Source organism: Hemitrygon akajei, chromosome 8, assembly GCF_048418815.1.
Source record: "Hemitrygon akajei chromosome 8, sHemAka1.3, whole genome shotgun sequence".
Classification (NCBI taxonomy): Eukaryota; Metazoa; Chordata; class Chondrichthyes; order Myliobatiformes; family Dasyatidae; genus Hemitrygon; species Hemitrygon akajei.
Window position 1 is genome coordinate 104259323 of NC_133131.1, and position 72089 is coordinate 104331411.

Sequence of the window (72089 nt, forward strand, 5' to 3'; positions counted from 1 at the left end):
TAATGTGGATAAATGTGAGGTTATTCACTTTGGTGGCAAGAACAGGAAGGCAGATTACTATCTAAATGGAGTCAAGTTAGGAAAAGGGGAAGTACAACGAGATCTAGGTGTTCTTGTACATCAGTCAATGAAAGCAAGCATGCAGGTACAGCAGGCAGTGAAGAAAGCTAATGGCATGCTGGCTTTTATAACAAGAGGAACTGAGTATAGGAGTAAAGAGGTCCTTCTGCAGCTGTACAGGGCCCTGGTGAGACCCCACCTGGAGTATTGTGTGCAGTTTTGGTCTCCAAATTTGTGGAAGGACATTCTTGCTATTGAGGGAGTGCAGCGTAGGTTCACAAGGTTAATTCCCAGAATGGCGGGACTGTCATATGTTGAAAGATTGGAGCGACTGGGCTTGTATACACTGGTATTTAGAAGGATGAGAGGGGATCTGATTGAAACATATAAGATTATTAAGGGATTGGGCACACTGGAGGCAGGAAGCATGTTCCCGCTGATGGGTGAGCCCAGAACTAGAGGCCACAGTTTAAGAATAAGGGGTAGGCCATTTAGAACAGAGATGTGGAAAAACTTTTTCACCCAGAGTGTGGTGGATATGTGGAATGCTCTGCCCCAGAAGGCAGTGGAAGCCAAGTCTCTGGATGCATTCAAGAGAGAGTTAGATAGAGCTCTTATAGATAGCGGGGTCAAGGGATATGGGGAGAGGGCAGGAATGGGGTACTGATTGTGTATGATCAGCCATGATCACAGTGAATGGCGCTGCTGGCTAGAAGGGCCGAATAGCCTACTCCTGCACCTACTGTCTATTGTCTGTTGAAAAACAATCATGTGTAATGTTCATGGTTTCATTGTCCATTCAGAAATCTGATGGCTGAGAAGCCATTCCTGAAACAATGAGCATCTTTAGGCTCCTGTACCTCCTCCTTGAAGATAACACTGAGAAGAGGGCATCTCCAGGGTGATGGGGGTCCTTATTGATGGATGCTGCTTTTTTGATGCTGGAGAAGCTAATGCCAACACTGGAGCTAGCTGAGTTTACAACTTTCCAATCATGTGAAGTGGCCCTTCCAAACCAGACAGAGATGTAACTAGTTAGAATACTCTCCATGCAACACACACAAAATGCTGGAGGAACTCAGCAGGCCAGGCAGCAAATACTCTCCATGGTATATTTGTAGAAATTTGCATGCGTCTTTAGTGACATACCTATTCTCCTGAAATTCCTATTGAAATATAGCTGCTGTCATGCCTTCTTTGCATAATTGCATCAATACGTTGGGCCCAGGATAGATCCTCAGAGATGTTGACACCCAGGAACTTGAAACTGCTCACCCTTTCCACTTCTGATCCCTTGACAAGGACTGGTGTGTGTTCCCTCGATTTCCCCTTCCTGAAGTCCACAATCAATTTCTTGCTCTTACTGATGTTGAGTACAAGGTTGTTGTTGCAACCAGCTGATTGATCTCACTCCTGTACACCTTCTCATCACCATCTGAAATTCTGCCAACAATAGCTGTGTCATCGGCAAACTTACAAATGGATGTTTTGCTGTGCCTAGCCACACAATCCTTGACATTAAAGAGTCCTACTGTATGTTTGAATACACACAACAGATTCTGCAGATGCTGGAAATCCAGAGCAACCTACCCCTCCTCTTACCCCTTCTTTCTCCTCACATGCCCATCATTTCCTTCAGCTGCCCCTCCTCCTTCCTTTTCTTCCATGGACCAGTCTCCTCTGCTATCACATTCCTTCTTTAGCCCTTTACCTCTTCCACCTAACATCTCCTAGCTTCTCACTTCATCCCTCTCCCCAACCCACCCACCCTCCCTCTCCTCTGGTTTCACCTATCACCTGCCAGCTTGTTGTCCTTCCCTCCCCCCACCTTCTTATTCTGGTGCCTTCTCCCTTCATTTCTGAAATGGCCTGAAATGTTGACTGTTAATTCCTCTCCATTGATGCTGCTTGATCTGCTAAGTTCTTCCAGCACTTTATATATACTATTGTTTACTTACTGCAATTCCATCTTTAATACTATAATTCCAAGCAAACTTATCTCTAAACTCCTGGACCTGGGAGTCAACACTTCCCTTTCAACTGCATCTTTGACTCCTTCATCAACAAACCACGATCAGTTAGGATAGGCAGCAACACAGCTGCCACAATTATCCTCAACAATACCTTTCCCTCAATGTCAGCAAAACAAAGGAGCAGGTCATTGACTTCAAGAAGTGGGGGTGAGAGGGGTTGCTGCACTCATGTTTACATCAATGGTGTTGAGGTTGAAAGGGTTGAGAGCCTCAAGTTTCTAGGAGCGAACATCACCAGTAGCTGGTTCTGGCCCAGCTATCATAGCAAAGAAAATTCACCAGCTCCTCTACTTTCTCAGGAGGGTAAGGAAACTTGGCATGACTCTTTTGACTCTAATCAATTTTTATTAATCTTACACAGAGCATTATGGCTTGGTAACAAAGTTCAAAGTAAATTTATTATCAAAGTACATATATGTCACCATGTACAACCCTGAGATTCATCTCCTTGCATCATTCACAGTAAATACACGAAACACAACAGAACCAATGAAAGGCCACACCCAATTGGTTAGAAGAAATATTTAAAAGCTGATGATAGTAATAATAAACAAATAAATAAGCAATAAATATTGGGACCTCCAAGAGCATCACAACCTTGATGTTGGATTTGGAGGTTTGCTTGCCTCAATGACACAGAGAGCCGTGTTTGCTGGAGTCAGGGCTTTATGCTTTTGCTCTTGGTAGGGTCACCCATACCAAACTGGTCAAAGGGTAGAGGCCTAACTAAAAATGGTTTACCTGTCCTCCAGGTTCAGGAGTTCAGCTCAGGGCTAACAGCCCTGAATGGTAAAACAAAATTGTTATGGAAACAACAACGAGAAATCCTTCTACATCTGTGTGCGATGGTATTGCCGAGTCTCCACCCAGGATTTGTATAACTGACAGTAGTGAAAACTGAGAGAAGCCTACTGACATGATGAAGGAAGCCCTGAACACTGCCAGAATTGGAAGACATTCATTGCTGCCTTAAACACCAGTGGTGTAAAGGGCAGTAAATAAAGAAATCTATTGAGAGCATGAGATGAAGAGTCCTTGAAAGTGAGTCCATAGCTTGTGCGAACAGTTCAGTGAAGGGGCGAGTGAAGTTATTCCTTCTGGTTCAAGAGCCTGATGATTGAGCGGTAAGAAGATGGTGGTATGGGTCCTAAGGTTCCTGTACCTTCTTCCTGATGGCAGCAACGAGAGGAGAGTATGGTCTGGATGATGGATGCTGTTTTCCTGCGACAGTTCTCCATGTAGATATGCTCAGTGGTGGGGACAGTTCTACCTGTGATGGACTGAACCGTATCCACTAGTTTTTATAGGCTTTTCCATTCAAATGCATTGGTGTTTCCATACCTGGCTGTGATGCAACCAGTCAATATACTCACCATCTTATTTCTATAGATGTTTGTCAAAGTTTTATTTATTTAGAGATACAGCTTGGAGTCGGCCCTACAAGCCACACTAACCCCTAAACCCTGATTAACCCTAACCCAATCATGGGACAATTTGCAATGACTCCATACAGAATGGTGTCAGAATTGAATTCCACACTCTGGAATGCCCTGACCAGTAATAGTGTTGCACTAACTATTATGATACTGTGGTGCCCAGGATGACATCACATGCTGAATCTTTGTAAACGTCTCAGAAAATAGAGGTGCTGTCGTGCTTTCTTCATAATGGCACTTACACGCAGGATCCAGCACAGATCCTCTGTAATGATAACACCAAGGAACTTAAAGAGGTTGACCCTCTCCACCTCTGATCCCCCATTGAGGACTGGCTCATGTACCTCTGGTTTCCTCCTCCTGAAGTCAATAATCAGCTCCTTGGTCTTGTTGACACTGAGTGAGAGGTGGTTGTTGTGGCATCATTCAGCCAGATTTTCAATCTCCCTCCTGTATGCTGATATGTCACCACCTCTGATTCAGCCATATACTACCCTAAAATTTATTCTTTTGCAGGCATTTACAGTAAATAAAAAGAAACACAATGGTATCAATGACAAACAACAAATGTGCAAAGGACAATCAACTGTGCAAGTACAAAAAGGAAAAAAATAATAACACTAAATAAATAAGCAATAAATATTGAGAATATGAGATGATGTGTGTTCGAAAATAAATCCATAGACTGTGTGAACAGTTCTATGCTGGGGTGAATGAAGTTGAGTGAAGTTATGAAGTTATCCCCTCTGGTTCAAGAGACACCATCGATGCTTTGGTTAAGCTGGAAGAACCAATATTCCAGTACAACAGTATTATAATAGGTTATTTGAAGGCATTGAAATATTTTGACAGTTTGGACATAATATCATCTTCTACATAGGTTATTAATTACCTTTTGACATAATGAGTAGAATAGCATCGTGGAATATTTGTATTGGCCAGCAGTTTGCAAGTAAAGATGATCAGCTGTGGAGAAACGAGGCCTGGGAAGAATAAAATTGGGTTAATCATCCAGTAGGGTTAAAGGGTGGCTGGAGTTGGGTCAGATGATTGTGAGGGAGAGACTGAATATATCACTGGGGAAACAGAACTGAGGATCAAAGTGATTATGTCAACGGGAAATTTCTGGTGAGATGTTTTATCTATGTGGTTAATTGCATAACAGGTACAAATAAAACATCTTGTAACTTAAATTTGTAATCTTTTCCTTCATAAAATTCCTAACGATTACTCAATGTTAATGTTCCATTACACTGATATGAACACAGGTATATCTGAATTTGAAATTAGCTCCTTCAGCATTTCAAAATGATTGTGGTTGATCAAACTGCAATTGCTACTAGGCATTCTCATTTATGCATCATAACTTTAATTGCCTAGCTTATCATGCATGAATTTATGCACCAATGCCTTAAAAAAAGTCAAAGACTCTGCAGAGAAAAAAAACTTCTTCTCATCTCTACCTTAAATGAGTGGCTGTTTATTTTTAAACAGCGACTCTCTGTTTGAGATTCTCTCATAAAAGGAAGTATCTAATCTGCATCCACATTATTAAGTTCCCTTAGGTTTTTACATAGTTCAAACAAGTCCTCTTTCTCTTCTAAACAGTCAATCCAATGCAGCCTTTCCTCATAACTCATCCATTCCAGGTTTTAGCTTAGTAACCTTTCAACTGTTTGCGTCCTTCTATACAAATGGAGACTAGTACTGTACAGTGCCCTGCATTTTCCACTTTTCTGCTCTGCATTCCATTTACCCAATCAGTACCCATTCACTTAATCTATCTACCCTTCTTATGACCTCTTTACATATTTCTTTATTATCTGAAAAACAAAAAAAAACTGCAGATATTATAAACCTGCAATAGAAATATAAAAGCAGTAAATGTTGGACAAACAACAGTGCTTTAAGTGGAGAGAACAAAGGAAATATCTATGAAAGGATGGAGTTTGAAATGATTCTCAGAATTCATACTTGAGCACGAAGGTGCAGAGCATGCCTAGATGTAAGATGGTGCTGTTCCAAATGAACTGCTGCTTTTACTATTTAGTAGTGGAGAGAGACAAGATAGAAGGGCAGGAGTTGTATCTCCTGTGGTTGCAGCCACTTTGTAGAACATTTCAGTTCAGTTCAGTTTCAGTTTATTGTCATTTAGAAACCACAAATACAATGCAGTTAAAAAATGAGACAACGTTCTTCCAGAATGATATCACAAAAGCACATGACAAAACAGACTACACCAGAAAATCCACATAACGTTTGGCAATCCCCAATCCAGAGTCCGGAGAGACTGCTGCGTATTAATATCGCGCTACTGTCTAGCGCGTTCCCCGGAAAGGAGCTCCAAACCCACCAGACAGAAACAAGACCAAAAACTAAAGCTACAAGACCTGCACAAAACCACATAGTTACAACATATAGTTACAACAGTGCAAACAATAGCATAATTGATAAAAAAACAGACCATGGGCACAGTAAAAATAGTCCAAAGATGTTAAAAGACTATAAGCTCGAAAGAAACCACCACACAATTTCCACAAGTCCTCAGGGTCCCGATAGACTCATCATCCCACACAGGCGACAGAAGGGAATACCCCCGCTATGGACTTCCACGGCGCCGCCAGACTCAGCCTTGCAGACGCAGCACACAATGAAAGCTCTGTCGAACCCAGCCTCGCAGACACAGCACACAGTGAAAGCACCCTGAGCGCAGCGGACTCCAAGTCCGTCGAACCTCCGAGCCTCTGACCATCTCCTCCGGCACAGCTCCTCTGAGCACCATCCTTTGCTGAGCATATTAAGACGCCCCCGCCAAAGGCTACTGGCAACACGACCCCGAGGACTGGGGGCCTGTTCTTCTCAGCAGAGACCCGGACCTCACAGCAGCAGCAGCAATGAAGAGGGCCTTCCTGGAGATTTCCAGACGTTCCTTTGTGCTCCCACGTCTGTTTTTCATCAGATTAGGATTGTGCACGGCACCCCGCTTAACAAATAACAGATATCAGCTCTGGAGTGGCTGCTGCAAGCTGCATTGCGCCGCCATCTGCATTTCAATGCAGTGCACAAAGATGACCCTGAGATGGCTATATGGGCTATGTTGGATGAGTCTAAGTTTTAGTCCCTTATCTCTATCCAGTGTGTTGATGACTGCAATGATGCTGTTTCCTGCACTCACATGAAACTTGAAAAATTAATTACTGTTATTGTCAGTTTCTCCCCTGCTCTCACTTTCATATGGGTGACTCTTCAATTAGAGGCACTTTTGACTACTTGAAATTCTGAAAAATGAAATTTCTTGAAACTCTTTTGTTTATGTTATAACATTTATTTTAGGCTCTGAAGTGAAGACCAAATCTTGGCATTAATCAACCTTTAAGTGAACTTTTATATTTTAAGGCATTTTTGCAGTTTTCATGGATGAGTGTTATTACCACTACACCATCAAAATACTGAATTTAATTTAAAATGAAATGAAATGACAAAGATTTCAAAACCTTGCAATCCTGCAAATAAAAACCTTGCCTTTTAATAAATTTGTTTTAATTCATTTTTAAGTACATTCAGAATATATTTTTGAGACGCACTTTCTTAAGTGTGTCAATATTTTCCTTGGCTAAACGACAAAACATTTGCTTACTAATTATATTGTTGGAATTTTAACCCTTTTTAACAGAATGCTGATTTTGGCATCAGAGCACTTGACTCCAGCAAATCAATTCAGACCAATAACACTAAACAAAATTTGATTTCCCATCACAATATGCACTGTAATGGTAATGACAAAATGCTTTAGACAGTTATAAACAATGGTTTTAGTTTAACATTGACTCTGACAAAGATCTGTCCAACTAGAAGAAGCAACTCTTAAAATTAAAAACACATCCTTACAGTCTGCACTATTTATCAAAATTTCCTAAGAGACCACATTTTTTAAGGCAAGGGGCTAGAGAACCTTGTTAAAAACATCCTCGTGAAACATGAACATAGGCAGCTCAGCTAAACGGGGCATGGTCCAGTCTTGTTAAAAAAATAATGCTTGCAAAACATCTGCCAAACCTTCCCCCACTCTGGAATAAGCAGCAGTTCAAATTCAAACAGATTATAGAGATCATTATTTTCCAAGTGTCCAGAAGAGAGCATACTTTTAAACACTGACAAAACATTTATTCAACCCGCTACAAACTTTTTCTTTTATCAGTAAGACGTATAAAACATTCACTGAAATCTCAACAGCTCTGCAAAGAGCAACACTTGAAATTTTAAACACCTTCTTATAGTCTCCATTAATGTATTGGTGAAGTCCAGGAACATGGTAGTCATTCTGTTCTTGTTGCTGGTCTACTGGAGATTTGGGCAGGGTATTCTCTGCTATTAAATCTTTGTACTGCCTGTCCTTTATATCAACAGCCCTTTTTGTTTCTTTGATTAACTCTCCACTGTTGTCTCTTCAGTCTCTGTTCATGCTTTGGTAATTATGAGATGATCTTAAATTTTCCTCTCTCCCTTCTTTTTTTGTACTATATCTCTCTTTCTCTTTTAAGGTACTGCTGATATCTCACTGGGTCTTCTTTAAATGTGTCTCTGTATTTTTCTGCTTGATTTGCTGTTGATTTTGGGACCACTTTTGACAACTTAATTGGCAGTTGTGTGATGGTAAAGTGTAGTGATCGTAATGACATTTCTCACTTTTTAAAGAAAAAGTTGGCTAAGACTTGCTCTTGCCGACTTGATTGCATAACTAGCTTGTAAACGTAATTTAAATGTACAAAAATAAAGTGAAGTTATTTATTTCTCAGTTAAAACACTCAAATAGTAATTCCTTGGATATGTCATGTAATAAACATTCTCTCAGATCTGAAGGTACAAATCTTTAAATTACTCACATTTCTGGACATAAAAATGTCAGTCTTCTGCCATGACAGTCACATTCTCCCTGTTACTTCACATTTCCATGGCAACCACATAAGCAGATGTTCGAAAATACTTGATTGGTCTCTAAAATGCGTTGTGTGTTGGTAATGACAGAAGTGTTGGGGACTTTATGTTCTTTGTCATAACAAAGCAGAAATTGTTTTTAAAAAAAACCCATATGAATTTTACATCTGTTTTAAAAGTTCTTGTGAGAAAATAGAAACTAAAAGTTTCATGAATTTAATACTTACTATTATTTTATTTGACAACAAAGTTACAGAATCTGGGTAGGGGACAAGTCCAGAATAGTGAAATTCTGGCACATTCAAGTTTTTATCTCGCTTGAAAATTAAGAAATTGTTATTTATGAAACATATTGAAAAAAGTTTAGAGTTACAATTACCTAACTTTTAAAACTACAGTACTTGTGTTTGTAAAAACTATTTTTTTCTTGAAAACCTACCCCAGGGACAGAAAAGTTATCCTAATTAAAGTATCATCCTCATATCTAACTCTTCTTTTCCCCCAGTGGACTTTCCTGATTCTACTTCAGGAAAACATTGGCAACCAATATATACTTAAAGCCAAAAGACCACATAGGAGCAGAACAACAGCTAAAGATTTGATCCAGACACCTTGTACCTAACAGGTTCAGTTTCATCCAGGTTCATAAGAACTTCAAGCAAAATGAAAACAAAGTCACTTTGCTGTACTGAATACTTTGATTGTAGAGCAACATTAAATAAAAAGTAAAAACTGAACCAGGGCAATTATCCTAAATTGTTCTTGCCAGCACTTATTGTCAAACTGAAAACTTGCATGAACATCATGTTCCTTATTTTTATTTCCTTTTTTTCAGTCCTAATAATCTACTAAACATTTACAGAGTTTACATTTTCTTTGCCATTTTAAATAATAATTTTTCAGTGTTATGTAGGTCTCAAAAGAGACTCCTATTCAATTGAACTGATTCAAATCAATACTTGAAATTCTGCTTGATCTGAACTTTAACCTACAGAGTCCTTTGAAGATAGAGAGATGAGAAGAACTGAGAAATGATAAAGGACACTTTGATCTTTTACATCTTTCTTAGCGAAGGCATGATCCCCAGGTACCTTTAGCTTCTGTCAAACATGTTCAGGAAGACCTCTACTGTGGTTCTGAACCCGAAGTGTTATATCAAAAAGACTTCAGCTCACATGTTAAATCAGGAATTGAGCTGTCAGACGCTTTTGAAAATAGAGAGAAATGATTACTATGTGAGGAGGCCTGAGACTGAATGTATTGGAAAAGAAAATCAGTCTATTGCTACAAATCTTTTTGTCAAACACCATTATGACCATCTGGTTTAATGAATTAGTGTACAAAGGTATTTGATATACAAGGAAATTATCACATTACAACATATCTGTTTAGGTCCTTACAACTCTCTGATGACAGATTGTTCTTAAATGGAGATCAACAATCATTACCAAGTGTTATCTTGGCGTAGAAAAATGCATTTGCATTTTCAGAGCCAACTTAATGGGATTTCTCAAAGAAGCACTAATGTCTACTGAAACTATTATTCTTTGAAGGACAAAGCAGGCATTTAAATTATCATTGGAATCCATACTCATATAATTTGCAATGAATTATGCTGCTGCCAATTAGCTATTCGTAACTGCTGTTCCACCTTGCACAGATCTACTGTTTACTGGCTGATGACTTTTAGAAGTAGCCATTTTGATCAACCACGTCCAGCGAAACAATAATATGGATAGGAGAAGTCATTGTTGGGCAGGCTGTGATGAATTCCCAACATTTTTTGCTGTTTACCTCTGTGGTTCGTAACTTGTTGCAACTGCAAAAATAGCTCTTCCCATATTGTTAACCTTACACTTATTCTTCAACATCAATGTTCGCTGATGATCAACAGTGGCACACCTCAGAGGTCTGTGCTTAGCCCACTGCTCTACTCTCTATAGAAACATGACTCTGTGGCTAGGCATAGCTCAAATACTATCTATAAATTTGCTGATGATACAACCATTGTTGGTAGAACATCAGGTGGTGACGAGAGGGCATACAGGAGTGAAATATACCAACTAGTGGAGTGGTGCCACAGCAACAACCTGGCACTCAACATCAGTAAGACGAAAGAGCTGATTCTGGACTTCAGGAAGGGTAAGACAAGGGAATACATACCAATCCTCATAGGGGATCAGAAGCGGAAAGAGTGAGCAGTTTCAAGTTCCTGGGTGTCAAGATCACTGAGGATCTAACCTGGTCCCAACATATCGATGTGGTAATAAAGAAGGCAAGACAGTGGCTATACTTTACCAGGAGTTTGAAGAGATTTGGCATGTCAACAAATACACTCAAAAACTTCTATAGTTGTACCATGGAGAGCATTTTGACAGGCTGCATCACTGTCTGGTATGGAGGGGCTACTGCACAGGACCAAAAGAAGTCACATAAGGATGTAAATCTAGTCAGCTCCATCTTGGGTACTTGCCTACAAAGGACCCAGGACATCTTCAAGGAGCAGTGTCTCAGAAAGGCAGCATCCATTATTAAGGACTTCCAGCACCCAGGGGATGCCCTTTTCTCACTGTTACCATCAGGTAGGGGGTACAGAAGCCTGAAGGCACATACTCAGAAATTCAGGAACAGCTTCTTCCTCTCCACTATCTGATTCCTCAATGGACATTGAATCTTTGGACACTACCTCACTTTTTTAAAATATACAGTATTTCTGTTTTTGCACATTTAAAAAAAATCTATTCAATATACATAATTAATGTACTTGTTTATTTATTATTATTACTTTTATTTTATTTATTTGTTTTTTTCTCTGCTAGATTATGTATTGCATTGAACTGCTGCTGCTAAGGTAACAAATTACATGTCACATGCTGGTGATAATAAACCTGATTCTAATTCTGATTCACTGTTCATTAGAGTTTGAGAACCTGAGAGGACAGTGAAGGAGAGAAATAGAGCCAAATGTGGAAGTTAAAGATGAAGTAAGCAAGTTTATTTGCAGCAGCAGTGACAAAGAAAAACAGCAAATTGTGTTTGAGTACAAGAAAATATGAAAAGTCAAATTTAAATTCAAATCCAGATGCATACTCCCTCCAGTGGCTAAGATTAAGAATGAGAAAACTGCTAGATCTATTGTAAAATAATAATTATGGAGTCAAATAGCACAGAAATAGTCCATACTCAGCCCCTATCCTAATACAACATATTGTTTCAAATGTTAGTCGAAATACTCCTTAATATTATGAGAGTATCTACCTCCTGCACTCCCTCAGATAGTGCATTCCAGATTTAAACCAACCTCTGGACGAAAAAAAATTTCCTTAGATTTTCTATAAATCTCCTGCCACTAATGTAAACTGCATCCTCTAGTAAAAGACAACTCTGTTAAGGGGAAGAAGTTTCTTTCTCTCGCTCATTACCTGTAAACTTTATTCAGTTCCCTGTGCAAACTAGCCTGCTCCAAAATAAAACAACCTATCCAGCATGATCTCTCATAGCTGAAACACAATACCCTGGGCAACATCTCCTCTGCGTTCTCTCAATGCATTTATATCCTTTCTATATTGTTGCAAATAAAACACTATACTCCAGCTGGAACCTAACTGATGTTTTGTGTAGTTATATCCTAACCTTCCTGCTCTTCCTGTATATTATGGTGTAAACAAGTATGAGCACAATTAACATAGATTTATGAAAGGGAAATTGTGTATGACTAATTTTGCATTTATTGTATTAATGTATCGAATAGACTTGATAACAGGAGAACTAATTGATGTAGTGCATTTAGCTTTTCAGTTGGGTTTTGATACAATCCCACTCAGGAAGTTGGTGAATAAAAAATTAACAATGCTGATGCTTTAAACGTGAAAGAAAAACAGAAAAGATGAAAATATTTAGCAGGTTAGGCAGCATCTGTGAAAACAGCTAATATTTCAGGTCCAGAATTTCATAATGGGGAAAGCGAGAAACATTAGATAGCAAAGAAGATGGGAGGGGAATTGTAAGGAGTAAAGGGAGTATGTCTGGAGCGTGAGACCAGATGACCTAATGTGGGAGTTGAGATTAAGTTTCTTTGGCTGTGTAACATTATTGTTGATGGCAAGGCTGTGGGACTTGCTGGGAAACCAAATTACACAAAAAAGGCAAAAAAAAACTGAGCTAAAATAATGACAGATTGAAATGGCCTCTTCTGATACACACCAAAAGTGGGAGTTATCTAAAGGTTGGAGGAGTCCTGAAGGCTGCATTGTGCTCAGGCAGAAGATATGGTTTTATCCGTTTGTGTTGTGCTTTGTCACAACACTGAAGTTTGTCACAGGTTGAAAAATTTAGAGTGATAATGGGATGGTTTATTATAGTGGCAAAATGTGACCTGCCCTACAATGAGGAAACCAGGCGTAGCTTAGGAATTGCAAAACACATAAGCTTCTGGTTGCCTTTCTCCTTTATTCACCATCACATCCTGACCTTTCAGGAAATAAGATCAGAGCATATGCCACATAGGAGAACATACTGGTATGGACTGAGAATTGGTTAATAGATTGAGTGATTATTTCTACCCTTTGTTTTCAAAAAAAGAGATCAATTCATTTCTAATTATAGTAATCAGGAGATAGAAAAATAGTGTAGGAACTTGACCCCCAGTTGGAAGATCAGCTAAATCTTGACAAGTAGCAAAACAGCCTCAAAGGATCAGATGGTTTTTGACTCCTAATCCTTGTTTATGTTAATAGGTCTTTCTTCGGTTACCAAACCATAGTAGTTAAAATTGGTATATGAATGCAGCCTGACCTGCTGAGTTCCTCCAGCATTTTGTGTATGTTGCTTTAGGTTTCCAATATCTGCAGAATTTCCTGTGTTACTGGTGTAATAGCAATCTAGTTGAGGGGACCAAATATAATATTTTCTTGTTTGCTGATTATGCAGATCTGAGAGTATGAATACTGCCGAGAAGGCAAACAGATTTAAGTTAAATAAGTGGACAACATGCAGATGAAGTACAATGTGGAAAAAAGTTATCCATTTTGTCATACAAAACAAATATTGAATATATTTTAAATAGTGAGCAATTGGGAAGTGTTCATCTTCAAAAGGACCCAGAAGTAAATGCAGATGCAGCAGGTAATATTGAATGTGATTAGTATGTTGGTGTTTATTACTAAGAGTATTTGAGTACAAAAGTAACTTTCTTTGGTATTTTACAAGATTTTTTAAAATAAAACTCTAGATTGTGAGAAACAATTCACCAATCTGACAATGATTCACTACTGATTGCTGAATCAATAGATCTATTATGAAGAAACTGAATAGGTTGGCTTCTATTCACTAGATTTTAGAATCACAAGTGCAGTAAGTGAACAGAACTTTTGTATGCCAGTTATGACACTTGCAATTCTAAAATCTAATGAAGAGAGACCAACCTATTCAATCTCTCTTCATTATAGATCTGTTGATCAATTGTGACCAGATTGGAACTGGAACTAAGGGCCAGATTCAAATTAACAGTTAGGCTACCTTATTCTGAGATGAGGAATGATTTGTTCTTTGGGAGTGGCTTATCTGAAATCTCCTACTTTAAGGGACCTTAGAAGCTCACTCACCACCGAATGAATTCAAACCGGAGAGGGGTAGATTTCTAGCCATTGAGGAATTAAGGAATGTGAGAATTGTTAGGGAGAAGGGTGTCTGAGATAGGTCTGCCATATTTCGTAGGTTTTAGTGTCCGAGTTGTGTCTGGGCAGGGCATCGTGGAGCCCAGCGCCGGGCGAGGGCCGGTTGCCCCGGAGACGCTGGCCCGGCGTGGTGGATGTTCCTTTATGGACGCGGTTGCCAAGCAGCAACAGGACTGGGCGCTCCGCTCCCAGGCGGCACAACCTGGATCGCGGGAGTCGACCAACAGCATCTGACCTAGGGAGTGAGGTGGAGAAAACTGCCCGGGACCCGCTGCCATCAAGAACTGCGAACAGGAGGGTTCATTTCGGGAAGTCTGAGGAAATAGCACATTAGGGAAACGCTGAGAGCGGCAATGACGGCCGCCGTCAGTCTAGCGCGGCCGGCACAAACGGGCCAGACTGTGATCCCCTTCGTGAAGGGGCCCGAGGACCGACACTTCTTCACCAGCTTCCAGGACCAGAACAACGTCGCCTTCGCCAAGTGGACCTCTCATGCAGCACCGCCTGAAGACTTGTATCCGCTGGCTCCTCACCGGAAAGATGTGCCACTGCTCGACCCCATTTCGGGCTTCAAGAGCGTGGGCTGGAGCGCGGCGACAGGCAGCCCCCGGCTCCTTGGCGCCTCTTTCAACACGGCACCGGGCGGCGACTGCCGGGCTCGCACCGCTATTCACGCCAGCATGCGACCTCTACTACACGACGTAGCGGCACAGGCCCGCTGGAACTCGAAATCGGTATCGACCGCAGCCGTCCGAGCGAGAGTGGGAGGTACAGTTCAAAGCGCCGTGGAGTCCGCGTCCTCACTGGCTGCCTGTTGAGTTTATAGCGTCCAGATTAAAGTTTATAGGAAACGTGAGCAACACACAAAATGCTGTAGGAACTCAACAGGCTAGGCAGCAACTATGGAAGAGCGTACAGTGGACATTTCGGGGCTAGACCCTTCAGTGAGTGCTGGGTTTTTGGAGGTGGTTAATAATTTGTAGGTTTTAATAATACATATTGGTTTACAAATGCAACAGGTTATCCAGAAGACAAATTGGATGTTGGTCTTAATTGCTAGAGGGATTATTTGTGGCCAGTTCCCTGTTTTCTATCTCTGGACTCTGGATTCGGTCCCTCTTGACCTACAGCAACCTGTGCATCCTGGCAACCCCAAATTCAACAGAGTCTGAAGCTTTGATCTACAAAACCTCGAATATTTGTTTTAAGTTATTTTTGGTTAATGAAAGTGATAGACTAGCATTTACTGTGCATCCAAGAGATGGTAGGGACTTTTGACTTAAACTGTGAAGTCCATATTGGTACATAATCCCAGAATTTTGGCTGGTGAACGTTATAGGGCAGGGAAAGGTGACAAAATTACAATGAAGCATGAAACCGTAACTGACAGTTTGATGGTTCTGTGGAGCTATTGCCCACATCCAGGACAATGGAATACATATTTTATGTGGATATATTAAAAACAATCCCCCTTTACTGTTTCCTTTGGATAGTACATACTTCCCCATTAGGAACTGGATGTTTAAACTGGAAGTGGAAATGTCTAGACTGTTTATTCATTCCTTAGATGCTGCCTGACCTGCTGAATTCCTCCAGCATTTTGTATGTATCTATCCCGTGGACAGCTTTATTAAGTAGCACTGAGCTGACTGAATATTAGTTTTGAACCCATCCAGGTAATAAGAGTATTGTATTTGATTTGTCCTTTATATGGAATTCAAGAATTTGATGAGGAAGGTTATTTATTCTTAACAACTCACCTGCTTCTGTAGTCTTCATATTTATATGAAAATCAATCAGGTTTATTATCACTGTCTTATGATGTGAGAAATAGTTGCTTTGCAGCAGCAGTACAGTGCAAGGACTGGTGCCATGGCCCTCAGTTTCTGTCCATATGCCAGGAGTAGAAGTACAGTCAAGTAATGGGACTTGTCACAGGGCAGGATGGTATGGTAAGTGTTTTGGTGATGTAACGGTGATAGTGTTGTGGCCCTTTTGGTTCTGCATGTGACATGTTGGTGATAGTTTATCAGATACTTCTTCAAGCCAGCCCGGTTGAAGCCTCCTGCAATGACTGGAAAAGTGTCAGGGTGCTGTGTCTCTTGAAAATTGATCACCCACAGCTCCTGCAGTGCCAGTGTGACATTTTCTAAGAATAGAACATCACCGCTACCAGAATGATGGTGGAGAGTTTCCTTCAGCAGATAGAATGAATGGCATTTGACTGCCAGGTTTTCCAGGTTGGGGTAGCAGGACTGAGACAGAAAAGTCTGTGCATCAGGATGAATAAATCATGAAGCAAATGCCACCACCTCTACCTCTACAGTTACTTGATGCCACTGCCTGGACCGTGAACTAGATCGTGAAGCTCTCGGCTTGGAGTGCTGTGTCTGGATTACAGGAGGTGAGCAATGTCTCAGTGAAGCAGAATAGACAACAATCCCTGGGATGGCCATCTTGCTTTGAGGTCTTCAGTTGTATTTTCCAGAGACTGTTCATCAGCCAGGAGGATGGGAGGAGGAGAGAGGGCAGCTTAAGGCCCTGTTGCTTCAGTTTTACTTGCAGTCCTTCCCAGCAGTCACATTTCCTGAAACAATGGAGACATCTCCTGAGCTTCCAAGTACTGCAATCACTCCATGGATGGTGTGGTGTCTGGAATCTGCCAGTCCTGAAACCACTAGTTCTTTTAAAAGACCTGAAATAATGTTACTTTCTGTAATGTCAGTGGCTGAAGGTTTTAATTGTAAATGGGAGTGTTTGAGATTCCCTTGAGAGCTGCATCCAAAATGTCATCCCTCTTGTGCACCATTTCTGGGGCTCCAGTGGTTAGTCCAGTTGCCTTTCTGATGAAATGTAACCTCAGGATAACGTGGTTGGAGCTACTCAATTTTCTAGTGTTGTGGTTAGGATTTATAATTAGAGACAGTGGGCTAGAATTTTCCAGTGCTAATCTGTTGCTATCATATTGCAAAACCATTGGTGATGCCCACCCATTCTTGTTTGATTTTCTCCCCCTCCCCCTCCCCCTCCCCCTCCCCCTCCCCCTCCCCCTCCCCTCCCCCTCCCCCTCCCCTCCCCCTCCCCCTCCCCCTCCCCCTCCCTCCTCCCCTCCCCCTCCCCCTCCCCCTCCCTCCTCCCCCTCCTCTCTCCCCCCCTCCATCCCCCCCTTTCTCCCTCCCTCCCTTATTATGTATTGCATTGAACTGCTGCTGCTAAATTTACATATTTCATGTCACATGCCGGTGATAATAAATCTGATTCTGATACCATTGAAATATCCCTCCTTTGGTCTTCTAATTGTGACTTAAGTCATTAATATGTTTATTTCATTTGTTCACCAGTGGAATTACTTTTTGCTCTTGGTTTGTTCCCTTCTGATTTTCTTTCCCTTTGATTTTCTATTATCTTGTCTTAGATTATTTTGTTCAAAGTATTGGGATTACTGCACTGTCTGACTAGATTGAAGTTTGAAAGATCACGTCACCAAGACGTCAGGTTGTGCCTTTATATATTGCCCCCAAGGCCTTTCTCTGACTCTTGCCAAGTACCTTATTGATACTTCCAAAAGGACAGTGGAAACAAAATTGGGCCATGAGGCACTAGTTTTTCTAATCGTCTTGAAAGTTGTTACATGTGTTGAAACATTGGAGCGACTGGGCTTGTATACACTGGAATTTAGAAGGATGAGAGGGGATCTGATTGAAACATATAAGATTATTAAGGGATTGGACACGCTGGAGGCAGGAAACATGTTCCTGCTGATGGGTGAGTCCAGAACTAGAGGCCACAGTTTAAGAATAAGGGGTAGGCCATTTAGAACAGAGATGCGGAAAAACTTTTTCACCCAGAGAGTGGTGGATATGTGGAATGCTCTGCCCCAGAAGGCAGTGGAGGCCAAGTCTCTGGATGCATTCAAGAGAGAGTTAGATAGAGCTCTTATAGATAGCGGGGTCAAGGGATATGGGGAGAGGGCAGGAACAGGGTACTGATTGTGTATGATCAGCCATGATCACAGTGAATGGTGGTGCTGGGTAGAAGTGCCGAATGGCCTACTCCTGCACCTACTGTCTATTGTCTATAAAGTTAATTTGCTGCCAGTTTCAGTGGTGAATCATGAGTGGTCATCTTTAATGTAACTTTCACCACTCAGTGACTTTGTTACTGAGCAACTAATATTAGCTGGATGTTGATGATGCAAGCCATGCATTTAAAAAATTAGGACTGCCAAATAAGGCTGTGATGATTCACCATCATGTGTTAATCACATGGGAGAAACCTGGTGTTCAGCTGCAGGAAGAACCCTCCCCCTGCACCAGGTCTCATTTTGAGTTTAAATGAATTCTGTACTGATTTGTACAGTAAATGTAAACAAAAAAAATCTTATTCCTCTGGTGCCAGTTGTTTAAGTTAATGAATTCAAGTTTCCACGTTCGTTAAAACCGTATTTATTTGAGTATAAAGCAGCTGCAAGTAAATGTGTAGTAGATGCTGCTGTTGTCAGGAAATGTAGAGGTTGCTTGACCCAAACGCTGAGCAGTGGAGACAATTTAGCAGTGAGTGATAATTTTAATAATAAACTGCAAAATAACAAGCCACGAGGGGCCACAAAACATGAGATACTTAACATGACAAGGCAATAAGGTAACTGAAGGCTAGGAGCAATTGACTGAGACTGGCTGGCTCGTATCAGTGAACAAGGACTGTAGGTGAGAGCTAGGATTAAATGGGCTACAGGGGAGTCCTATTAACTGGATGCAGACTGGGAAGAGCCTGCATGTGGGACAGACAGGACAATCCCCTCTTAACCCCAGGGCCAGCCCCCGATAGGCCAGTATGTTCTGAATGGCTCCAGTGGAACTCCTCAATGAGTTCTGGATCCAAGATGTAACTAGTCAGCACTGAAGATCTGGGCTGTACCCTTTCTAGCCGACCAGGTACTGAACACCGTGCCCATGATGAAGTGAATCCATCAACCAGCAAACTGTGTACACTGGACCACCTTCCACTTTCCTTGACTCTAGAGGTGTACTTTGAACTTTGATCTTTGAGGGAGATGCGAGGCCATAGTTTCTGATGAAATGGTGGTATAGGTTGGAGAAGCCCAAGAAACGCTGTAGTTGTTTGAGAGAGTATGGTCAGGACCATTCAACAATAGAACACAATTCCTCTGGGTCCATGGTTATGCCTTAAGGTGAAAGGACATAATCCAGGAAGGAAAATACTGGGGTGTGGAACTGACATTTCTCTAACTTGCAGTAAAGTTGTTTCTTTTTTTGAGGAGACACTGAAGGACAGAATGGATGTGACAGATGTGGTCTTGGGAGTCCTTGGAGAAGATGAGGATATTGTTGAGGTGGACAAACGTGTAACTGTGTACACTGTCTCAGAGGATCTCATTAATGAAGGTTTGGAAAATGGCTGGACCATTGGAAAGTACAAAAGGCATCACCAAGTACTAGTGGGTGTTATGAACCCTGTCTTTCACTCGTCCCTCTGGCAGATGCGGATCAGATTGTATGCATTCTTAAGACCCAGTTTTGAAGATCTAAGAGTGTTTCGAATGGGCTATCCATCAAGGGAATAGCATGGTACTTCAAAGTGATCTTGTTGTGTTCATGATAGTCAATGCAAGGATAAACAACTCCCCACCCTCCACCCCATCTTATCTTTTGACAAAGAATCCTACACTGGCTGGGGAGTGGGATGGTCGAATGAAGCCATGCCCTACCACACATTGGCGATATAGTCGTTTATGGGTCTAAGGAAGGGAGAGGAATAGCAGACTACCTTGGGGAGGGATGGTGCCTGGGAGGAGGTCGATCTTGTGGTCTGTGTGCCAGCAGGGTGCTGGCTCCCCCTTTATTGAAGGCAATGGCTAATTCGTGGTATTCTGATGAGAGTTTGGTGAGGTCGAGAGTTTTTCCTGTCTCTATGGGTTATGGGGTGAAATCAACTGAGGTTGCAAGCTGGTGGTTTGGCCACTGAGTCCCCAACTCAGCAGTGAATTGGATGACTGGGCGAAGGAACACTAAACATGAGAGAACATGTACTTAACATGGCAAGGCAGCAAGGTAACTGAAGATTAGGAGCAGCAACTGGTTGAGGATGGCTGGTTCATATGAGTGAACAAGATGTGGGTGAGAGCTGGGTTTAAATGGGCTTCAGGTGATGAGTTAGAAATGACTGGCATGGAGACTGGGAGGAATCTTCATGTGCAAGCTTGGCAGCTGTTCTCTTGGCCCTGTCATTCATCATTGTTCCCGTACTCTCACAAAGTACCTGGGTCAAGATGTTTGTCATTGACTGCATCTCAGCTGTACCAAATATGATCACCCCTAAACTGCTGGGCCTTGGTCTTGGGGTCCCCAGTAGACTTCCTGATCAGCAGATCTCAGTAAAATTTGCCATAACCTTTCATCCATCCTGATCCTCAACTTCGGTGTTCATTTCCCTGCTCTGCTCCTTCTATATCCACAACTGTGTGACCAGATACCAACTTGGATGATACCATTGTTATTGGCTGGATCAAGAATGATGAGACAGAGTACAAGAAAGAGATCACAAACCTTGTGTCATGATGTCATGACAGCAATCTTGCCCTTAAGGTTAAGAAGACCTAAGAGTTATTTGTTGGTTTTATGGTGTGAGGAGCACTTGGGAAGAATACAACTAGCTCCCTTTCAACAGAGCTACAATTGTGATGGTCAACAGTTTCAAGTTTCTTGGCATCCATACCATCAGTAACCTCATCTGGTATCATCAGACTGATGTGGCAATGAAAGGCACATGTGCATATATACTTTCTTAGACATGCAGGGAAAATTCAGCTTGGCCATGTGAATTCTGTTGAACTTCTACAGATGCTCCATAGAAAGTTTCCTGAGGGTTTCTACCTTAATTTGGTCTGGCAACTGCTCTGCCCTAAACTGTTGCAACCTGCAAAGAGTGGTAAACACTGCCCGGTCCACTACAGGCTCGTTACTTCATTCCAGCTAGTGCATCTGTATAATGCATTGCTTCTGAAAGGCCAATTGTATTGTCAAGGATGCCTTTCCCCTTTCTCTCTCCTAACTTCTGGCCTACTCCTCCTGAGCAAGTTTCTCACTAGATATGTTACAATTAAATGTAGATAATTGCATTGTGGTTTCTCTGACATAAAGTTAACTTTAGGACAATAAGAATACCTATGTTAAGATGTTGGTCAGTGACTGAATCTCAGCCGTATCAAATATGATCGAAGAAGATACAAGAGCTTGAAAGTCCAGATACCCAAACTTGGAATAGCTTTTTCCCTATTGCTATTAGACTTCTGAACCAATTAACTGTTTCACATTCCTTTCCCAGTGGTGCTGCCACATTCTTGTACTATGAATTCTATCTTTCTTAGTTATTCCATTATTGTTACTTAATTTGTTTTTACTATAAATTTGTATTGCAATCTTTTCATTGTTCTATTGTTTTTGCATTCATAGCAGTATTTGTTGTATTTATCATTACCACATATACTGTTTTCTCTGTGAGCTTCATGTGAGCAAGGGATTTTATTACACCCTGATATATATATACAAAAAAATAAAACTAATCAGAATACTATTAAATCTCTCCTCTAAACTCTCAGCACAATCACATCTTTTCTTAAGTATGACTTCAGAACTGTACACAATGCTCCTTGTGGGGCCTAAATAGTAACACGATGCTGCAGATACTGGAAATCTTGGGCAATACACAGAAAGTGCTGAAGGAACTCAGCAATTCAAGCAGCTTCTATGGAGGGGAATAAACCGTTAATGTTTCAAGCTGAGACCCTTCACCAGGACTGGAAAGGAAGGTGGGAGGCCTGAACAAGGAGGTGGAGGAAGGAGAAGATAATAAGCTAGTAGGTGATAGGTGAAACCAGGTGATGAAGTAAGAACCTAGGAGCCGCTAGATGGAAAAGGTGAGTGCTGAAGAAGGAGGAATTTGATAGGAGAGGATAGTGGACCATGGAAGAAAGTGGAGGTGGACAGGAACTAGACAGAAGTGATGGGTAGTTGAGAAAAGAAGTGGTAAAAAGAGAACCAGAATGTGGAATAGAGAAAGAAAGAAGGTGTGGGGGGAGGGAGGGTAGAAATAACCAAAAATTATAGAAATCAATGTTGATGCTGTCGGTTTGGAAACTACCCAGACATAATGAGATGCTGCTCCCTTAACGTGTGTGTGGCCTTATCGTAGCAGTTGAGGAGGCATGGACCGACATATGGGAATGGGGCCTAAACAGTGTGTTAAACAGTGCTCTAAGTGCTTTCTATATTGCAACATAATGTGTCAACTCTTGTATATCCTATATTCTATGTAGGACCGCTGAAGGCAAGCATGTCCATAAGACATAGAGACAGAATTAGACTATTCAGCCCATCGAGTCCATTCTGCCATTTCATCATGGCTGATGCTGGATCCCATTCAACTCAATACACGTGCCCTCTCACCATATCCTTCATTACCCTGACCAATCAGGAATCTATCAACTTCTGCTTTAAATATACCGATGGACTTGACCTCTACCACCATCTGTGGCAGAGCTTTCCACAGATTCACTGCTTTCTGGTTAAAAAAAAATTCCTCCTTACTGCTGTTCTAAAAGGGCGCCCCTCAATTTTGAGGCTGTGCCCTTTAGTTCTGGACACCCCCACCAGAGAGAACATCCTCTCCACATCCACATTATCTAGACCTTTCAATGTTTGATAGGTTTCAGTGAGATCTCCATATGTTCTTCTAAATTCCAGTTAGTACAGGCCCAAAGCTGTCAAATGCTCCTCACATGTTAACTTCCTCATTCCCAGAATCATCTTCGTGAAACTCCTCTGGAGTGTCTCCAATGAATACACTTTTTCTGATATAAGGGGCCCAAAACTGTTGACAGTACTCCAAGTGCAGCCAGTCTAGTATCTTTTAAACCGTCAGCATTATCTCCTTGCTTTTATATTCTATTCCCCTTGAAATAAATGCTAACATTGCATTTGCCTTCTTTACCACAGAGTCAACGTATGAACAAACCTTCTGGGAGTCTTGCATGAGGACTCCTAAGTCCCTCTGCACCTCTGATGTTTGAGCCATCTCCCCCATGTAGATAATAATCCACACTATTGTTCCTTTTACCAAAATGCATTATTGTACATTTCCCAGCACTGCATTCCATCTGCTACTTTTTTGCCCATTCTTCCAATTTGTCTAAGTCCTGCTGCAATCACATTGCTTCCTCAGCATCACCTATCCCTCCACCTGTCTATTATCATCTGCAAACTTTGCCACAAAGTTATCAATTCCACAATCTAAATCATTGCCAAACAATGTGAAAAGTAGCGGTCCTAATACTGACCCCTGAGGAACACCACTAATCATTGGCAGCCAACCAGAAATGGCCCCCTTTATTCCCTCTCGCTGCCTCCTGCCTACCAGCCATTCCTCTATCCATACCAGTATATTCTCTAAAACGATAGGATTTTATCTTATTAAGCAGCCTCGTGTGAGGCACTTTATCAAATGCCTTCTGAAAATATAAGTAAATGATATCCACTGCCTCTCCTTTGTCCACCCTGCTTGTTACTTCCTCGAAGAATTCTAACAGATTTGTCAGGGCAAGATTTCCCTTTACAGAAACTGTGCTGACTTTGACTTATTTTATCATTTATCTCCAAGTATCCCACAACCTTGTCCTTAATAATGGCCTCCAACACTTTCCTAGCGACAGAGGTTAGGCTAACTGGCCTATAATTTCCTCTCTTTTGTCTTCCTTCCTTCCTTAAAGAGTGAAGTGACGTTTGCAATTTATCAGCCCTTCGGGACCTCATATTTCTTCTTTTTCCTTATAGCTTTTTTAGTTGCCTTTTTGTTGAATTTTTAAAACTTTCCAATCATCCAACTTCCCACTCAGTTTTGCTACCTTCTATGCCTTGTCCTTGGCTTTTATGCAGTTCTTAACTTCCCTCGTCAGCCACAGTTGCCTACCCCTGCCATTTGAGAACAAGTTCTGTAGGACTTATCTATCCTGCACCTTGTGAACTATTCCGAGAAACCGCAGCCACCTCTTTTCTGTGGTCATCCCCACCAGTTCCCCCCCCCCCCAATCTACCATTCTGTCATCATCAGTCTCTTTAGTTACCTCTTCAGAAACTCAATCAAATAAGTGAGGCAGGATCTCCCCTTTATGCTATCTAATCAATTTTTGTCCTCCCAAATTAACATAAACCCGATCCCTTAGAATTTGCTCCAATAATGTCTCACTGATGTAAGGCTTGCCACATGTAGTTAACTGGCTTATTCTGAAATACTCTTCACTAGCCTTCCTTGATTTATTAAGCATAATATAAGGGCTTTTGCTGTCATTTGTACAGTTCCATTCATCCAAATCCCTCTGCTAACTGATCCACATTGGCTTAAAGTTAAGCAGTACAGTGGATTTTACGTTCTCTTCCTTGCTTTCAAATCCTCCATGGTGCTGCTTCCTTCTCTTTGTAATTTTCAGTCATGCAATGCTATTGTGTCATTTTGGCAAAAGCCTGGGTTGGGAGGTGTTGGCGAATGAAGAAGTTTAGAATAGTGGTTAATACTAACTGGAACTGTGTTATGTTTGACTGTATTTTGAAATTCATAGATTGGTGATGGTGAACTCTATCAGACAGTTAAATAGGTTTAGTAGGTTACTCACATTGAATTGCAAGATCCGTACATTGCCTTTAAAATCCTCTCTTGTTATCTCTGCAATGTTACTAGTGCCATTCCTTAAAATTAAATTCAGGACTGACCTTTGCATATGATTAGACTTGCTGCATATTGATTAAAATCTTTATCTTGAAAGTATTTTAAGAACTCTACATCCTGAATACTGTTGACACAGTTACTAACAGGTTTGCTGAAACCCTGTACTATTACTGCCCCAATGCAGAAATATGCTAACCTGTTTTTTGCCTGTATCTCTCTTGAAGAAAGTATGCAGAGTAAATGTTTAGCAGTGTGATCATCTCCTTCGCGTTTCTTTTATTCCAACAACATGGTCTCATTTGTCCAACTCATAACTGTAATCGTTTGCTCACACAAAACAAAATTGGTTGGTTGAATGTCATCAGAGTCATTGTCACTATCACCAATTTCAAGACTGATGTGGATGACTTTATGTCTAAGAAAATACCTAGTTTTCCCTAACCAGATGCCTTGGATAAAAAGGGGATTAACAGTCTGCTGAGAATTAGATCTGTGACATTCAAGATCAGCAGTGATCCAAAACATGGCAAGTAGTCCAGGGGCAACCTCCGGAAGGCCATTAGAGACAATTCCATTTGAAGTTAGAGGCACAATTGGATGCACACCAGCAAGGATTCACTCTTTGGAAAGATGTTCTAGTGTTGGCCTCCAAGACAAAGATCATAGGATTACGAGATTAGGCCCCTATGGTGTATCTAGAAGCTGCAGTGGGTTATAGATTCAGCCATTTCCATCATGAGCACGATCCTCCCTGCTCTGGAGGACATCTTCAAGAGAAGGCAGCTTCCATGTTGAAGACCCTCACCACCTGGAACATGCCTTTTTGTATTACTCCCATCAGTAAGGTGGTTTAGGAGCCTAAAGACTCATGGCCAATGATTCAGGCTTGGCTTCTTCCCATCTATCATCAGATTTCTAAAGATTCCTGTACACTGTCTTGGTTATTCATCCTTTTCAGTGTTTATTTATTTTTGTAGCATGCAGTAACTTTTGAATCTTACGGTGTACTGTTGCTGCAGGACTTCCAGAGTTCAATCAGTGGTGAGAGCAGAGCACAGTGATGAGGCTTTTCGCAGGTCGCTTGTTTAAAAGGAGAGCTTCGCGGGCATTCAGACATTCTGGAGGCCCAGTCAGCAGTGGGAGCAGAACACAGTGAATTAAATAAAAGTAGGGAAGGGACCAGTGGGGGGGGGAGGCATTGTTGGGAGTAGTGGTGAGAGTAGGAGTGTCAGGCTTTGGCACAAAAGAAGCATTGGCTCTGGATAATTTTCTGTTAAAGTTCCCTTTTTTACTTTCACTTGCAAAACTTAGTCTGGTAAATGGCTGTTGTGTGTTCTTCCTGCCGAATGCTGGAGTCCTGGGAGACCCAAAGTCTCCTAGGGATCTACATCTGTGTGAAGTGCTTCCAACTACAGTTGCTTGAAGACAGTGTGAGGGATCTGGAGCAGCAGCTGGATGACCTTGTACGGGAGAGAGGAGATAATCAATCAGAGTTACAGTCACCCCGAAGTTGCAGGAGGTTAGTAGTTGAGTGACTGTCAGGAGAAATGGAAATGTGAATAGGTAGTTAGCACAGAGAACCTCTGTGGCCACTCCCCACAAAAATAAATATACATTTTTGGAAACTGTTGTGGGGGATGGCCTCCTAGGGGAATGCCACGGAGACCAGGTTATTGACACTGAGCATGGGTCTGATGCAGAAGGGAAAGAGGGAGAAGAGGGGAGCTGTAGTGATAAGGGACTCAATAGTCAGAAAAACAGGCACGAGATTCTGTGGATGTGAATGGGACACCAAGATGGTGTGTTGCCTCCCAGGTGGTAGAGTTAAGGGCAATCTTGGATCAGGTCCACAGCATTTTAGAGAGGAAGGGAGAGCAACCAGATGTCTTGGTACATATTGGTGCCAATGACATATAAAGGAAAAGCAATGAGGTTCTGAAGAGAGAATTTAGAGAGCTAGGTAGAAAACTGAGAAGCAGAACCTCCAGGATAGTGATACCTTGCCACATGCTAAGGAGGGTAGAAACTGGATGACGTGGTAGATTAATGCATGGCTGAGAAGCTGGTGCAGGTGGAAGGGCTTCAGCTTTTTGGAACGTTGGAATCACTTCTGGCGGAGGTATGACCTGAACAAAAGGGAAGGGTTACAACCTGAACCTGAGGGGAAGAAATAATCTCACGAGCAGGTTTGTTAGGGCTGTTAGGGAGGGTTTAAAGTAATTTTGCAGGGGGGAGGTGGGAACAAGAATGAAGGGACTCAGGATAGGATGGATGGTAAAAGAGCAAAAATAACGTGCAGTCAGGCTGCCAAGAAGGGTATGCAGATGATAGGAAAAAATTGCAGCCAGAAGAATGAGTATCAGTGGATTAGGGATGCAAAATCAAAAAGGGTAGCAAATACAGTACTCAAAGTGTTATATCTCAATGCACGGAGTACAAGAAATGAGGTGGATGATCTGGTTGCACTATTACAGTTCATCAGGTATTATGTTGTGGCCATCACTGAATTGTGGCTGAAGGATGGTTGTAATTGGGAGCTGAATGCCCAAAGTTACACATTATATTGGAGGGATAGAAAGGCAGGCAGAGGAGGTGGTGTGGCCCTGCTGGTAAAGAATGGCAGCAAATCTGTAGAAAGATGTGACATAGGATTGGAAGATATGGGTTGAGTTAAGAAACTGCAAGGGTAACACACTGGCAGTTATATACAGGCCACCCAACGGTAGCTGGGATGTGGACCACAGATTACAACAGGAAATAGAAAAGGCAAGTCAAAAGGGCAATGTTCTGATGGTCACAGAAGATTTTAACGTGCACGTTGATTAGGGAAAATCAGGTTGGTAATGACTTTCAGCAGAGTGAATTTATTGAATGCCTGCAAGATGGCTTTTTAGAGCAGTTTGTCATTGAGCTTACTAGGAGATCAGCTATACTGGATTGGGTGTTATGTAATGTAATGAGGGGATTAGAGAGCTTAAAGTAAAAGAACCCTTAGGAGGCAGTGATCACAATATGATTGAGTTCAACTTGAAATTTGATAGGGAGAAAGTAAAGTCTGACATAGCAGTATTTCAGTGGAGTAAAGGAAATTAGAGTGGTATGAGAGAGGAGTTGGCCAAAGTAAATTGGAGGCAGCTGCTGGTAGGAATGTCAGCAGAGCAGCAATGTGTGTGCTTCTGGGGAAAATGAGAAAGGTGTAGGGCAGATATACTCCAAAAATGAAAAAAAATACTCAAATTGCAAAATAGTACAACCATAGCTGACAAGGGAAGTCAAAGCTAATGTAAAAACAAAAGAGGGCATACAACAAATCAAAAATTAGCAGGAAGATAGAGGATTGGGAAGCTTTTAAAAACCTACAGAGAGCAGCTAAAAGAATCATAAGAAGGGAAAAGATGAAATGTGAAAGCAAGCTAGCAAACAATATCAAAGTGGATACTAAAAGATTTTTTCAAGTATGTAAAAAATAAAAGAGACATGAGATTGGATATAGGACTGATAGAAAATGAGGCTGGAGAAATAATAACAAGGGAAGCAGATGACAGATGAACTAAATGAGTATTTTGCATCAGTCTTCACTGTGGAAGACGCTGGCAGTGTGCCAGATGTTGTAGTGTGTGAACGAAGAGAACTGAGTACAGTTACTATTACAAGGGAGAATATGTTTAGAATATGTTCTGGAACCATGAGAGGCTGTGCAAGGTGTGCACTCCCAGAAGTTTGAAACTGCTCACAGTTTCTACTGCAGTGCCACTGATGTAGAAAGATATGAGTAGTGCAAGTTCTCTTGAAGTTGATAACCATCTCCTTTATCATTGTTGACATTGAGAAGAGGTTGTTTGCCTTGCACCAGGCCTCATGATCTTCCACCTCCTCTCTGTAGGCTGTCTCTGTAGTTGGTTTGGTGATAAGCCCCATCACTGTCATGTCATTGGCCAATTTGATAACGTGATTACTTGGGTATTTGACCGTGCACTCGTGTGAGCAGAATACACCAAAGGGCACAGCACACAGCCCTGGGGCACCGATGCTGAGGATGAAAATGAGGGAGGAGCATGGTGCATCCTCATTATCTGACTGTCTATGTTGTGTAATGAACCAAGTTTGATTAGGGAACTAAAGGTAAAGAAACCCTTAGAAAGAGTGATCATAATAGTTTGTGAGGGGGAAGCTAAAATTGGATATATTTTTACTACAGGTGAGTAAAGATATTTACAGAACCAAAGTTGATTTGAGGGGGACACTAGCAGGGATGATGGTAGGGTAGCAATGGCTGGAGTTTCTGAAAGTAATTCCAGAATCGGTTCATATCAAGGAGGAAGAAGCATTCTGAAGGGAGGATGAGGCAACCGTGGCTGACAAAGGTAGTCAAAAACAGCATAAAGGGAAAAAAGAGCACATAAAATACATTCGACCCTCCTTATCCATGGATTCCACTTGCGCGGATTCAACCAACCACAGATCAGGACAACCTGGAAGTTCTCTCTCCAGCACTCGTTTGAGCATGTACAGACTATTTTTTCCCTAAACAATACAGTATAACAACTATTTACATAGCATTTACATTGTATTAGATATTATAAGTAATCTAGAAATGATTTAAAAGTACAGGCAGTCCCTGGGTTATGAATGAGTTCCATTCCTGAGTCTGTCTTTAAGTCGGATTTGAAGTTGGAGCAGGTACATCCGGTATTATTTCGCGACAGTCAAAAGTTTTTCTTAGTATATAGTACATATTTTACCTTTCTATGCATATAAAACACTTAAGAAACATACGTATTTCAATAATTAAACCACTGCATTGCTTAGTAATAATTGTAGCTTTCATCAGGGCAGGACCTTTCACATGCTTCATTAAAATTGTTCCAATCGTTGACCGACTGTAGCCTAATGCTTTTCCAATGACCGATGGCTTTTCACTTCTTTCCGATCGCTTTATTACTTCCACCTTATTTTCAATCGTGATTATTTTCGTGAATGGAAACACTGCGGATTCAGAGCTGCGCCGCTGGGTCCTAATGTCCACTGCACTGAGACAGGTTAAATAAAGTCCGGGGTTCCGCTGGATCCTAAAGACCACCGCACTGAGACAGGTTAAATAAGGGACTTGAGCATCTGAGTTTTTTGGTATCCGCGGGGGGCCTTGGAACCAATCCCCCGCGGATAAGGAGGGCCGACTGTATAGCAAAGATAGAGGAAAACTAAAGGATTGGGAAACTTTTAAAAACCAACAAAAGTCAACTAAAAAAGCAAAAAGGTGAAATGTGAAGCTAGCTAATAGTATAAAAGGGGATACCAAAAGTTTTTTTCCAGATATCTAAAGAGTAAAATTGAAGCAAGAGTGAACATTGAAATGCTGGTAAATGATGCTGGAGTGGTAATAATGGGGACATGGCAGATCAACTGAATATGTATTTTGCAACAGTCTCCACTGTAGAATACACCAGCAGCATGCCAGAAATTTGAGAGTGTCGGGGTAGAAGTGAGTGTAGTTGCTTGGACAAGGTACTTAGGAAAATGGAAGCTCTGATGGTAGAAAGATCACTTGAACCAGAAGGACTACACCCCAGGGTTCTGAAGGAATTACCTGAAGAGATTGTAGAGGCATTAGTGGTGAACTTTCAGGAATCTCTAGATTCTGGAATAGTTCTGGAAGTCTGTAAAATTGCAAATGCTATTCCACTCTGTAAGAAGAGAGGGAGGAAGAAGTCAGGAAATTAGAGAATCAGGTTTAATATCACTGACATATGACGTGAATTTTTTTTGTTCTGCAGTAGCAGTACAGTGAATTGCATTACAAAAACTAGCAATAACTGATAGGAAGTAATGGCCTGCTAACCTGCCAGAGCTTATGTGCATCGGATTCTGTCTCTAACTTCAATTGGAATTATTTCTTCATTCTTAAAAATAGCTTTCTGTAGGTCATACCTGGATTTGTTGTATAGGCCAGTTAGCCTGACTTCAGTGGTTGGCAAGATGTTAGACTCACTTATTAAGAATGAGATTTTGGATTACTTAGAGCTACACAATAAAATAAGCTGACCTCACCATGGCTTCCTTAATGGAAAATTTTGTCTGACGAATCTGTTGAGGAACTAATAGACAGAATAGACAAAGGAGAGTCAGCAAATATTGTTTACACGAAGTACACTGCAGATGCTGTGGTCAAATCAAGACTACAAAAAAGCTGGATGAACTCAGCAGTTCGGGCAGCATCCGTTGAAATGAGCAGTCAACCTTTTGGGTTGAGACCCTTCGTCAGAACTAAAAGAGGGGGCAGGGGCCCTATAAAGAAGGTGGGAGGAGGGTGGAAAACCAATCAGAGGAAAGATCAAGGGGTGGGGGAGGGGAAGCAGGGTGTGGATAGGCAGGAGAGGTGAAGAAGGAATCTAAGGGGAAAGCACTATGGATAGTAGAAGAAGGCAGAGTCATGAGAGGTGATAAGCAGCTAGAAGAGGAGACAGAGTGAAGGTGGGATGGGGGAAGGGAGAGGGAGGGAATTACTGGAAGCTGGAGAATTTGATGTTCATACCAAGGGGCTGGAGACTACTCAGACGGTATACGAGATGTTGTTCCTCCAACCAAAGTTTGGCCTCATCTTACCACTGATGTTAGGCTCACTTTAATGGGTGAACTGATTGCTCTAGCTTGTAGTTTCCTAGTTTGTCATTGCAGCTCTTCTTTTGATTGACTGTTAATAAACAAAATCAATGACTGACTTCATACAATGCTTCAGACAATTGTGTCCTCCAAATATTTATTCCCATTGTAACATTCAAGATGATTGCTGATACCTTCATAATTCTTAATTAGTAGTGAAATGGTTTCATTTTCACTCCCGGCCTGAATGCTTGAAACTGTGGTGAGAAAAACAGTTCTGAATAGTCTTGCTGCTCATTTCTCATCAGCTATCGGTGACAAAAATCTCTGCTTTTTGAACACAAACACATGTAACTGATGCTACTTATAAACTGTTCGCTCCAAACATGGTGTAAGCTCTAACCTCTAACCTCCACGTGAGTCCACATGATTGATGTTAGTTACAAACTGATCAGCAATGGTCTTCTGCCACAATTAAGCAGCATATTGTCCCAAATATACAAAGGGAATCCTGGTGATTTTTATGGAGTCATAGAGAAGTACAGTTTTTTTTGTACGTCTTGATTTGACCACAGCATCGGCAGTGTACTTTGTGTAAACAATTTTTGTTGACTCTCCTTTGTCTATTCTGCCTATTAGTTCCTATGTAGTTCTTTGGGTCACCTAATCAGTGCTAAACTATTAATCTGCTTAGTTTTATCGATCCCCTCCATACCCCTCCCACCGATGTACTTGTCCAGATTTTTCTTAAATTTTAAATTTTGAAATCAAACCCGCATCCATCAATTCCAGTGGTAGCTTGTTCCACACTCTTACCACCATCTGAGTAAAGAAGTTCCTGTTGTGTTTTTAATATTTTCAGTAATATTTGAGTAATATTGTAAACATGTTGTTTGATTAAACATTCTTTGTTATTTACATAATTCCTGATGGGTTATATATACGAAATGCATGAATGGCGTATATCATTGCGCTAGCATGTCATAAGTATGCGCTTCTCTTAAAGTAAAAACCAAACTAAGACAAATATCTCTTGGGCTCCCTTGTTTTTCTTTCAATTAGTTTTGTGTTTTGGAGTTACAAAATCATCTCCTATGATTCCACATGGACAACTGCAATGAATCATAAGGGGACCTATTCCCTCCCCCTTTAAATATACATGGTCTTTTTAGGGTTCTCCTTTATTTGCCAAACATAGCTCATCCTCTCTTTGCTTTCCTAATTTCCTTCTTGTGTGCTCCTACATCCTGTATACTCCTCAAGGGATTTGCTTAATCTTACCTGAAATATGCCTCCTTTTTCTTGACCAGACTCTCAGTATTCTTTGTCAGCCAAGGTTCTCTATTTTGCTAGCCTTGCCCTTCACTCGAACAGGAATATGTTAGCCATGAACTCCCCCATCTCATTTTTTAAAACCTCGCACTTGCTGGATGTCCATTTACTTCCGAGCTGCTTCTCAAAATTAACCTTTGTATGTTCCTGTCTAAAGTCATTAAAACTAGCCTTACCCAAGTTTAGGACTTTTAACTTGTGGGACAGTCCTATCTTTTTCCATAACTTTTTTTTATCATGTTCTATAACTGAAAAATTGATCTTTTTTTAAATTGTTGAGGATCAATTTTTTCCAATAACTTAAATAACAGCGTTATCAATCACTTTCACTGATAGCGAGGTTCGCTGTTCAATTCAAAGTAAGTCACCAGAGAGACAAAATAGCATGTTAACTTATTGAGAGTTATTGATACAAGCATTCTTATTCTTTTTTTCAAGGCTGGACGAGCCCGGTCCGAGTAACACCAACACCACACTCATCTGTTAACCTGCAAACCCATACTTTAAATTTCAATGTGGATCCTACAGATCAGGTATGTATCGTTCAGAACAATGTCATATTACATAGTACACAAAGCATGTGTACTTTAATACAAACTTTGTCTTTCCAACAGAAAATAAATTTGTAGCTATCCATGCAGTTTTTAATCCTGATCTTTTATAAATGTAAAATGTGCATTATCTGTAATTATAGACTACCAGTGATCCAACATCTGACAGTACAAGAGACACAAAAGCAAAAAGATACATGTACACAACAACTACTCAGAGGTGAGGAATTTTTGTCAAATTTCACATTTTTCTATATGCTATCAGATCGTCTAACTGCCCAATCTCCTTATAGATTTTATTTCGGAACAAACACCAATAGTGATGCAAAATCAAAAAAAAACTACAAAGTTTTAAGTAAAACTAAAAATGCCGGTAACAGATAGTAGGCCAGACAGCACCTATAGAAAATATAATCCAGGTTGAGCACCCCTTATCAGAAAATACAAAATCTGAAATGTTTTTGAGCCCTGACGGTGCCACAAGTGGAAAATTCCACAAGGCGCTGGGAAGTTCTCAGGTGATGCGCATGTCTTTGCACACCACAGATACTCTGAGAAGTGATGTCACATATCCTGTGTGGGGCCCTGATGGCACCAGTTTGTTGGTGATACAATTCTACCGCCAGGACTTAAGAACTTTTTAAAAGCTATTATTAATGCTTTTTGAGATAGTGATTTAGATGCATATCATATTTTTACTGAGTTAAGTATTGTATGTAATTAGTTTTGCTACAACAAGTGTATGGGACATTGGAAAAAAGTTGAATTTCCCCATGGGGATGAATAAAGTATCTATCTATCTATCTATCTATCTAAAAGCTACCTTCAGGGTATATGTATAAGCTGTATATTTAATATAAATGGATTTCATGTTTAGACTCGGGCCCCATCCCCAAACTATTCCAATATATAGATGCAAATATTTCAAAGTCCGAAGCACTTCTGGTACCAAGTATTTCAAATAAGGATTGCCTAACCTGTAGTGAACATTGCAGGCCAGAAACCCTTTGTTAGAGCTAGAAAAGTGAGAAAGCAAGCAGAGAGAGTGGAGAAGGAAAGAACTGGTTTTAGACCAGGATTGCCAAGGCCATTCCTCTGTTTATAAAGTCATGTGGTTGCTAGATTAATGAGAAAAATCAGAGAGAAACCAAATAAAGAGACATGTAAAGGCTATTAAATGTTATTGCTTAAATTTGAAACCTAAAGGAGAATGCAGGAAAAGCCAACAGGTCATGAAGTGACTCTGTAGCAGAAAAGTTTAGAAATAGTGCAGATATAATATTCTATCCTAATATTCTTTACCAAGTAACTTGGGTGTGAGGAAAATAATTTGAATCCATTCTACGGAACACTATAGATGTTGCTTTAGAAAAGAACAACATGCACAAACCAACAGAGGATTTTCAACATGAAAAGCTCTTGTTTTTCTTTACTACAGGTCTTAACTGACCTGCTGAGTTTTTCCAACATTTTCATGTTCTAACTTCAGATTTCTGACATCTGTAGTGCTTTGATTTTTCAATTTAGAAAGGTATAAATTAATCAGCAGCAGTCAGTAGGGATTTCTTGGGAAATAATATGTCTTTGAAATATAATACAGCAAATTTCTACATATCAAACTTAAATTTGGCAGGGTTTTATTGTATGAAGGTTATATTTGAGTGTTGTGCCATATCGACCTTTTCCACATACTCTTTCAGTGTACCCAAGCTACACTGAAAAATGTGGAAAAGATCCTGAGGTATCAAATGCAAGATGCTTTTCTTTATTTCTCAGTAAGGTTATAATCCTAAGATATAGTGGAAATCATTGTTCTCCAAGGTCTAATCTACCCAGTTTTTCTATTCTTTTGAATAATGCAGCATTAATAAAAGCTGCTTGCTGTAAACAAGTCATTAAATTTTTAGCTTTTCATACTTTCTGCGCAGTGGAAGACCATTCAGTGTAATGAATCTATGCTGGCTCTCAGAGCAATCTCATTTCCCCTTTATCTTCCTATAACATATTCTGTCACATATGCCCATCAATTCCATCCTAATTTGTAATAATTTACAACAGCTAGCTAACTTCAGATTCAGATTCAGTTTATTGTCATTTAGAAACCACAAATGCAATGCAGTTAAAAAATGAGACAATGTTCCTCCAGAATGATATTACAAAAGCATATAACAAAACAGACTACACCAGAAAATCCACATAACGTTTGGCAATCCCCAATCCAGAGTCCGGAGAGGCTGCTGCGTATTAATATCGCGCTACCGTCTTAGCGCGTTCCCCGGAAAGGAGCTCCAAATCCACCAGACAAACAAGACCAAAAACTATTACAACTTTTTGACTGGGGGGGGGGGGGGAAGTCTGGAGACACGGAGAAACCCATACCTTTAGAAGGAGTACATTCAAATTCCACAGACGGCACCAGAGATCCAGGTAGAGTCTGGGTTGCCAGAGCTATGAGGCAGGAACACTGCCTGCCACTGCTTTTGTTTCTGTAGTCAGATTCATTCTGTCGGGAAGTGGCCTGGTCGAGGGAAGTGCCTGGTGTGAAAAGTGCTAGTCTTTGGCTCAAGACTCTTCGGCGAGGAGACTACGCCAGGCACAATTGCAGAGGGTGAAGACATGACCGCTAAGCTGATTCAGTGTGCTACGTGCATGATGTGGGAGGTCAGGGACACTGATGGTGCCCCCGGCTGCTACAGCTGTGGAAAGTGTGTCCAGATTCAGCTTCTGAAGGAGCATGTTGCAGCACTGAAGAAAGAACTGGATGACCTCAGGTTTATCTGCGAAAATGAGGGTTTTCTGGACAAGACCTACAGTGAGGTCGTTACACCGAGGATACCAGAAGAGAGAAAGGGGGCGATGATGAAGAAGGAAAGGATGCTTGAAGTACAGGAGACCCCAGGGGACGTACCTCTTGTAAACAGGTTCACCTTCTTGGAAGCTGTCAGGACAGAAGATACTGCCAGTCTGAAAGGCGGACAGGTCTGCGAGCTGAAAATTGGTGCAGAAGCAGAGCCGAGGAGTCAGACATCAGGAAGAGCCGTGGTAGTAGGGGACTCCATAGTAAGAGGTACGGAAAGGGGTTTCTGCGGCAACAGGTGAGATTTAAGAATGGTGTGTTGGCTCCCTGGTGCTAGGATCCAGGACATCATGGACCAATTGCAGGGAATCCTCAAGGGTGAAGGTGAACAACTGGAAGTGGTAATGCATGTTGGCACAAATTACATCGGGAAGAAGAGGAAGGACATTCTGCAGTGAGACTTCAGAGAACTCAGAAGAAGGCTGAAAAGCAGGACTTCCAGGGTGGTTATCTCTGGTTTGCTTCCAGTTCCTCGTGCTGGAGAGGGCAGGAACAGGGAGATAATGGATCTGAATGTGTGGCTGAGGAACTGGTGCAGGAAGCAAGAATTTACATTCTTGGACCACTAGGTTCTGTTTTGGGGTAGGGATGAATTGTACAAAAGGGACGGGTTGCTCCTTAATAGGCGGGGGACCAGCATTCTGGCAGACAGGTTTGCCACTGCAACATGGATGTGTTTAAACTAAGTAGTGGAGGGGAGGGGATGAACTGGAAATATAAGGATGGAGTTAAAGGGAAAGTGAAAATAAGAAAAATTAAAAAGGACAACAGAATCAATGGAGTAGAAAGCTCAAGAAGAGATCATATGGTATGGCCAAGTGAAATAGGAATTGATATGAAAGGAGAAGGGAGTACTGAATTAAAAGTATTATATATGAATGCACAAAGTATAAGGAATAAAGTAGATGAGCTTGAGGCTCAGTTGGAAATTGGCAAGTACGATGTTGTAGGAATAACTGAGACATGGCTTCAAGCGGACAGGGCCTGGGAAATGAATATTCAAGGATATACATCTTATCGTAAGGACAGACTGACTGGCAGAGGGGGTGGGGTGGCTCTGTTGGTGAGGAATTATATTCAGTTCCTTGCGAAGGGGGACTTAGAATCTGGGGATGTAGAGTCAGTATGGATAGAACTGAGAAATTCTAAGGGTAGAAAGACCCTAATGGGAGTTATCTGCAGGCCCCCAAACAGCAGTCTGGATGTATGGTGTAAGTTGAATGAAGAGTTAAAATTGGCATGTCACAAATGTAATGAATCAGTTGTCATGAGGGATTTCAACATGCAGGTAGACTGGGAGAATCGGAATGGTACTGGACCCCAAGAAAGGGAGTTTGTGGAGTGCCTCCGAGATGGATTCTTAGAACAGCTTGTACTGGAGCCTACCAGGGAGAAGGCAATTCTAGATTTAGTGTTGTGCAATGAACCGGATTTGATCAGGGATCTCGAGGTAAAGGAACCATTAGGAGGTAGTGACCATAATATGATATGTTTTAACCTACAATTTGAGAAGGAGAAGGGACAATCGGATATGTCAGTATTACAGTTGAACAAAGGGAACTATGGAGCTATGAGGGAGGAGCTGGCCAAAGTTCAATGGAACAATACCCCAGCAGGGAAGACAGTGGAACAAAAATGGCAGGTGTTTCTGGGAATAATGCAGAAGGTGCAGGATCAGTTCATTCCAAAGAGGAAGAAAGATCCTAAGGGGAGTAAGGGGTGGCCGTGGCTGACGAGGGAAGTAAAGGGCAGTATAAAAATAAAAGAAAAGAAGTATAACATAGCAAAGGTGAGCGGGAAACTGGAGGACTGGGAAGCTTTTAAAGAGCAACAGAAGATAACAAAAAAGGCAATACGCCAAGAAAAAATGAGGTACGAAGGTAAACTAGCCAAGAATATAAAGGAGGATAGTAAAAGCTTCTTGAGGTATGTGAATAGCAAAAAATTAGTTAAGACCAAAATTGGGCCATTGAAGACCAAAACGGGTGAATTTATTATGGGGAACAAGGAAATGGCAGATGAGTTGAACAGGTACTTTGGATCTGTCTTCACTAGGGAAGACACAAACAATCTCCCAGATGTAATAGTGGCCAAAGGAACTAGGGTAAAGGATGAACTGAAGGAAATTTATATTAGGCAAGAAACGGTGTTGGATAGACTGTTGAGTCTGAAGGCTGATAAGTCCCCAAGACCTGATGGTCTACATCCCAGGGTACTTAAAGAGGTGGCTCTAGAAATCATGGACGCATTTCCACTAAGTCCCACATAGGAGATTAGTGGGCAAAATTAGGGCACATGCTATTGGGGAGCAGAGTACTGACATGGATTGAAAATTGGCTGGCTGACAGGAAACAAAGAGCATTGGTAATCATTTTCCAATGTTCTATAGATTCAGGAACAGTTCCTGCTGATTGGAGGGTGGCTAATGTTGTCCCACTTTTCAAGAAATGAGGGAGAGAGAAAACAGGGAATTATAGACCGGTTAGCCTGACTTCAGTGGTGGGAAAGATGCTGGAGTCAATTATAAAAGAGGAAATTACGACACTTTTGGATAGCAGTAGAAGGATCAGTCCGAGTCAGCATGGATTTATGAAGGGAAAATTAAGCTTGATTAATCTTCTGGAGTTTTTTGAGGATATAACTATGAAAGTGGACAAGGGAGAGCCAGTGGATGTAGTGTACCTGGACTTCCAGAAAGCTTTTGATAAAGGCCCACGTAGGAGATTAGTGGGCAAAATTAGGGCACATGGTATTGGCGGGCAGAGTACTGACATGGATTGAAAATTGGCTGGCTGACAGGAAACAAAGAGTAGTGATTAACGGGTCCCTTTTGGAATGGCAGGCTGTGACCAGTGGGGTACCGCAAGGTTCGGTGCTGGGTCCGCAGCTGTTTACAATATACATTAATGATTTAGATGAAGGGATTAAAAGTAACATTAGCAAATTTGCTGATGACACAAAGCTGGGTGGCAGTGTGAAATGTCAGGAGGATGTTATGAGAATGCAGGGTGATTTGGACAGGTTGGGTGAGTGGGCAAATGTATGGCAGATGCAGTTTAATGCAGATAACTGTGAGGTTATCCACTTTGGTGGCAAGAACAGGGAGGCAGATTACTATCTAAATGGAGTCAAGTTAGGAAAAGGGGAAGTACAACAAGATCCAGGTGTTCTTGTACATCAGTCAATGAAAGCAAGCATGCAGGTACAGCAGGCAGTGAAGAAAGCTAAAGGTATGCTGGCTTTTATAACAAGAGGAATTGAGTATAGGAGTAAAGAGGTCCTTCTGCAGCTGTACAGGGCCCTGGTGAGACCCCACCTGGAGTACTGTGTGCAGTTTTGGTCTCCAACTTTGAGGAGGGACATTCTTGCTATTAAGGGAGTGCAGCGTAGGTTCACAAGGTTAATTCCCGGAATGGTGGGACTGTCATATGTTGAAAGATTGGAGCGACTGGGCTTGTATACACTGGAATTTAGAAGGATGAGAGGGGATCTGATTGAAACGTATAAGATTATTAAGGGATTGGACACACTGGAGGCAGGAAGCATGTTCCCGCTGATGGGTGAGTCCAGAACTAGAGGCCACAGTTTAAGAATAAGGGGTAGGCCATTTAGAACAGAGATGCAGAAAAACCTTTTCACCCAGAGAGTGGTGGATATGTGGAATGCTCTGCCCCAGAAGACAGTGGAGGCCAAGTCTCTGGATGCATCCAAGAGAGAGTTAGATAGAGCTCTTATAGATAGCGGGGTCAAGGGATATGGGGAGAGGGCAGGAACGGGGTACTAATTGTGTATAATCAGCCATGATCACAGTGAATGGCAGTGCTGGCTAGAAGGGCCAAATGGCCTACTCCTGCACCTACTGTCTATTGTCTATTGTCCAAATATGAATGCAAAACAACTCCTTTTTCTTCATAAAGGAACTCATTTGAAGATTCTTAATGCCTTTATAAGTATTACGCATACATTTGTGCACTTGAGAGTTATCCATAGAATGGCTGTACCTGCAGTTATTAAGTCCTTGCATTGACCTCTTCCTAAATTCACTCGAGTAGCAATGTTTAGTACCCCAAACAAATAACAGTTCTATTCCCTTTGATATATTCAAATATATTATCAAATTATGTATACTATAAACTTGAGATTAATCTTTTTGCAGGCACTCACAAAGCAAAAAAAATTACAGTAGATTTCACTAAAACACACACATAAGACTGTCATGTATCCAATTTGCAAAAGAGGACAAATCATGCAAACAGTGAAAAGAAAGTGAACAAAAACACATGAGCCACAAACGGCATAGTCCCCAAAATTGAGTCCACAACTGCGGAGCCCATTCACCACTGAGGCAAATGAAGACTGTCCAGTAGCCTGATGCTTGCAGGGCAAAACTGTTCCCAAACCAGGCGGTATAGGACTCAAGATGCCTCTGCTTCTTGCCGAATGGTAGTAGCGAGAAAAAAGGGAAACTGTTCAAATACAGGCAGATAGTGCTGAACACCTGTTCATTTTCCGCTGTTGTCCTTGATGATTTTAATCTTGCTAAGTGCTTTAATCGGCCCAGAGTAATGGAGCCGGCCGCAGCTTCATCTTTCACTATCAGGTCTCAAAGCAGCATCTGCAACCCACTATGGCCGCTCCAACTATGTCTGCACACTTGGGAGTCTAGTTCACTGAATTCCCCAGGAGACAGCAAAAGTATCAGGTTGTTTAGTTGGTTCAAAAGTATATCCTTAAGAGGGAAATTACAGACTGCAGAGTAGCTAGTTGTTTTCTTAGCTCTCAGCAAAACGTTGCCATTGGTTGCCAGTGATCAAAGAATTTTGAAGTATTATTAAGAAGTAAAGGAAAAATTGATGTATGAAGCAAATTTCAACAAAGTGAACTTAAAATGTATATCTTTTAAGAGATACCTTTTCAAAAAGTTCAGCATTTCAGAACCAATGAGACTCCATTTTGAGAGTACTTGATTGCATATCATCTACTTCCTGCGCCCCTTATTCCATCCCCACTTGATCAGGGTCCAATTCCTGCCACTGTCTGTAAGGTGTTTACACGTTCTCCCCATGACCTTGTGAGTATCCTCTCAGTGCACTGCTTTCCTCCCACATTCCAAAGGCAAATGGGTTAGTAGGTTGTTGGCATAATATGTTGGCACCAGAAGTGTGGCAACACTTGTGGGCTGCCCCCAGCACATCCTTGCACTGTGTTGGTCTTTGACACAAACAATATAATTCTCTATATGTTTTTATTGTTTCAATGTACATGTGACAAAGAAACTCAAGAAATTCTGCAAATGCTGGTAACCCAGAGTAAAACATATAAAATGCTGAAGGATATCAGAAGATCAGGCAGTGTCTAGGAAAATGAATAAACAGTTGACATTTCTGTCCGAGGCCCTTCAGCAGAACTAGAAAGAAAGGGAGAAGATGATAGAATAAAAAGGTGGGGGAGGGTAAAGAAGACAAGCTTGAAGATGATAGGTAAAGCCTGTTGGGTGTAGGAGGCAAAGGACTGGAAAGCAAGGAATTTGATAGGAGAGAAGAGTGGACCATGGGATAAAGAGAAGAAGGAGGGGCACCAGGGGGAGGTAATAGGCAGGTGAGGAGAAGAGGCAAGAGGTCAGAGTGGGGAATAGAAGCAGAGGGTAGGAGGAAGGGAAAAGATAAAAAACGACTGGAAGGAGAAATCAATGTTCATACTCTATCAGGTTGGAGGCTTCCTAGACAGAATATGAGGTGTTACTCCATCACCCTGAGAGAGGCCTGGTCAGATGGGGAATGAGTATAGGAATTAAAATGGTTGGCCATCAAGAAATTCTGATATTTGGCAGATGGAGCAGAGGTGCTCCATAAAGTGGTCCCTCAATTTATGTTGGGTCTCACCAATGTAGTGGAGGCTGCATCAGGAGTACCCAGGTACAATAGATGACCCAACATATTTTCAGGTGAACTGTTGCCTCACCTCGGAGGACTGCTTGGGGCCCTGAATGGAGGCGAGGGAGGTGGTGAATAAGCAGGTATAGCATTTCTAACTCTTTTGTTTGTGGCAAATAGAGCTTAATATTAATCTTAATATTAATAAGCTTAATATTAATGACATAGGGTCTCGGCCCAAAATGTCGACAGCGCTTCTCCCTATAGATGCTGCCTGGCCTGCTGTGTTCCACCGGCATTTTGTGTGTGTTGTTGTTTGAATTTCCAGCATCTGCAGATTTCCTCGTGTTTAATATTAATCTTTAATTGTTTCCCATGTCACCACAGGAGTTTTAAACTCTGTGCACCTTTCTCTTCCATGGACTCAAATAGTTGTAAGTACACTCCATCCTTTGTGTCAACTTTCCCCCTTCCCTCTCCCACTTCCTTTAGATTTGCCTGACATTCTTCACCCCACCTCAGTCCACCTATTACCCACTGGCCCCTGGCTCACCACTCTCTACCTTCTCTCTTCTCTCTCAGTCCTGATGCATGGACTTGACCCAAAATGACAATACTTTCTTTCCTCCATGGACACAGAGTTCCTTCAGCCATTTATATTTTCTTAACCATAAAATTCTACATTTGGGGAATTTTTAGTTTATTAAAATCCATCAGAACATTTTAGCTACATTTGTCCATCTATATTACAAAAATACCATGCTTGTGTTTCTAAATGTTGATAGCTATGACTTAACCACCATTCAACTTGAGCACTATTTCATGATGTTTCCTTTTGGTTCCCTGTTGTGAATTTGGTGATATTCATGTATTTATATTTCCCAGATTTTAATGTGGGCTGGATGGTTGTCTTCTTTTTAATATATAGGAGTTATGAGGATGTTAATTGGGACTGTAAGTTACCACCCAAAGTCAAGCTAGCGGAGGCAACACAGGATGTACAATCTGACCCTTTATCTCGGCATTCTACTCTAAAACGATTTGATCCAAGTCCTCATTTGTGGCAAGTAAGTATTTGCATTAGACTGCATATGTAGTTAAGATTTAGTATGGAAACTTTCACTTAACATGTTTGTTACTTCCTGAAATGGTATGTTCTCACAGGATAATTTTAGAGAAAGCATGCAATGAAACAGAAAATGCCAGGAGAACTATTCCAGAGATTTTCTGACCTTATAGGGGTGTATACAGTCACAAGGTGGCATAGATAAGGTGAATGTACACAGTCTCTTCAAAGAAAGGAAATCAAAGGCTAGAGGGCAGAGGTTTAAGATGAGAGGTAAAAGATTTAAAATTGAATAGCATTGAGTTGACTTTATTGATTACATCCTTCATAAAAAATGAGGAGTAAAAATCTTTACCATTCGTCTCCATTCAAATGAGTAGTCTGCAATTATAGTAATTTATAATAAATATTATGTACAACATGATAGTCAGTATAACATAGATATACAGTTGTGTCAGCATGAATTAATCAGTCTGATGGCCTGGTGGTGGAAGAAGCTGTCCTGAGCCTGTTGGTCCTGGCTATTATTGCTGTGGTACCATTTCCTGGATGGTAGCAGCTGGAACAGTTTGTGGTTGGGGTGACTCAAGTATCCAATGAACCTACGGGCCCTTTTTACACATCTTTCTTTGTAAATGTCCTGAATAGTGGGAAGTTCACATCTACAGATACTCTGGGCTGTCCACACCACTCTCTGCAGAGCCCTGTGATTGAGGTAAGTACAGTTCCCATACCAGGCAGTGATGCAGCCAGTCAGGATGCTCCCATTCGTGCCCCTGTAGAAAGGATTTGGGGGTGATGCATATATGAAAGGACCTGCCCAAGGAAGTGATGGAGTCAGGAACATGTAACAACAATCTTGATCTGGTATTGGGAAATGAACCTGGTCAGGTGTCAGGTCTCTCAGTGGGAGAGCATTTTGGAGATAGTGATCAAAATTCTATCTCCTTTACCTTTGCATTGGAGAGGGATAGGAACAGACAAGTTAGGAAAGCATTTAATTGGAGTAAGGGGAAATATGAGGCTATCAGGCAGGAACTTGAAAGCATAAATTGGTAACAGATGTTCTCAGGGAAATGTACTGCAGAATTATGGCAAATATTCTGGCAAATATGTCAAAGGCAGGTCATGCCTTATGATCCTGATTGAATTTTTTGAGGATGTGATTAGACATATTGATGAAGGTTAAGCAGTAGATGTAGTGTATATGGATTTCAGCAAGGCATTTGATAAGGTACCCCATGCAAGGCTTATTGAGAAAGTAAGGAGGCATGGGATTCAAGGGGACCTTGCTTTGTGGATCCAGAACTGGCTTGGCCCCCAGAAGGCAAAGAGTGGTTGTAGACAGGTCAAATTCTTCATGGAGGTTGGTGATCAGTGATGTGCCTCAGGGATCTGTTCTGGGACCCCTTCTGTCTGTGATTTTTATAAATGACCTGGATGAGGAAATGGAGGGATGGGTTAGTAAATTTGCTAATGACACAAAGGTTGGGGGTGTTGTGGATAGTGTGGAGGGCTGTCAGATGTTGCAGCGGGACACCAATAGGATGCAAAACTGGGCTGAGAAGTGGCAGATGGAGTTCAACCCAAGTAAGTGTGAGGTGGTTCATTTTGGTAGGTCAAGTATGATGGCAAAATATAGTATTAATGGTAAGACTCTTGGCAGTATGGCAGATCAGAGGGATCTTGGGGTTCAAGTCCATAGGACACTCAAAGATGCTGTGCAGGTTGACTCTGTGGTTAAGAAGGCATATGGTGCATTGGCCTTCATCAATCGTGGGATTGAGTTTAAGAGCTGAGAGGTAATGTTGCAGCTATTTTGGACCCTGGTCATACCCTACTTGGAATACTGTGCTCAGTTCTGGTCGCCTCACTGCAGGAAGGATGTGGAAACCATAGAAAGGGTGCAGAGGAGATTTATGTTGCCTGGATTGGGGAGCAAGTCTTATGAGAATAGGTTGAGTGAACTTGGCCTTTTCTCCTTGGAGTGATGGAGGATGAGAGGTGACCTGATAGAGGTGTACAAGGTGATGAGAGGCATTGATCGTGTGCATAGTCAAATGCTTTTTTTCAGGGCCGAAATGGCTAGCATGAGTGGGCACAGTTTAAAGGTGCTTGGAAATAGGTACAGAGGGGATGTCGGGTAAGTTTTTTTTACGCAGAGGGTGGTGAGTGCTGGAATGAGCTGCTAGTAATGGTGGTGGCGGCGGATACAATAAGGTCTTGTAAGATAATCCTGGATAGGTACATGGAGCTTAGAAAAATAGAGGGCTATGGGTAAGCCTAGATAATTTCTAAGGTAAGGACATGTTCGGCTTAGCTTTGAGGTCCGAAGGGCATGTATTGTGCTGTAGGTTTTCTATATTTCTATGGAACATTTAAAAGACACTTGGACAGTGATGGGGAAGGAATATGGGCTAAGCACAGGTAAATAGGACTGGCTGAGATGGTTATCTTGGTCAACATGGACATGTTGGCCTAAAGGGCCACTTTTCCATGCTGTATTACTCTATGATAGGTAGTCCAGCAGCTTCTGTGGAAAGAGTAACTTGTTAACGTGTCATGTCAGGGACTCTTCCTCAGAATTGGAGGGGGGGGGGGGGAAGCATTGATTTTGAAATCAGAGTTAGGAGGAGTGAAGGATATGACAAAGAAATCTTCATGGAAATTAGTTAAGGTAATCAGATAATTAGGAACATGAGTACTGACAGATTTTTCATGGAAACAATGCAAGAAATGGACTCAAGCATGATAATAGAAATGAAGGAAAGAGGAGGTTGCCTGAAGCTGTCGGACATTAGCCAAATCCCCCATCACCTCAAAATTCAGCAATTTGTCATTGGTTATATAATATACATTTTTAATATGAATGTTGCTCTCAGAGCAAAGGAAAAAGCCTTCACCTCCGGAGACCAACAGGACCTCAAGAGAAGCCACAATGATTTACATAAAGCCATCAAGGTGGCAAAACGGCATCACAGGGACAAAATCCAGTCACAACTCTGTGACAATGACACACGCAGCATATGGCAAGGACTGCACACCATCGCGGACTTCAAGAGGAAATACAGCAGTACAGCCTTCATTGCTTCCGGATGAGCTAAGTGTTTTTTACACTTGATTCGAGGTTGATAGGACTGAACCTCCGAGGAGAGCCGCTAATGAGACCTGCACCTTGGTCATCTCCGAGGCTGGAGTATGTAGAACATTCCAAGTGTCAACAGCTGCAAAGCTGCTGAGCCAGACATCATCCCAGGGTGCATCCTTAGAGTGTGTGCTGGTGTGTTTACAGACATTTTTAATCCCTCCCTCTGCCAGTGTGTAGTGCCCTCCTGTTTCAAATCATCTATCATTGCCCCTGTACCTAAGGAAACCAAGTTAGCATGCCTGAACAATTGGCGCCCTGTCACGCTCCCCTCAATTGTAAGCAAATGCTTTGAGAGACTAGTTAAAGACTACTTTGGCAGCATGCTACCACCCACACTGGACCCCCTACAATTTGCGTACCCACAGAACCGGTCTACCGATGACACTATAGCCACAGCACTACACACCATCCTCACTCACCTGGAGAAGAGGGATACATACGTTAGAATGCTGTTCCTGGATTACAGTTCAGCATTCAACACCAGAATTCCCTCCAGACTTGACAGGAAGCTCAGAGATCTCAGCCTGCACCTCACCTTTTGCAGCTGGATCCTAGACTTCCTATCAGATCACCAACAGATGGTAAAGATGGGCTTCCTCTGACCCTCAACACAGGTGCCCTCCAGGGTTGTGTTCTGAGTCCCCTTCTGTACTCCCCTTACACTCACAACTGTACTGCCACACACAGCTCCAATCTAATGACATGACTTTCTAACAGTAATGCAACAGCCTAGAGAGGTTGACACCCTGACACTGTGGTGCCAGGATAACGACCTCTCCCTCAATGTCCAAAAAACAAAAGAGCTGATTGTGGATTACAGGAGGAACGGAGACAGGCTCAGCCCGATCAACATCAATGGGTCTGCAGTTTAGAGGGTGAGTAGCTTCAGTTTCTTCAGTATACACATCACCGATTATCTCACCTGGACTGTACACACCGGCTTTGTGGCAAAAATAGCACAACAGCGTCTCTTCTGCTGCAGGTGACTGAAGAAGTTCGGCGTGGGCCCCCAAATCCTCAAGATCTTCTAGAGGGACACTATTGAGAGTATCCTGACTAGCTGAATCACTGCCTGGTGCAGGAACTGCACCAGCCTTGATCACTGGGCACTGCAGAGAGTGGTACGGACAGCCCAGCACATCTGGTGACTGTGAACTTCCCTCCATTGAGGACATTCCCTGCAGCAGGTGCAGAAAGAAGGCCTGGAACATCATTGGGGACACCAATCACCCCAAACATAAACTCTTTCAGCTGCTTCCGTTTGGCAAACGGCACTGCAGCATTAAAGTCAGGACCAACAGGGTACCGGACAGCTTCTTTCTACAAGCCATTAGACATTGAAGTTCACATGTCTGTACATTGCAATGGAGTCATAACACAAAGAATTTTACTCCCTCGCATTATGGGATGGATGTAAGATTTAAATAAATTTTAAATTATTTTCTAATTCTAACATTTTTACTGCAAAAATGGATATTTTCCTGCATTATATTTCTAGTTGCCAGATCTTTGCCCATTTGCTTTTTGAAACGTTGAAGCCCCAGAACAGATCACTGTGATTCATCATTCACACATCTCACCAACCAGAGACAGATTCATTTGTGTACACTCTATGTTAGTCGCTTATCTTCTATTCATGTCAATTTCTTATTTACTGCACTTTTATTTTCTGCAGTAACCTTTGATGTTGCATCTAATTAATGGCTGATGCATTTGTTCTGATAACAACAGAGAAATGTATTTAATTGAAGCATAGGTGCTACTGACTATTTCTTTAAAAAATTAGGAGCACATGCAGGAAAGTTATTCCTTTCATGAATATTTATTAAAATAATGAACCTCTGTAAATCTCTGAATGAGTGACCAAAGATTTATTACTTGGTGAATAACTAACAACATCACTTTTCAGATGCTGGATTAATAAGTTGAGATTTATAGTATCTTGATTTTGTATAACGGCACAGAACTTCTTGGCAGTGGAAAGCTGCCCACTCTCACAAGTGACCCATGTGGTAAGTGTGTACCAACTTTTACCAAGTTTGTCTGGTGTTGGCTTTCTGTAAGATGCAAGGAAGATACTCAAATAGTAGCATCACATGAGGGGACAAGAACAAGTTCACCAACTAAACAGGTAAAAAGCACAGACAGGCAATCATGCTGAGTCATTAACTCAGCTGAATTTGAATTTCTCCAAATGTGCCAAATCTTCAAAGATGCCTGTGAAAGTCTAGAAGCCATTTGCAGATAGCAGTCCTGAGGCCAAGGTCCAGGAGTTTGGAGGTGAGCTTTCTGGGTTATATAGTGTTGAAAGCTGAGCTGTTATCAGTGAATAGTATTTCTTATTGTTGAAGTAAACCAGAGATGAATGCAATGCAAGGGAGGTAGGGCTACAGAGGACACTCATTTTCACGTACACTGATTGCAAGGAGTCTGGCTTGTCAGGGAGACTGGTAATTACATGAATCATTACTTGTCTCTCAATTAGGTGTCCTTCAACATTAATGCTGCACTATCCTTCCATTAGTGATTAACATTCCTTAACTAGATCATCACATCTTCAGATATAATACTTCCGTCTGGATTCCCTGACATGTGAATGATGCCAAAATTAGTGATGAGAAAATAGCTTACCCTGTCCTGAACAATGTACCTGCAAATGTTTTTGTATTCGCATTACGCTGTCCTGAGATGTTTTCTTCATTCACTTCATTATAGACAACCATTGTGTGCAGACACACACATACAGCAGCTATTATTTCCCCATCGTGCTAGGTTTAATTTGGTATCCCAGAGAACTGCTTGACTCCCTTACCTTTGAGTCAGTGAAGTTGCTCGCAGCATTGTATCATGATGCAGATTTTTAGTGATAATCCTACAACATGTAGAAAATGTCTGTACTTGAATCTCATGAGCCCTCAAAAAGGAGATGATGTCATAGAGTTTTAAAACACAGGAACCCACTCTCCCCCTTTTCCCCCCCTCACATTCTCCCCTCCCCCACCTCTCCTCTCCCCTTTCAGCCCAACTGATCTATGCTGAGCAAGATGCACCATGGCAAGAACAAAGACAATTGGTTTGTCTATTTCCACTGTCCTTGACCTATTGGAGTTTGATGTTTTCTTCCATATTTTAATTCCTCCATGGCCAACACAGTATACTCCTAAATAGTCATCCTTTCATCAGGGACCCCACCATTCAGGTCATGCACTCTCCTCACTGCTGCCATCAGAACAGAGGTACAGGAGCCTTAGGTCCCACCCCACCAGGTCCAGAAACAATTATTGCCCCTCAACCATCAGCTTCCTGAACCAGTGTAGATAACTCCATTCACCTGAACACTTAAGTGACTCCACAACCTAGAGACTCACTTTCAAGGACTCTGAAAATCATGTTATCTGTATTATTTATTTACTTAATTATTATTACTATTATGTTTTTAGTGTATTTGCAGTTTGTCTTCTTTTGCACATTGGTTGTCAGTCTTTGTGTGAAATTTTTCATTGATTCTGTTGTATTTCTTTGTTATACTGTGAATATGTGTAAGAAAGTGAATCTCAGGGCAGTATAAGGTGAGATATACACACTTTGATAATAAATTCTCTGAACTTGGAAAGTTGAGATGTCACTAACCAATATTCAGTGCTGATTTAGTACTGTACATTTACGCAGATTTGGTTGGATGGGAATAAAACTGAATCTAAATCTTTTTATTCTCTTGCATTAACCACTTTTAACTGTTAATAGATAGTTGTTAAGAAATATTCTGCTTTATTAAAAACAAATATAATTAGCTGACACCATGAGTCATTTAGTTATTTATTGTTGCCTCTAGGCTGTGGGTGGGCTCGGAATCTGGGACAAATCTCAATCCCGACCGTCAAGTGCTTTAGCTAAACCAATCAATTTGTGAGTTATTCTTCTTCCCACCCTTAAACTCTTCCACTTCACCTTTTAAAGTACCTTGATCTAGTAAATATTATAATGTAAATAACATTGACCTTGTTTTATATATTACATGTAATGTATGCTGATAAAATAGATGGTTCATTGAAAAAATTCCTTTCTTTCTTATTACTTTTAAATCTAGCATTAAGCTCTAGAAATGTTATATGTAACCCCGTTTTATTGGGTGTCTCTGGAAATAAGCATCATTAGCTCCTTGCTAACAGCCATTGGACTCCATGGCGAGAAACCCATCTTTCTCAGGATTCACACATCTAGGGTGTGTACAACTTTGGTGCCGTCAAATCCCTGAGGATGGGGTGTCTTGCTCACCCAAACCCCAGTTTGTGTGAAGGCTGTGTGATTTACTGACCCCAGAAAGAAATAACATATAATAAAAGAAATAACACTGTGTACAATTATGAAGAAGTATTTAAGAATGTTAAATTAAGCAAACAGTAATTAAATGAAAGAAAAAAAACCAAAAAGGGTCAAATGTGCACTTAAATTGGAGCTCAACTTGAACTTTTCTGTCACTCTCACGCTGGACTCTCAATCTGTGTGAAAGCACACACCATATTCCTAATGTCATTAGGAATCCATCTCAAACAAACAGGTCTCCCTTGGGAGTATTGGTCTTTCGTCCTTGAAGCCGTTCATCTGCACCTTGTGCAACGGGGGTGGCATCCTCAGCTGTCTTTCCTCCTGTCTTCTTCCAGCTCCCGCCAACAAAGACCTTTAACACAGCATTCTTCAGAAGCTTCTCCCACATCCACTATCCTGAAGGGCTGACAGCACATTCCTAAGCTGAACAACAAGCTTCTTATCTTACCTCAAACCCGAACAAGCTGAAAGCAGTACAGACTGCTCTTGCAGAACTGTTAAAAAGAAATACCTACAGCATAGCAGTAAAAAATCTTTACCAGGCTGTTATACATATAACTGAAGTTATGTATGTGTCTAATTTTAAAGAAGTTTTATGAAAATAACTAATATTTTTTACAGTACAAGTCCTTTTCCCAGAATTCAACAGATTCCACTCTATAGGTAAGGCATGCAGCTACACAATGATTACTGTGTATTTTCCTGTTACTGGTTTCAAAATTGTAATAATTTTATTATTCCTTGCTAGTGGCTCTATTGCTGGCAATAACCTTGAAGATGTGGATAATCCCTACACTGAATTTATCCCCTTTACTGTTCTTCGAACCAAAAAGCCACGACAAACAGATGCAAATTAGTATGTACCCAAAAATATTTTGTTTATGCATTAGGAAGTAAAGTGATCTGAAAGTGTTATTTCACCAAAGGGTACTAGGAATTGAGTTATTTTGTTTCAGTGATAATATAACCATATAGACCATATAACCATTACAGCACAGAAACAGGCCATTTCAGCCCTTCTAGTCAGTGCCGAATGCTTACTCTCACCTAGTCCCACTGGCCCGCACTCAGCCCATAACCCTCCATTCCTTTCCTGTACATATACCTATCCAATTTTACTTTAAATGACAATACCGAACCTGCCTCTACCACTTCTACTGGAAGCTCATTCCACACAGCTGCCACTCTCAGAGTAAAGAAATTCCCCCCTCGTGTTACCTTTAAACTTTTGCCCCCTAACTCTCAACTCATGTCCTCTTGTTTGAATCTCCCCTACTCTCAATAGAAAAAGCCTATCTATGTCAACTCTATCTATCCCCCTCATAATTTTAAATACCTCTATCAAGTCCCCCTTCAACCTTCTACGCTCCAAAGAATAAAGACCTAACTTGTTCAACCTTTCCCTGTAACGTAGGTGCTGAAACCCAGGTAACATTCTAGTAAATCTTCTCTGTGTTCTCTCTATTTTGTTGACATCTTTCCTATAAATCAGTGACCAGAACTATACACAGTACTCCAAATTCGGCCTTACCAATGCCTTGTACAATTTTAACATTACATCCCAACTCCTGTACTTAGTGCTCTGATTTATAAAGGCCAGCATACCAAAAGCTTTTTTCATCCCCCAATCCACATGAGATTCCACCTTCAGAGAACTATGCATCATTATTCCTAGATCACACTGTTTTACTGCATTCTTCAATGCCCTACCATTTACCATGTATGTCCTATTTGGATTATTCCTACCAAAATGTAGCACCTCACTCTTATCAGCATTAAACTCCATCTGCCACCATTCAGCCCACTCTTCTAACTGGCCTCAATCTCTCTGCAAGCTTTGGAAACCTACTTCATTATCCACAACAACACCTACCTTGCATACTTACTAATCCAATTTACCACCCCATTATTTTATTTTTTTATATATATATATATATTTTATATAATTTTATATATCTGGCACAGTAAATGGATACATGAGTATAAAACTCATTTTGAAGGATAGAACTGGTTAGTAATGTGTAATTGAGTAGTTTTCCTTTTGTGTTTTTATAAGATTATCTTCTAGGTTATGAAATTTGCCAAATGTGTTAAATAGAAACATTTTATTAGTTGATTTGGTTTAGAAGTTTAAAGAAATATTTCTGAAAAACAGTTGTGTTTCTGTTCAATTAGTTCTTCCAGCAACTGTGGTAATTTTGCCTTGTGTTAATTTTTTTCTGAAGTTGCCCAGATATCCCTGGTTATACAGGTAAAAGGCAATGGTCTAGCACAGAATCTAATAAATCCAACATTTCAAGAATGTTCTACGTACCTCCTGAGCAAGTACAAGGGTAGGTAGTTATTTTCACTGATGCTTGTGGTTATTTGCATAGTGGACTACGTAGGCATTCGCGTGATTTTAGAAAGAGCTATATCGCCATCTGCTGGTGGCAAAGTCTAGCTTTGTGAATTCAAAGATTTTTTTAGGAGGCTGGAGGCCGCACACAATATTGAACCATTGCAGGTGTCTTTCCATTATTCATTAACTTATCTTGAATTATTTTAAATGATTTCTACCTTAGGAACCCAATCTTATTGATAATACAAATTTTAACAATCAATAAAATAGTTCTAAATGAATATTATTTAAGGTTTTTTTTGCTTATGATTTATCTTCCCAGGTTTACGGTAAACAGTGTAAATGCAAGTTTATGTATTTCTTATTTGCTATCTATAGTTTTGAACTAATAAATGAATTTGAGAGCATAGGATTGAAACACAATACAAAAATTCATAATAATTATGACTTAACTTTTTGTTTGTTTCCAGAATTCCACAAGACACTGAAAAGCAGTCAAAATATAGGCATCAATCACCGCTATCTAAGATGGTGACAACAGTTCCACCTTACAATCCCTTTAATTCAGTAACACCGAAAGTACTTCTAAATCAATTTGTTTAAAACTATTATAAGAAATGACATCAGTGTAGGAAATTTATATGACAATTACAACTGCATATAGATTTAATAATTTTTAAAACTGGAAATGAGATTACTCATTCTTGAACATTTTCTTTTTTGTTCCATCAATTTTCTTTCTGAAGGGATTTGCTATGTTTAGCTTTACCAGTAAAGCAGTAATCTAATGTTATACACCAATGCCAATTCTTCCATTTCTAAATCTGAGTAGTAAGTTTTAGGCAATTTATTCAACAGTTGGAGGGAATGTAGCCCAACTTGATTTTCACATCTATACATGAATATGCTACAACACGATGGAGCTTGGAGTATGTTCAAACTAAAACATAGAAACACAAATGTCAGATTTTGCTGGAAGGATAATGGCATATTAGAAGTGTGCACATTACTAATGAGCAATGTCAACATTTGATGAAAGGAGAAATATGCATCATTTGTAAATCTCCAAAAAGTTGCTGATCATTTGATATATCTCCAAGCTTAGTCTTACTCACTTGCATACTGACTTCCAAGTTATAGAAACATAGAAAACCTACGGCACGATACAGGCCCTTCAGCTCACATGTCCTTGTGCTGAACATGTCCTTACCTTAGAAATTACCTATGGTTACCCATAGCTCTCTATTTTCTAAACTCCATGTACCTATCCAGGAGTCTCTTAAAAGACCCTATCGTATCCGCCTCCACCACTGTTGCCAGCAGCCCATTCCACACACTCACCACTCTCTGCGTAAAAAGAACTTACTCCTGACATCTCCTCTGTACCTACTTCCAAGCACCTTAAAACTGTGCCCTCTCGTGTTAGCCATTTCAGCCTTGGGAAAAAGCCTCTGACTATCCACACGATCAATGCCTCTCATCATTTTGTACACCTTCCTCAGGCTACCTCTCATCCTCCATCGCTCAAGGAGAAAAGGCTGAGTTCACTCAACCTATTCTCATAAGACATACTTGCCAATCCAAGCAACATCCTTGTAAGTCTCCTCTGCACCCTTTCTATGGTTTCCACATCCTTCCTGTAGTGAAGCAACCAGAACTGAGCACAGTACTCCAAGTGGGGTCTGACCAGGGTCCTATATAGCTGCAACGTTACCTCTCGGCTCTTAGACTCAGTCCCAAGATTGATGAAGGCCAATGCACCGTATGCCTTCTTAACCACAGAGTCAGCCTGCACAGCTGCTTTGAGCGTCCTATGGACTCGGACCCCCAAATCCCTCTGATCCTCCACACTGCCAAGAGTCTTACCATTAATACTATTATGCTGGTAAAGAAGTTGACATAATAGGAGCAGTTTCTTTTATGGAACACACTAGCAGGTTGTTGAAATGTATACACTTACCTGGTGGTGGGGATTGTGTTTGAATCCCTACAAACTCAACCACCGTGCACAATAATAAACAGTTGAGTTTGTGAAGATTCTGTTCCATGTTTGCGAGAGTTATCTTGTTTATAGCAGTCAGTGACTATTTGACCTTGTGATTTGAATCCATTTGTTTTTAGCCGTATGTTTTGGAACTAGATTTGACTCATTCCAGTGTACAGGAATAGGAAGCCCTGTGTATGGTATATTATTTACTTCTGTTGTATTGCGCACTAGGTTGTTTTGTGCATCTGGCACTTTACAATGTTGTTTTAATTGGAAGCCTGTTATGGAAAGAGGAAGAATATAAATACTTCCCAGAAGATTTTCCATCCTTGGATACTGTTTTAACGGCTCATGGTTTTGAAGGAATGTCAATCAAGTCTTTGGATATTAATCCAGTTTTCCTGCTCTAATGAGAGTTGATATTTCAATCTAATCTGTGCTGTCACTACTGTGTTAACCAAGTTTGCTTAATTTTCTTGAATAGAATTCAGTGCCGAAGTTGATTGTAACTCCTCACTATGGTAGGGCAGAGGTTTTTAATTAAATAATTCAGAAGTGTTCAATTAACTTTTATTGTTTTTGACAACTGGCTGTCAAAGTTGTTTTAATTTATTTTGTGAGTGTTTTATGTTGTGCCTCCAAGTCTGACATGATGCTATCAGATCAGATTAGCTACAGTATGTTATCTCACAATCGGGGAGTCCAGCTAGTTCTCCAGTACAACCTTTGGTTGTATGGAAACCAAGTCTGAAGTTTATTTTGAAGATAAACTCATGTATGAGCCAACTCCACTGATGTCACTCTTGCAGCATCCACACCACCAAGTGACCAATGAACATTGCACTCTGAAATTAGATTATAGATCCAAAATCAATCCAATATTAACTGAATGACAGTGTCTCTTGCACTTGCTCTGCCATTCAAACCAACATGCCAGTGGATGTACTATACTCAGACTTCCAAAAGGCATTTGCTAAGGTTCAGAAAGTTTAAAACAAAATCATGATCTATGAGGTAACGTAGTGGTGTGAATAAAAGATTGATGGCTACAAAAAACAAATAGGTTTTCTGGTTGACAGCATGTCGGAAGTGGTGTGCCAAGGGGATTGGGAGTGGTACTACAATCTCAGGTTTTCGCAATGTGTGTAAATTACTTTAATGGAGGCACTGAAGGGATGGTTGTTAAATTTTGTAGTGGGTTGTAGGGAGATTAAGTCAGAAAACAGAAATTTGGGGAAAAAATGTCAAATAGTCCACTTTGGCAGGAAGAAAAAAGTAGAAACATATTATCTAAATGGTGAAATTGGAGAACTTGGAAAATGCAGAGGGATGTAGGTGAATGATTTACAAATGCCAGTGTGTAGTTGCAGCAAGTAATCATTTATCGATAGGTGACTTGAATCCAAAAATAAGCAAGCAGTACTTCAGTTATTTAGAGTATTGTTGAGGCCACATCTGGTATAGTCTGTATAATACTAGTATAGTACTGATCTCCTTAATCAAGATGAACTGTGAATGCATTAGAAATAGTTTATAGAATGCTTACTGAAATGGGAAGATTGTCTGATGAGGAAAGATTGAACTGTCCTGGCTTGTAAATGCCAAAGACAGCGGATTTGATTGAAACATGTAAGATTCTCAGTTTCTATTATATCTTGACTTAAATTAATGTTGTCTGCTTGGTCTAAATACAGACAGAACCAAATATCAATTTTGTTATTAGCAACTGAAAACTGAGTCTTGAAATGAAGCTCAATTTCCTCTATATTATAGGGCACCTACCTCAGCAGGAAAACCCCCCCCCCCCATTAATTCCCTGGTTAAACCTTTCTTATTGGAATCTTACATGTTCCAATCAAATCCGCTCTCTTTGGTATTTCCAAGGATGATGTGGGAGCGGTGTGGTATGATTCCTTTTGTGGGAGATTCTGGAACTGTGTGTCATTGTTTAAAAATAAGGGTTTGCCCATTTGAGGCATAGGTGAGCAAAATTCTTTCAGGGTCATGAGTCTTTGGAACTACATTCATCAAATAATGGTAGCAGAATCCTTGAATATTAAGCCTTTACTTGTTATGTTTTTGATAAGCAAGGGGGGTGAAAGATGAGCAGAATAGACTAAAATGTAGAGTTAGATTATAGATATTTTATTAAATGCTAATCCAGATTCGAGCAATGTTCTGGCTCCTATTCCGAGTGTTCTGTGTACTAGTTATATTCCAGCTGTCTACTGAACTTGTGCGTTAGCTTTATGGGACTTGGTACATGGTCCCTTAGAAGGTCTATATTTTCTCACTAGTTAAAAAATACCTATTATTTCTGTTTTGTTCTGCTGAAGTAGGCAACTTTACATTACTCAGCTGTCTACATCATCTTGAAGCCTGTAAACACTGTCATCACTACTTACTGCACATTTGCAGTTAGTTTCATGTTCCCAGAAAATTTGGGAATCTGGCCTTCAGATTCCTTAGCTAAATTATTGTTGTAGGTACTTTGAGTCCAAGCATATCCCTGGTTAGAGCATATCATACAGTACTCACCTGACACAGTATTTTCCAGCAATAAATATCCTAACACACATTGATGTAGAGCTTCATCAAGGCCTTCAAGGGGAGACCTCTGGCAGTGTGTACCACCCAGCATATGGAATTCCAGGAGTTTAAAGGTTTGCATAAAATAGATGCAACAGACCACCCCAAATGGTTGAAGTGTGATTGTGGGAAATGGTATGAAGACAAATTTGACCTACTGCAGGAAAGAACTAGCGCTGTGTGGAAAGGTCCCCTCCTTTTAACAGCTTGGCACAGGAGTTAGTCCTGTGTTCTGTTTGCTATAATCCTTTCACATCTCTTAAAAGTCATTTGTATATTGCTTATACATTATATTGCTGGGGTATGCAGCAACCTCCAGTGCAAGTTTTGAGAGATTCAGAACGTATGGTGGACCAACCTCGCAAAGGGAGTTCAGCTTTGTGCAGACACTGGTGACTACAGAGGGTTTTATGAAGCCCTGAAAGCAGGTCCAGAGTCCCTTGCACAGTGCAGACAGCCAGGCACTCTTCCCAGACAAGGCGTCCATCCTGAACCGGTGGTCGGAACATTTCGGAACTCTCTTCAGCGCCAACCGCGTGATCGAAGACTCTGCAATTCATCGCATCCCATGACAGCCAGAGAAAACAGAACTGGACAAGATTTCAACCCTAGAAGAGACTGCCAAGGCCATAGAGCAGCTGAAAAGTGACAAAGCAGCAAGAGTTGATGGAATCCCACCAGAGATCTGGAAGCATAGGGGCCCAGTGTTACACACCAAGCTCCATTAGTTCTTTGTCTGCTGCTGGGAACAAGGCAAACTACCACAGAACCTCCGTGGTGCAGTCATCATCGCCCTGTATAAGAACAAAGGGGGGAAAGTCTGACTGCTCCAATTATCGGGGGATAACTCTTCTCTCCATCGCAGGAAAAATCCTCGCAAGAGTGCTCCTGAACAGATTGGCGCCCATCATTGCAGAACACCTCCCAGAGAGCTAGTGTGGCTTCAGAGCCAACAGGAGCACCACCGACATGGTATTTGTTCTCAGGCCACTCCAAGAAAAATGCAGGGAACAGAACAAAGGACTGTACGTGACGTTTGTTGACCTTACCAAAGCGTTCGACACTGTGAGCAGGGAAGGCCTGTGGCAAATCATGGAACGACTGGGATGCCCCCCAAAGTTCCTCAGCATGGTCATCCAGGTACACGAAGATCAGCGTGGCCAAGTCAGACACAACAATGATCTCTCAGAGCCTTTCCCAATAGGCAATGATGTAAAGCAAGGCTGCATCCTCGTGCCAACTCTCTTCACCATCTTCTTCAGCATGATGCTCAAAAGAGCCACAGAAGACCTTGATGACAAGGATGGTGTCTATATCCGATACCACACCGATGGCAGCCTGTTCAACCTGAGGCGACTACAGTCCTGCACCAAGACATTGGAGCAACTCATCCGAGAGCTACGCTTCACCGACGATGCTGCCCTTGTTGCCCACACAGAGACAGCCCTGCAGCATATAACATCCTTCTTTGCAGAGGCTGCCGAGCTCTTCGGACTGGAAGTCAGCTTGAAGAAGAGAGAAATTCTCCATCAGTCTGCACATCAGGAAGATTACCACCCTGCCCGCATCACCATCGGCAAGGCAGAGCTGAAGACAGTCCACCAGTTCAGCTACCTGGGGTACACCATCTCATCAGATGCCAAGATCGACAGACAGATTGAAAACAGACTGGCAAAGGCAAACAGCGCATTCAGCAGGCTGTACAAAAGAGTCTGTTCAACAAGCATCTGAAGAAAGGCACAAAGATCAGCATGTACAGAGCCGTTGTACTGACTACCCTCTTGTACGGCTCCGAGTCATGGGTCACCTACGTCACCACCTACGAGTCCTTGAGCATTTTCACCAGCGCTGCCTCTGCACCATCCTTAACATCCACTGGAGTGACTTCGCCATCAACATTGAAGTCCTCGAACAGGCGGAGGTCACTAGCATCGAGGCCATGCTGTTGAAGACGCAGCGGTGCTGGGTAGGGCAATTCTCCAGGATGGAGGATCATTGCCTGCCCAAGATTGTGCTGTATGGTGAACTCTCCACTGACCACCGTGACAGGGGGTAGAAGAAGAGGTACAAAGACTCCCTGAAGAAATCCGTTGGTGCCTGTCACATTGACCATCACCAGTGGTCTACTCTAGCCTCCGATCGCGGGGTCTGGTGACACACCATTCACTAGTCTATCTCCTCCTTCGAGAATGCACACAGGGCTGGCTTGAGGATAAAAAGAGAAGGAGGAAGAATCGTGACACAGCAGCACCAAACCCAGAACAGGTGTTCCCTTGCAGCCGCTGTGGCCGGGTCTGCCTGTCCCGTATTAGTCTCATCAGCTACCAGCAAGCTTGCAACAGACGTGGGCAGCCCCCTTCCTAAATCCTCGTTCGCGAAGTCAAGCCAAGAATATTGCTGGGGTAGCAGAAATGAAACCAATTCTGCCAGTTGCTATCACCCTGCCAGTCATGACCATGGACTAAAATGGAGCAAAGAGAGAATAAAAATAGCCAATCCACTTTCATGCTTTTGCCTCACGTAAATGGATGCAGCCTAAATTCCTTAACAAGGTCACCCATTAATGTAGCATTCCAAGTGCATGGTGGAAATGCAACACCAGTGTGTTTGCCATATTCAGTGTATAGTTGGAGCTGAACCCTGTGCTGTAGGTTTACACTTAAGTTGCATTACATTGTGTTCTAACCACTTCTCTTCCAATGAAGTAGTGACTAAGTATGTAGTGCATATGAGAGACACTGGGGGTTTTTTCATATCAAAGAGAGGAAGATCTAAGGTAATTACGGTAAATCAACAGGAATCAACCTCCTGGCATTTTGAAAAATTGTGCCTTTGTTATTCACTTCATGAGTCATTCAAAGTTTGAAGCAAAGAATTGAGGTTAATTTATTTTAGAGCACCATAACTGGAAAATTAAGCTAATTGGGCTATTTTTAAAAGATAAATATACAGCTATTAAAAATATTAAGTAAATACCAAAGAAGTAATTTTATGAAGTCATAGAGTTGTATAACACAGAGTCGGGCCTTTTGACCCAATTCATCCATGCCAGCTGTGATGCCTAGATACTGGTTCAATAGTACAATTTAATATCAGAGAATGTATATAGTATATGACCTGAAATCCTTACTTAATGTTAATTCTATCTGCACATGAGGCCTAATTCTCCCTACTCCTTTCCTATCTAAGTACCTATCCAAATGCCTTTTAAACATTGTAATTATATCTGCCTTTATCACTTCCTCTGGTAATTTGTTCCATTTAGCTACCACCTTCATGTGTGGAGAAACTTGCCTCTCAGATCTCATTTAAATTTCTCCCCTCTCATTTATATCTGTGTGCTCTAGTTTGAGTCTAAGAAAGAAACTCTGTCTACTTACCCTGTATATGCCCCTCATAATTTGTTTAAACCTCTATATGTCACTCCCCAACTTCCTCCAATACAGTGAAAATAAACGCAGCCTATCCAATCAACCCTTTTAAGTAAAGCCCTCCATTACAAACAACTTGCTGGTGAATTTCTTTTTCATTCTTTCAAATGCTACACAGCCTTTCTGTTGTGTGGTAGTCAGAACTGTACACAGTACTCTAAGGCCTGACCAATTGTACAGGTGCAATATGCTTTCCCAGCACTTGTACTCAGTATCTCAACTTAAGAAGGCAAGCATGCCAAATGCCTTCTTCATTACTCTGTACACCTGTCTTTCCATTTTCATGAAGCTATGGACTTGCACCCCCAGGTCCCTTTGTACATCAACATTCCCAAGGTTCCTGCTAATTAATGTGCATGTCCTGTAAGTATTTGACATTCCAAAGTACTTCACTTTGGTCTAAATAATATACCATCTCACAATAATCTGGATATGATGATTAATATTGTTGATCGATCTTAAGCAAAAATGCATTTCTATATTGGAGTGTAGTTTCTACTCCATTGCTTCATCACTTCCCCGGCTATAGGTTGACACATTAGACATACAGTGGTACACTTAGGCATTTGACAAGATTCCACATGGTAGGCTTATTCAAAAAGTCAGAAGGCATGGGATCCAGGGAAGTTTGGCCAGATGGATTCAGAATTTGTTTGCCTGCAGAAAGCAGAGGGTCGTGGTGGAGGGAGTACATTTGGATTGGAGGGTTGTGACTAGTGGTGTCTCACAAAGATTGGTTCTGGGACCTCTACTTTTTTGTGATTTTTATTAACAACCTGGATGTGGGGGTAGAAGGGTGGTTTGGCAATTTTGCAGATGACACAAAGGTTGGTGGTGGTGTAGATAGTGTAGAGGATTGTTGAAGATTGCAGAGAGACATTGATAGGATACAGAAGTGGGCTGAGAAGTGGCAGATGGAGTTCAACCTGGAGAAGTGTGAGGTGGTACACTTTGGAAGGACAAACTCCAAGGCAGAGTACAAGGTAAATGGCAGGATACTTGGTAGTGTGGAGGAGCAGAGGGATCTGGGGGTACATGTCCACAGATACCTGAGAGTTGCCTCACAGGTAGATCGGGTTGTTAAGAAAGCTTATGAGGTGTTAGCTTTCGTAAGTCGAGGGACTGAGTTTAAGAGTCGAGAGGTAGTGATGCAGCTCTATAAAACTCTGGTTAGGTCACACTTGGAGTACTGTGTCCAGTTCTGGTCGCCTCAGTATAGGAACGATGTGGAAGCATTGGAAAGGATACAGAGGAGATTTACCAGGATGCTGCCTGGTTTAGAAAGTATGCATTATAATCAGAGATTAAGGGAGCTAGGGCTTTACTGTTTGGAGAGAAGGAGGATGAGAGGAGACATGATAGAGCTATACAAGAAATTAAGAGGAATAGATAGAGTGGACAGCCAATGCTTGTTCCCCAGGGCACCACTGCTTAATACAAGAGGACATGGCTTTAAGGTAAGGGGAGGGAAGTTCAAGGGGGATTTTAGAGGAAGGTTTTTTTTACTCAGAGAGTGGTTGGTGCGTGGAATGCACTGCCTGAGTCAGTGGTGGAGGCAGATACACTAGTGAAATTTAAGAGACTACTAGACGGGTATATGGAGCAATTGAAGGTGGGGGGGGTTATATGGGAGGTAGGAATAAAATGATCTCTTAGCACTCTTCGAAGTAATGCAGTTGTCTTAGTTCAGCACTAAAAGTGCTCCTCTGTTCAGCCAAGGTGGTATGCAGAGGGTGAGAAACATTGTCCAGAATTTCCAGGATTTTCCAGAGGGTCCTTTGTTCTACCACAGCCTCCAGTGTGTCCAGTTTGACTCCTGTAACAGAGCCAGCCTTTTTAATCACTTTATTGAGCCTGTTGATGCCGTTGCCCTGCACACCACCACATAGAAGTTTGTACTGGTGACAACAGACTGGTAGAACATGTGAAAAAGAGGCCTGCATACTCCAAAGGACCTCAGTCTCCTCAGAAAGTAGAGGTGACTCTGCCCTTCTTGTACACAGTCTCTGTGTTGGTGTTCCACTTAAGTCTATCATCCAGGTACTTGTAGGTCCTCATTCTAAACTCCAGAATTTTGGTTCATTCTATTTACATTTTCCTCATAAGAAACCAATCCCAGCCCTCCCCTCCACTCCATGAATCTGTTTGATTAAACTACTTTGCAGTGTATTCCTTCCTTAAATTACATATCAAAACTTTTTGCAGTTCTTCAGATGAGGTGAAGCTTTATACATACCAAAATGGGTAAGGTTACACTTTCCACCATTGTGGGGAATGTCTTCTTTTTGCCCATCCATTCTGTTGATATCCCTTTGCAATTTATCTTTATATCCTTGTATCTTCATATCTATCCTAGTATCTTCAACAAGCTTAGATGTCTCATACTGAGTTCCTTCATTTTAGTAAATTCCCTGGTTGGAGATTCTAGAGCTCAAGTGAAAGAAAATGCAAGGCAGATGCTAGCTGATTAGGTTAATGGCAAAGTTGGAAAAAGTTTAGAAACAAAGTCAGGGATACAAATGATAGGCAGTTGTAGAAGTTTGAGTTAAAAAAGTAGCTCAAATCTGTTAAAGGCATACATGACTAATCTCGTACAATTTTTTTGAAGCAGACACAGAGTAAGTTTATTGAGGGAATACAGCAGGTGTTTTCAAATATTTTCTGAAAAGCCATGTTGACAACACCCTGCTGTATTCCCTTAATGAACTATATTCCCTTAATTGACATGCTACCAGTTTGCTATCAGCCTTTAATATCAAATATTTTCTGAAAAAGAGAGAATTCAGGGAGTTAGGTAGGAAACCTAAAAGCAGGACTTCTAAAGTAGTAATCTCAGGATTGCTGCCTGTGCCACGTGCTAGCAAGTGCAAGAATAGAATGAGCAGGCATATTAATGTTTAGTGGCAAGAATGGTGTAGGGGGCAGGGCTTCAGATTCCTCGAGCATTGGGGCATCTTCTGGGGAGGTGCGACCTGTATAAAAAGGATGGGTTACACCTGAACCCAAAGGGGCCCAATATCCTTGTGGTCATATTTAATAGAGCTGTTAGGGAGGGTTTAAACTAATTTGGCAGGGGGGTGGGAACCAAAGTGATAGGGCTGAGGAAGGGGAAAACAAATAAATCAAAGATAGCATGCAACAGAGATTATAGAAAGAACAGGCAGGAGATGAAGCTTAATTAAAGCCAGTGGCATGGTGCAGATAGAGGCATGGTGCAGTTAAAACAGAAAGCAATAAATACTGGACTGAGAGTGTTGTATTTGAATGCAAGCAGCAATAAGGAATAAAATGAATGATCTTGAAATTCAGTTACAGATTGACAAGTAAGACATTGTGGCCATCTCTGAAACTTGGCTAAAGGATGGCTGTCAATGGGAATTGACCCTGTGTGTTGGAAAGATACACAGGGTCATCGTCCAGAATGGCAGCTTAAGTCAATAGCTCCTCCGGAAAAACACATTTTTGCCCCGTTAACCCATCAAATATAGGATTTTTCGAAAGCATTTGAACTGATAAGGGAGGCAAGAATGGGGAAAAAGAATGGAAATAAAAAAAGCAACACTGTGGAGCCTGTGGACGAGAGGGGTGCAGCGAGCGGCTCTCCTACCCGACCGCGTGCTAGCGAGGCTGACAATGGGCTTTGTTCCGCGGCCTACCCGAGACAGAGAAGATAGGCCACACTCAATAGTAATTAAATTCCTTCAATACAGTACCAAAGGCGGAGATTCTACGAAGGGCCTGGGGTAAGAAGAGGGTGTTTTTAGATGGTAAATTAATATATTAATATTTTCAATCAAGATTACCCCCCCCCCCCCCGCGGTCTTGCAGAAATGTAAAGAATACTCTGAAGTAAAGTGAATACTAAAGCAAGAAAGGATTAGATTTCAAACTCCGTACCCTGCTAAACTTCGAGTGTTTTATCAAGATGGGATCCAATTGTATCAGACAGTGGAAGAGGTGACTACAGACATGAAGGCCAGAGGGTTGCCCGTCAGCGTGATCAAACCGAGGGAAAGCCTGGCAGAGGAATTAACTGACTCTGCTTGGGAAATAGTGCGAGAATCGAGAAAGCAGGAAACGGGAGGAGGGCAAGAGAAGTATATCAGGAAGAGACCAGGAGTTTTCCAAAGACAGCCTTCACCCCCTCCAGAAGAGCCATGAGGTTTGGCTAACTTTTAAAATGTTGAGAAGCTAAACGGAAGCAAAAATATACAGTGATATAACTATCTTGAGAAATGCTTATTATAATGTGGATTTTATATTACTCAGTTATTCTTCTTTATTCACTCACTTACTCCTTATTCCCCACCAAAATGAGAATATATATGTGTGTGTATATATATATACAGAGTACACAGGGAAATCTTTTCTGTGTAATGGATTTGTTCACTGACTTTTATGGATACTGCAATGGAAGCCCTCAACTCACAGATAGGAGGAGCTATCCCCCACAGCTAGACATTTCCTCTAGCTCAACCCAGGGTCATCTACTAGAGACCTCAGCCTTGGAATCACGCCTTTGTTGCCTTTTTTGTTATTATTTGCTTTTCTTGGTTCTTATTTGTTCAGGGAGTAGATCAATTAAGTTTTATTCTGCTAATTTCAATGATACATTGACAGATAAATACAAATAATTGACAGATGGCTAAGGACAAAGTAAAATTCATGTCTTTTAATGTCAATGGGCTATTAAATCCAATTAAACATAATAGAATTCTATCCAAAATGAAAAAAAGAACAAGCCCATGTAGTATATTTACATGAAACTCACAAGTGATAATGAGCATAGAAAACTAAGGAGAATGGGCTTCACTAAGCAAACACAAGGAAATCTGCAGATGCTGGAAATTCAAACAACACACACAAAATGCTGGTGGAACACAGCAGGCCAGGCAGCATCTATAAGGAGAAGCACTGTCAATGTTTTGGGCTGAGACCCTTCATCAGGACTGCTGCCTGGCCTGCTGTGTTCCAACAGCATTTGTGTGTGTTTTTTTGGCTTCACTAATTTGTTTTTCTCCTCATATAAATAAGGACATAGGAGAGGAGTTGCTATTCTTATCTCAAGTAAGCTAAATTTTGAAAAAGTATTCAAAATGGGAGATAAGGAGGGCAGATGTATTCTGATAAGGAGGAATATAGACGGAAATTCAGTTACTCTGTTGAATATATACGCACCCCAGGAAGTGATATTGGTTTCTTTCAGAAAATTACTAATACTATGGTAGTGGAAACAGAAGGTCTCCTGATATGTGGGGGAGACTTAAATTTACAATTACAACCAAAGCTAGACTCTTCCAGTAGAAAAACCCTATGAAACAAAATCCTTACATAAAAAAGTTAATACACTTTTTGAGGATGTTGGTTTAATTGATATATGGAGGGACCTTTTCCCCGACAGAAGGGATTACATTCATTATTCTGCTCCCCATTCTGTATATACAAGAATAGACTATTTCATAACATTTGGAAAAGACATAGACAAAATAAACACCTGTGGAATTGGGACAATAGATGGTAAGTGACCATGCATCTATATATTTATCTGTTGATTTTGACCTACAACCAAAGAATACTATTTGGAAACTAAATTCAAATCTACTCAATGATCTGTACTTTCAGGAACAAATTAAAAAAGAAATTGGTCTCTACTTAGAATTCAATGATAATGGAGAGGTGTCACCTCCCATTCTATGGGATACTCTGAAGGCTGTCTTAAGAGGGAAAATTATAGCGATATCTTCATATAAGAAAAAAAAATAAGGAATAAAACATTAGCGGAATTACAAAGTAAGCTGAAGGAACTAGAGAAAAAAACACAAATTGAATTTGGCACAGGATACATTAGAGGAAATTTTAAAAATTAGGAATGAAATTAAGTTTGGCTATGCAAGAAATCAAGAAAAATTTAATGTTTCTGAAACAGATATTATGAAAGTGGATCTAAGTCTATGAAAATACTGGCATGGAAACTGGAAAAAAAATGATAGCAGAAAATGCAATTCATAGAATTAGGGATCCAAGAAAAAAATGATTAAAAAATAAGCTAAGTGAAATTCCAGAAGCTTTTGAAGTGTTTTACAAAACTCTATATTCCAAAGTTCCAGGGGGAAGCATAACCCAAATTGACACCTTCCTGAATTCTCTAGAGTTACCCACTTTAAGCGAAGAACAAAATAGAAGGATGACTGGTGACATAACTGAAGTTGAATTAAAAGCTGCAATTAGTAGGCTTAAATTAAACAAGTCACCAGGATCAGATGGGTATACGGCAGAGTGGTACAAAGAATTTAAAAATGAGTTAATTCCTGTTTTACTCCCCACACTGAACTAGGCTCTTAAAAAGGCACAAATGCCACCCAGTTGGAAGGAAGCGATAATCTCAACTATACCGAAAGAAGGCAAGGATAAAATGGAATGCGGGTCATTTAGACCAATATCTGTTCTTAATGTAGATTATAGATTATTTACCTCCATCATGGCCAAATGATTAGAGGAGTTTCTACCCATACTGATACGTAATGATCAGACAGGTTTTATACAACAGCGCCAAACACAAGACAATATACGAAGGACACTTCACATTATGGATCATATACAAAAAAATAAAATCGAAGCAATAGTGATAAGCATGGATGCTGAAAAGGCATTTTGATTCAGTTAATTGGAATTTTCTTTACAGAGTTTTACATAGATTTGGTTTCCAAGACAATTATTAAAACTATACAGACGCTATATGACAACCCTACTGCTAGGATTAAAATCAATGGATAATTATCAAGTAGTCTTACCCTAGAAAGGGGCACGAGACAGGGTTGTGCATGGTCTCCACTACTCTTCGCATTATATCTGGAACCATTAGCTCAATACATCAGACAAAATGAAGATATCAGGGGAATTGCTATTAAAGAGACTGAGCATAAATTGGCTTGTTACGCAGATGACATTTTGATCTATCTAGGGCAACCAATATACTCTTTACCTAAATCGATGCAGTCCTTTGAACAATATGGTCAATCATCAGGATACAAGATCAACATAGATAAAACCCAATTACTTTCATATAACTATAGCCCACCAAGAGAAATTGAAAGTAGATATCCCTGAGCATGGCAAACAGTCTTTCAAATATTTGGGCATCATTATGCCAAAAGATTTGGCAAAATTATCAGCCTTTATATAAAAAAAATTAAGGAAGATATGGCAAGATGGAACCTGATTCCTTTTTTTAGTCTCAGTTCAAGGATTGAGTCTATTAAAATGAATATACTGCCCAAACTGTTATATCTCTTTCAGACCCTACCAATAGAGATTAATCAAAATCAATTCAATGAATGGAAGAGGATGTTATCAAGGTATATTTGGCAGGGTAAAAGGCCTAGAGTTCGTCTCAAAACTTTGCAATTAACAAAGGAAAAGGGGGAATGGGGCCTACCTTCTCTTAGAGATTATTATTTTGCAGCATAGTTGAGAGCTGTGATATGTTGGTTCAACCCATCATATGACACTCAATGGAAAAACATTGAGGAGAGGGTGCTTCTCATCCCCATACAATCAATTTTGGCTGATAACAACCTGCAAAGGTACATAAATACTATTGATAACCCATGGGTGAAATTGACTCTTAAAATATGGAAAACTACTATAAAAGAATATAATCTAGAGGGAGATACTGCAATTCTTAAATGGTGTGCATATGACTTGGATTTTACGCCAAATAAACTGGTTGCTAGATTTAAGGACTGGCCAGCTAAAGGAATAACAGTTCTTTGCAACATAATGAAAGAAGGAATACTGTTCAGTTTTGAAATGCTTAAAGAGAAACAGAAAAACAAAATTTTTATTGATATTTACAGATGCAACAATATGTTAATAGGACACTTAAAAATGTAACCAAGTCAAGTACATGCTTGATAGAGCTATTTAGAAGAGCATATAATTCAGATAACGGTGGTAGAATCATTTCAAGCATGTATAAGGGTTTGTCAAATCTTAAAACACATTCGACTTCACACATTAAAACAAAATGGGAGAAGGAAGAAGGGATAATTATATCTGAGGAAGAATGGACAATAATATGGAGGTATCAATGGAAGTGTACCAGTTCACAGAAATGGAGGGAGTTCGGATGGAAAAACTTGATAAGATATTTTATTACACCTTCTCAGAAATCCCATTATTATAGTAACCTCCCTGTTTGCAGTAGAAATTGTGGAAATCAAAATGCAAACTATTACCACATTTTTTGGGACTGCCCTGTTATCAATGACTATTGGAGAGGGATACACAATGCCCTACAAGATATCTTTAAATGTGAAATACCCTTAGAGAGTAAGACCATATATCTTGGGTATATACCTCAAGTATGGTTGAAAAGAGAAAAATATTTAATGAATATACTGTTGGTGGCTGGTAAAAAGGCCCTTACCAGTAAATGGTTATCACAGGAGAGCCCAACTTTAAATGCATAGATGGAAATTACAATGGACATTTACAAAATGGAGAAGATAACAGCATCTATTAATCATAAGCTGGAGCAATTTGATTCATACTGGGAAAAATGATTTAACTACATAATGCCTCATAGGCCTGATTTTATTCTCACAAATCAATGAATATGTTGTAAAAAAAATCACTCCCTACTTGTACATAGTTTTTTTTTCCTTTTGCTTGTTTTTTCTTTCCACTCTTTTCTAAGTGTATACCTCAGATAAATACTATGTAGAGATTTGTGACATATATGATTATATGATATATATGTACAATGTCTGAAATATATCTTATGGAAATGTTTGATGATGAACTTCAATTAAAAAATAAATTGCAAAAAAAGAAAAGATAGGAAAGTAGGCAGAAGGGGTGGTGTGGCTCTATGCATAAGAAATGATATTAAATCATTGGAAAGAGATGACATAGGATCAGAAGTTGTAGAGTCTCTGTGGGTTGAGTTAAGAAATGGCAAGGGTAAAAGGACCCTCGTGGCAGTTGTATACAGGCCTCCAAACAGCAGCCGGGATGTGGATTACAAATTACAGCGGGAGATAGAAAAGGCTTGTCAGAAAGGCAATGTCATGATAATCATTGGGGATTTTAACATGAAAGTAGGATTGGGAAAACCAGATCAGTACTGGATCTCAAGAGAGAGAATTTGTAGATTGTCTAAGGGACAGTTTTTTTAGAACAGCTTGTTGTCGAGCCCACTAGGGGATCGGCTGTGCTGGATTGGGTGTTGTGCAATGATCTGGAGGCGATAAGAGAGCTTAACATTAAGGAACCCTTAGGGAACAGTGATCACAATATGATCAGGTTCACATTGAAAGTTGAGAGGTATAAAATAAAATCCAATGTGTTGGCACTTCAGTGGAATAAAGGAAATTACAGTGGCATGAGAGGGGAACTGGCCAAAGTTGACTGGAAAGAGACATTTGCAGGAAAGACAGCAGAGCAGCAATGGCTGGAGTTTCTGCAAAAAATCAGGGAATTGCAAGGCATATATTCCAAATAAGAAGAAATTTTCAAAGGAGGACACTACCATGGCTAACAAGGGAAGTCAGAGCCAAAGTAAAAGCAAAAGAGAGGGCATACAAGGATGCCAGCGCTAGTGGGAAGATAGAGGATTGGGAAGCTTTTAGAAACTTGCAGACGGAAACTAAGAAGGTCATTTGGAAGAAAAAGATGAATTATGAGAGGAAGCTGGCAACCAATATCAAAGAAGATACTAAAAGCTTTTTTTAAGTATGTATAGGGTAAAAGAGAGTCGAGCTAGATACAGGACCAATAGAAAAAATGCTGGAGATATTGTAATGAGAGATAAAAGGTTGGTAGTAAACTGGATTAGCCTGTAAATGTATGCATGCATGTGGAGAAAATGATTAGTAAAGCAAATAGAATGCTGGGTTTCACAGATAATATCATAGAGTATAAAGCACGGAGTTAGACTGAGCCTGAATAGACTACTGATTAGGCCACTACTGGTGTATTGCATCCAATTCTGATCACCACACTTTGGGTAGGATATGGAGTTGCTAAACATGATGCAGAGGAGATTTGCCTGAATGGTTCCAACAAAGATGAATATCAGCTACAAGGTTCAATTAAAGAAACTGGATTTTCCTTGGAGAAAAGTAGCTTGAATGTAGATATGGTGGAGGCAGGGAAAAACATTGACTGACAATAAATAGAGAAAAGATAAATGAAAGACTGGGAAATACACACGTTCAAAGTAGGGTCTGTGGGAAGGTAAATATGCAATGAAAATAGGAAAGAAATAATCTAGTATTGTAAGCACTTACTATCTGGAATACTGATGATTGATGCACCATCAATAACTCACGCTGAGACTTAGGAAGCGAGATATCGGCTTTTATTGACTGGAAGAATAAACAACACTACATCCTGGGGAAAATGAGGGAGAGCAGCAGCCCACAGTCGCCTTTATACAGGGGTCTGTGGGAGGAGCCACAGGAGCAGTCAGCAGGGTCTGTGGGAGGAGCCACAGGAGCAGTCAGACAGGTATATCTAGTTCACCACATTCACCCCCCTTTGTTTTAAAAAAGTCCCCAAGTATATTTACAGGTTAAGTCTATCAGGTGGTCGAATCGTTCACTGCGATCTACGTAGCTCCGGCTGCAATTGCACAGGTGCCGGAGGTGGTGATGGCATAGGTGCCGGAGGTGGTGTTTGCACCGGAGGCGGAGAGTGGGTTGGTTCTGTCCCAACTGGAGGTGTCAGGGATCCCTCGCGTGTGTAGTAGGGTAATGATAATTATAAGGTTGTTTAGAGAAGATTATGGGAAAGGGATCAGATATATTGCCCTGTGTGTCATTTTAAGTATGTCTTGAATAAAATGTGTAAATTTACTTCTTAAAACTTTCTGATTGTAATGGTATTTGGCAGATTTCAGGTCATCCATTGATCTGAATTGAAAGATAAGAAAAAATAAAATATGGGTAATATACTGTAATGTAATATGTTATGGGTAATATGGCAACATAGTAGCATTGTGGTTAGTACAACATTATAACAACTCAGGGCATCCCAGAGTTTGGAGTTCAATTTCGTCTCTGTACATCCTCCCCATAGAATGTATGGCTTTCTCCAGGTCCTCCACTC

At 40.9% G+C, this 72089-nt stretch overlaps 1 protein-coding gene across 1 annotated transcript; it reads left to right on the forward strand.

The window, feature by feature from the left end:
• The first annotated feature begins 14474 nt into the window (after positions 1-14474).
• On the forward strand, positions 14475-55520 carry LOC140731450 (protein SPMIP7). Its single transcript, XM_073052945.1, has 9 exons — positions 14475-14907; positions 33247-33341; positions 33503-33579; positions 43018-43156; positions 50136-50209; positions 51251-51292; positions 51378-51485; positions 52855-52962; positions 53441-55520. Exons 1-9 carry the CDS (start codon positions 14493-14495, stop codon positions 53571-53573), a joined length of 1191 nt encoding a protein of 396 aa, XP_072909046.1. The 5' UTR covers positions 14475-14492; the 3' UTR covers positions 53574-55520.
• Positions 55521-72089: the final 16569 nt, after the last annotated feature.

What these genes read in the sequence shown, in the direction of transcription:
- LOC140731450 (XM_073052945.1), top strand. Translation starts at nt 14,493, where the DNA reads ATGACGGCCGCCGTCAGTCTAGCGCGGCCGGCACAAACGGGCCAGACT. An exon ending in CGTCCGAGCGAGAGTGGGAG is followed by an intron (nt 14,908 to 33,246) that starts GTACAGTTCAAA and finishes CTTTTTTTCAAG; the next exon opens with GCTGGACGAGCCCGGTCCGA. An exon ending in TACACAACAACTACTCAGAG is followed by an intron (nt 33,580 to 43,017) that starts GTGAGGAATTTT and finishes TTTAATATATAG; the next exon opens with GAGTTATGAGGATGTTAATT.